The sequence below is a fragment of the Lycium barbarum genome, chromosome 3 (assembly GCF_019175385.1).
Source record: "Lycium barbarum isolate Lr01 chromosome 3, ASM1917538v2, whole genome shotgun sequence".
In the NCBI taxonomy this organism is placed as follows: Eukaryota; Viridiplantae; Streptophyta; class Magnoliopsida; order Solanales; family Solanaceae; genus Lycium; species Lycium barbarum.
Window position 1 is genome coordinate 126645939 of NC_083339.1, and position 71104 is coordinate 126717042.

General features: G+C 35.2%; 6 protein-coding genes and 1 pseudogene across 13 annotated transcripts; 5 read left to right on the forward strand and 2 right to left on the reverse strand.

Moving 5' to 3' along the window:
* Positions 1 to 18899: 18899 nt before the first annotated feature.
* On the reverse strand, positions 18900 to 20693 carry LOC132631306 (uncharacterized). The gene is made up of 3 exons (XM_060346895.1): positions 20546 to 20693; positions 20124 to 20399; positions 18900 to 20071 (listed from the first exon to the last, which is right to left on the reverse strand). The coding sequence occupies exons 1-3, from the start codon at positions 20691 to 20693 to the stop codon at positions 18900 to 18902; spliced, it is 1596 nt and encodes a 531-aa protein (XP_060202878.1).
* Positions 20638 to 28632, forward strand: LOC132632333 (uncharacterized). 4 transcript variants are annotated; one of them, XM_060348220.1, is made up of 14 exons: positions 20638 to 20787; positions 20873 to 20921; positions 21019 to 21120; positions 22421 to 22518; positions 23528 to 23611; positions 23724 to 23857; positions 24090 to 24162; positions 24255 to 24300; positions 24759 to 24868; positions 25112 to 25219; positions 25292 to 25351; positions 26619 to 26680; positions 27753 to 28062; positions 28266 to 28632. In XM_060348220.1, exons 1-14 carry the CDS (start codon positions 20719 to 20721, stop codon positions 28473 to 28475), a joined length of 1515 nt encoding a protein of 504 aa, XP_060204203.1. In that variant the 5' UTR covers positions 20638 to 20718; the 3' UTR covers positions 28476 to 28632. The 4 variants fall into 4 exon arrangements, with proteins under 4 accessions (XP_060204203.1, XP_060204204.1, XP_060204205.1 ...); XM_060348221.1 differs by having other exon boundaries at positions 20699 to 20787; positions 21008 to 21120; XM_060348222.1 differs by lacking the exons at positions 20638 to 20787; positions 22421 to 22518 and having other exon boundaries at positions 20867 to 20921.
* Positions 28633 to 28747: 115 nt separating this feature from the next.
* On the reverse strand, positions 28748 to 31814 carry LOC132632334 (mitochondrial phosphate carrier protein 3, mitochondrial-like). The gene is made up of 6 exons (XM_060348224.1): positions 31331 to 31814; positions 30149 to 30510; positions 30003 to 30046; positions 29367 to 29581; positions 29159 to 29283; positions 28748 to 29047 (listed from the first exon to the last, which is right to left on the reverse strand). Exons 1-6 carry the CDS (start codon positions 31634 to 31636, stop codon positions 29008 to 29010), a joined length of 1092 nt encoding a protein of 363 aa, XP_060204207.1. The 5' UTR covers positions 31637 to 31814; the 3' UTR covers positions 28748 to 29007.
* A 2004-nt stretch (positions 31815 to 33818) lies between these two features.
* On the forward strand, positions 33819 to 45507 carry LOC132632335 (pentatricopeptide repeat-containing protein At5g16860-like). 5 transcript variants are annotated; one of them, XM_060348227.1, is made up of 5 exons: positions 33819 to 36824; positions 38390 to 38441; positions 44194 to 44266; positions 44689 to 44871; positions 45077 to 45507. In XM_060348227.1, exon 1 carries the CDS (start codon positions 33889 to 33891, stop codon positions 36415 to 36417), a length of 2529 nt encoding a protein of 842 aa, XP_060204210.1. In that variant the 5' UTR covers positions 33819 to 33888; the 3' UTR covers positions 36418 to 36824; positions 38390 to 38441; positions 44194 to 44266; positions 44689 to 44871; positions 45077 to 45507. The 5 variants fall into 5 exon arrangements, with proteins under 5 accessions (XP_060204210.1, XP_060204213.1, XP_060204209.1 ...); XM_060348230.1 differs by lacking the exon at positions 44194 to 44266 and having other exon boundaries at positions 44689 to 44885; XM_060348226.1 differs by lacking the exon at positions 44194 to 44266.
* Positions 44196 to 47630, forward strand: LOC132631307 (pentatricopeptide repeat-containing protein At5g16860-like; annotated as a pseudogene).
* Positions 47631 to 55792: 8162 nt separating this feature from the next.
* Positions 55793 to 58668, forward strand: LOC132634135 (potassium transporter 10-like). The gene is made up of 8 exons (XM_060350437.1): positions 55793 to 56022; positions 56124 to 56177; positions 56268 to 56318; positions 56435 to 56692; positions 56807 to 56859; positions 56940 to 57063; positions 57150 to 57404; positions 57533 to 58668. Exons 1-8 carry the CDS (start codon positions 55854 to 55856, stop codon positions 58576 to 58578), a joined length of 2010 nt encoding a protein of 669 aa, XP_060206420.1. The 5' UTR covers positions 55793 to 55853; the 3' UTR covers positions 58579 to 58668.
* A 5218-nt stretch (positions 58669 to 63886) lies between these two features.
* On the forward strand, positions 63887 to 67204 carry LOC132632336 (bidirectional sugar transporter N3-like). Its single transcript, XM_060348231.1, has 6 exons — positions 63887 to 64048; positions 64543 to 64579; positions 64673 to 64883; positions 64998 to 65159; positions 65266 to 65385; positions 66603 to 67204. The coding sequence occupies exons 1-6, from the start codon at positions 64003 to 64005 to the stop codon at positions 66924 to 66926; spliced, it is 900 nt and encodes a 299-aa protein (XP_060204214.1). The 5' UTR covers positions 63887 to 64002; the 3' UTR covers positions 66927 to 67204.
* Positions 67205 to 71104: the final 3900 nt, after the last annotated feature.

Sequence of the window (71104 nt, forward strand, 5' to 3'; positions counted from 1 at the left end):
ATTTCTAGGCGGAACACATAGATGTCCCTTTGTGTTGGTCATATTGATCAAATAGATATTTTAACTCTATAAATGACCAGATAACATCTTTAATTGACATATGTGTATCTCGTGGACACCCGGATCCAACAGACTTTACGCGTGAGTTGCATTCGCAGATGACATGTCAAATGGACCAATCAGTGAATGACATGCGTGTGTTTTTTGAAAGAAAAAAAAAGAATACTTAGTCATTTAATTTAATTTTTTTATACATTTCTTTAAATTAAAAATATTGTGTAATTTTTTAAAAGAAAAAAACCCTCCCCTCCACCCCCTCTACTTCTTCCCAAACTTCCTCTTCCATTTGTATTTTATATCTTTCGGTGTTCAGATGCTATCGACTTTGACAACAAAATCTGAAACTTAGTAGTAGCTAGTCATATTGTTAACTACAAGATATAGCTATTCTTTTAGCAATCTATCTTTTAGCAACTTTAACAAAAATTATTGTATTCTCAGTTCCAATTCTTTCTTAAATAGAAAATAAAGGTAAAAGTTTTCAATTTGATGATTTTTGATGTTCCTAATAAAATTATTTTTTGGGGTTATCTACTTCTTCTGGGTCATTTGCAAAGTAGATGAATTAAATTTGATTAAAATTTTGGTTAGATCCTCTTAAAATTTCTTGAGGTTGAAACTTTCAAGATATATACTCTATTAGATGAAAATTTGAAGAATATTGTGAAAATATGATGGGCCCATGTAACTGTAAAAAGAAAAGGAAAAGAGGAATTAAAAACATAATTTTAAAAGTTTTATACGTTCAAATTTGTGTGAAAGACAGATATTTTGCCACGTAGGATTCACAAGATCACACACGTGTCAAGTAGAGGTGTATATCTAGTCATCGACAAAGTTAAGGTGTCTATCCGATCGTTGTGAACAAGTCATCTATATAGTTTATTTTTATTTTTTATATTTATAACTATGTTGAATCACCTTGACCTATTTGTGTGTACTCTGATTAATGTCAATTCATGTCCTTATAAGAAATTTCACCCAAATTGTAAATAGAATTATAGGACCATTGATGAACATTGTTGGGCTCACTGTTGTCTTTGTCCAGATCCAGCCTCTTCCTGAAGCTCATTTCATCAGTCTTAAAACGTGAAACTACTATATTTGACAGCCCCCACAAACAAAAATATCATACTCCTTACTGATAGTATGAGTAATTCTGATTAACGATTTAAAATCACGTTTAAGGATAGTAATATCGTCATTGGCACAACGAATCATAGAAGTTTTAATTTTATTCCTTGACTCATCTGTGTTTGTTGATTTTTCAAATCAAGTTCCTAACTACGAGGCAATGCCATTGTGTTATAATAATTGAGACTGAAAATATTGACATTGGAGCTTCACTTATACTACTAGTACTAGTACGTTAGCATAATTAACGCCTTAAAATTAGTCACTTTTGTTTTATTAGAAAATAAATTTTGTGCCAGTCGTCGTGACGATACCCAAAATCTGGCATATTAGAGTTTCAGCTTGGGGACCATAATGACTCACTCTCATACGTATCTAGTTATTAAAAGACACAACACAAAAATACGGTAAAAGGAAAATTCTATAGGCTAATATACTGGAGCCCCTATAAATAATACGATTTCTTTTAGTAAGCGTTTGGACAAGAAAAGTTGAAGTAGTATTTGAATCATGAAAACATAGTACCCACGAACAAGTCCAATTTTATACTCTGGAATAGTAAGCCCTGTTTGATAAACAAAAGCTTATATAAAAACTTTTTAAAATATTCCAAATCTTTATTCATGGCCAAACGGCTCCTTAATTTCCTGCAGTTTTTGTATTAGTTCCCATACTTGTTTCAATTCCCAAGCTGAAAGAGCAAAGTCTTGTTCCATAATATACACACACCAGCTATTTGCGTGCTTATCCCTTTGATTAATTATGGAGTGATTTCATGTACTTTTGAATAATCAAACATGTTCATGAAACACATTCGCACTTAGCTTTACAACTCTGACTGTATTAACTGTTGTCAATCACTACAGTGTCAAGTTTGTACATTATTAGTGTAACAAGGTGTTGCTCGTAAGAAAGTACTTTGCTCTAACAGAATGGAAGTTACAAGTCCTAAATTATTAATATCGATATAAATTATTCATTAATCAAACGACCCCGAGTATCTTACTCACTCGATCACTCGGTCATTGGCAGCCGGAAATGAGTCATTTTCTCATGTAATAATATTTCAGTCAAGTGTGAAGTTACATTTTACTCTTGTGCGCAACTTGTACACACATAAATTAAATTAATGGAACTATGGCAACGTCAATCAATCAGCTGCTAAAAGGGCTTGGCCATATTATAAAGATTGGTTAGTGATTTTTCATATAATGGTGTACTGAGTAATGAATGGTCCATTTTCCCTTTTCCTGTAACTATCCACTCACTGCATTTAGATCTCTGTGTACTATTTTCTGAATGTATATTGTGACAAAGACATTGGCATAACAAATGCTCCCCCAAACAACGTATACAGTATTTGTTGCTTCTTCCGCTTCAATTTACTTGAAAATTAATAAAATCATTTATTACCAAATAAATATTTAAGACTTATTTTAAATCATAAATATTTTTTTAAAAAAAATCTTTAAACTCCGACCAAATCAAATATTACCTCATAAATTGGGACCCAAAGACAGCATTATGTATGAAAACTAATGCTCATGCTCAGTGTATTAACATCAATAGTGAAAGTTTCGCTACATTTCTACTACTACTAGCATTCTCAGTATTTTTGTGGCTATGAGACTTTTGAAGCTCGTGGTTTTCGGGGAAAAAATTAGCATTCTCAGTGTATGAAAACTAATTAACATCAATAGTGAAGGTTTGCGTAATGAAGCATTATACTACAACTAGACGGCAGATCTAAGATGGAGAATTCCTCAATTTTTTTGGAGTTGCATTGTCCATTTTGTGAAGACACAAAAATAGAAACTAAGTGGAACTTAGCTAGCACAAAAATAGAAACAATCATTCAGCTAGAAGCTACTGGAATCTGGATGTATATAGGCAAAATCGTAGTGTACTGGAGTTTCAAAAACAATGAACTTGTTTTATAGCTAGGTAAATATTTACAGCTGGAAATTAAATTAAGCACACGGATTTCATTTTTTCGTGGCAAGGAGGGACGAGATAATCGATAAGAAAAATTGGAAGAATGAAATGTATTTTATTGTACATCATCTTAGTATAAACTATAAAGCTATATACAGGAGTACTTATATCAAGATTCAAAGCATTCATATGAAAAGGCGCAGTAGAAGTACTCATGCCTGCAAACTCCGCAGTTCTATTTTTAATAAAAATGAACTGTTTTCATTAAATACAGATATTGGACGTAAGTGAGTGCAGATCATAAAGGGACCTAGAGAGATATATACGTTGAAAAACCACCAAAGATCGATTAATCAAATCATACACAAGGAAATGAGATGCATGCCATTAGACTCTTTATCATTGTCGTCGGGGCCTATATATTACGATACTGTTATAGCATTTGATAACATGTGGACAATTTTCCCTTTTCTTTTTACCAACGTGAACTTTGTGGGTTTTCTACGTTTTGTCTCCTAGCCAGCTCATATCATGCAATGGTCCTAGTTGTGGAGGAATGATAGCGATTCTTTTAATTATATTGTTTTTTTGGGCCTAATTGAAGGGATATACATATATCAAGAAATTTAGAATATACACTAGACACAGAAATTTTTCCCATCGGCATTCAGTGAAAACTTCGTGCTACAAAACATAATTTTCCCACCTCATTCCCACCAAACCAACTGACTAAGAAAATGCATGATGGGAAACAGGTTATCTCATTGAAATGTTGGGATACTTTCTACTTTTTCCTACGAAAATACTACTATTAAAGTTTTTCCGACGGGCATTCAATGGGAAATAACCACTGAACATTTTTCAGTGGGAAAAAAGAGATTTTCTAGTAGTGATGTATTTTAAAGTAAAAGAGGAGGATCAACAATTTTGAAGTTATGAGTTTTGGATTCTAGAAAAGACAACTTGCTTAAGTTTTGAACAAATTAAATTAAATATTATGCATATTAAGTGGATTACTTAATACAAATACAAAATTACTACAGTAGGTCTTATTAGAATTCTAGCTACATCTCTATTTGATTAGATAGTCTTGAGCATTGAGCAGAGTTAATTTCTCGACCTCAGTTTGACCTGCTTGTATTATAATTCGGTTCATCACAATTTTCAACAAGAGTTTCGGTTGTGCTCAGCTCAATAACTTGATTGAATTATGTAACTGTTACTCGAATTATAAGGTGGGTTTTTACTCAAATAATCGGCTAAAATTCATTTATTAGGCTAGGTCGTTGGCTTCTTTCTTAGCATCTTAACTCAACAAAGAGCCGTGAAGGATTACGCTACTACTATAAAGTATAAACTCAGGCCGAAAAATAGCGATGGCAGAGATACAAAGGTTCAATAAATTGTGGGTCAATTTTCCTAGCTGTTTTTTGAATATGAAGATCACAAATGAACTACGGAATACACTTTTTCGTCTTTATTTGAGAAAGGAAAATGATGAATGCCCTAAGTATATATATATATATATATATATATATATATATATATATATATATATATGTGTGTGTGTGTGTGTGTGTTGTACTTTTATAAATAATAGACAATCTAGTTGAGGAAAAAGAACAATAATAGACGATCTAGAATTGAACAACGTAGATTATTATTTATAAAAGTACTTACTGACCTGCCTAGCTAATACTCTACGTTAAGTACTTCATTTTCGCTAATACGATGTCACAATTAGAGGTAGTTTTTTATTTTAAACTATTTGGATAACTATTTGTAAAGATAAGAATATATGTTTGTCCATATCTTGATCTTGTTCTTGTTGTAGCAACAGTAATTAAATTTAATGTGTCGCCTTTCGTTTTACAATATTCAGAATTTGGTTTGGTAAGACCAAATAAATAACAACTTGAGAAGATCAGGACAAGAGAATTAATAGGGGATAGCTATGCACCAAACTGAAATATAACATTTTGTAGATAGGCAAAATGACACAACAAAAATCTCGAGAAAAAAAAAAAAATCTCCAATCACGCCAGTTATCTACTGTCTACTGGTCCCCTAATATTATATATTTGCGACCTCTCAAATGTAAACTCGTGTCAACTTCCAAAGAAGGTCTCCTTTTCCTTCTGGAAATGGACGGCCTCTGGGCGGCGTACATCTGTGAGTTTGAATGATAAAATTAGCTCATGAAATATGATTCATTTAAGTTGAATGGGTTAATGATTTATTTGTTGTTTATTTATTAACTTAATATATTTTGGTCAGATTTAAATTAAAAACGTAGCAAAAAATTTGACCCAAGAGAAACTTTTTTTTGTTTGTTAATATATTATATATAGTCAAAATAAAGAAAAAAAATCTTGGTTAGGTAATTAAATAAATTAAAAGAAAACAAATAATTAAACCTTGGTAAATATGATTCATTTAAGTTGAACGGGTTAATGATTTATTTGTTGTTCATTTATTATCCCCCCATTATTTAGTTTATCTTGATCCAGCAAATAGCATTTGTATGGGTTAATGATCGATGGCGGATGTAGAGTAGGACTTAAGGATTCACGAGAATCAATAGTTTCATTAATTTGCACATGCCATGTATGTATTACAAAAGAATTCAATAAATATTTTGAATGTAAATCTAATGTTATCGTATGCGTATATTAATTTGATTGTTGTAAAAATTCATAAACTTCAAATGCTAGGTTTGCCTCTATCAATATAACGATCCCCATAATTATTCACTTAGCTTACTTTGATCTGCCCGAATTTAACACCTCTATCTACGAGCTTTAAATTTTCAAAATATGTTTTTTATTTAAAATTTGAGTCATGTCCATCCACCTCCATGCACGTAAAGAGAATTTGATAGAGAAATTGGAATGAAACTCTACAACATAAAGAGACAATGATGGAAAGAAAAAGAAAAAAAGCTATCAGATTGATGTGGAATAAGCCTCGCTCTTTGACGTAAAAGTAACTAGGATTGGGCGTTCGGTCGGTTCGGTTCGGTTTCCTAAATTCGATTCGATTTTTCGGTTTTCGATTTGTAAAAAATGGGAACCGAAACCGAACCGAAATAACTTCGGTTCAGTTCGATTTTTGCAATTTCGGTTCGGTTTATTCGATTTAGATATGGAAACTTTTCCACAACCACAAGTAGGCGTTTGGACAATTTCAAGCAATTTTTAACAAACATAAGCTAAAATTAGAGCGATGTTTTCTAAGCTCAAAGGAAACAGTAACAGTACCAGTACATCTCAACAGGAGCAAAGCCGTCACATATAGAGAGACCAGAAAGAGACATACAATATATATATATATATATATGTTTCAAGAAAAAAGTGGCTTGTTAAAATTCGATTTTTTGGTTTAACCGAATTTAATTTTGCATAAACTGAAAATTGAACCGAATTGTTGAAATCTTATAAATTTAAATCGAACCAAACCGAAGTTAATTTCGATTTCGATTTATTCGATCCGGTTAAATCGGTTTTTCGGTTTGAACGGAAATATGCCCAACCCTAAAAGTAACTGAATGTGTTTTAAGGTATTAATTAATTAATTTACAATTTTATGTGGTATTATAAAATTGAAATTAACTTTGCCCTTTGACATAACATTTTCCTTTATTTTCTGGCTCATCATTCACAAGTCACCCGACACTCTCTCACCCAATGGCACAAACTCACGAAATTTCTTAAGATTACGGTGGAGCATCATGATTTTAAAATTCTGAATGTGCACTGTTTAGCTAGTAATGCTCTCTATATCACAATCTTGGGATAAAGTGTCGCTATCATCATGAACTAAAACATAACACTAGGGGTCGTTTGGTTTAAGGACTCATTAGTCCCGGGATTATAATTCCGGGACTAATTTTTCCCATCTATTGGGATTATTTTATACCATCTAAAAGATGGTATAAAATAATCTCAGTATAAGTGGGTTAAGAAGGTATAAGCTGGGTTATCCCAGCACTAATTTTTATACCATGTTTGGTACAAGGTATAAATTTATCCCAGCACTAATTTATACCTTATACTAAACATGGTATAAAAATTAGTGCTGGGATAACCCAGCTTATACCTTAAACCAAACGACCCCTAAGGGGTCGTTTGGTAGATAATCGAAATTATTCCGGGATTATAATTCTGGGACTAATTTATCCCATCTATTGGGATTATTTTATACCATCTAAAAGATGGTATAAAATAACCCCAGTATAAGTGGGATAAGAAGGTATAAGCTGGGATATCTCGGCACTAATTTTTATACCATGTTTGGTACAAGGTATAAATTTATCCCAAGATATATTTATACCTTCTACCAAATATGGTATAAAAATTAGTGCTTGGATATCTCAGCCTATACCTTCTACCAAACGAAGGTATGGATCGTTTGGTGTATGGCATAGGTTGAGATATCCAACACTAATTTTTATACCGTAATTGGTAGGAGGTATAAATTTATTCTGGGATAAATTTATACCTCCTATCAAACACGATACCAAATGAAGCATAATCCCAAGGGTGGAATATCCTTCTTATCCCACTTATCCCGAGATTATTTTATACCATCTTTTAAATGGTATAAAATATTTTATATTATCTTTTAAATAGTATAAAATAATCCCAAGAGATGGAATAAATTAATCTCAAGATTATAATCCCTGAATAATTTTGAGTACCTACCAAACAACCATCAACATATTTGAAGATCTGATTTAAGTCTGCGTAGTTACGTACTAGCTAGGGGCTAATCTACAGTTAGAAGTTATAGGTTCTGCAGATTCAATTGTTTACAGTTAGAAGTTATAGGTTCCGTGTAGTTACGTACTAGCTAGGGGCTAATTTACAGTTAGAAGTTATAGGTTTACCAAAATTAATAGTTTTGATTCAAACTTTATATATAATTAAATATTTACTTTATATAAATAAATAATTTATTTAGAATCTAAAAAGTAAAAAAATTATAATTCAAAACTCGTAGATTTAAAATTCGAATCTGCCTCTAACGTTGGTGTAGGCCAAGATATGGAAGTGGAATATGTATTCACAAGGGACCGCCAAAAAAAAAAAAAGTATACTGTTAGCGTAAAAAAGAATCTTACTTATACTGTCAATGTAAAACAAAAATTTAGGCTATCGGCAGAGGCGGAGCCACACAGGGTTGAGGGGTTCATCCGAATTCCCTTCGACGAAAAAAAATACTATTTATATAAGGTAAAAAAATATTTTTTATGTATATATAGTAGGCGTTGAACTCATTTTGCCTTCTTTATATGTTTAGTTTTTTATATTTTGAACCCTTTTAGTGAAAATCCTGACTCTGCCACTGGATATCAGGTCATCCAAATATATTTACGGGTAAGTCTTCTATGAGATTTATAACAGATAAAGATAGTCGGATAGTATAAAAATTTCTTACACTCACAGTGTAATTAACTTAAACTCGTAAAGAGCAAAAATCACAAGGGAATTAAACTAAGAACCTTCATGCAAGTGCTTTCATGAGAAACTAGTCCATCAGAATATTCTTCTCTAGCTAATTGCTAGCCGATTCTCCTTCTATGAAGAAACAAAACTTCGTCGTTCTACTAGAATTTTCCACTTTGTTTCTTCTGAACTAGGAAAATTCCACAAAGCCATGCATGCATGCAAAAGAAAACAATTCTGATAATTAATTTCTTCCAGAGGTCAAACCATCTTTGAACACTCGTTAGAAATCACTTTCATGTACACACTTATCCATTTACGCGCAAATAAATTAAAGCGTGATGTATATACTACAAATTGCATGCAAACAATACTGTAAAATGTCCATTTTGATGTCTCATCAATCCGGTGAAAGAAAGAAGATTACTACAGATATATATCATCAAAAGTAGGCAAAAAACACAAAAAGGGATTGCCGTGATTTTGTAGGAGTACTCAGTTTCCAAAAAGATTAGTAACTAGATGTATATTTTTGTCATAAATTGGACAAATTAAGAGGTCTCCATCATTACTTTTGTAGTTTTCTGCACTGAGAAATTACCACTGAGTGAGACGTCGTGAGTAGGAGCACAAGAATTAGAACAGTTACGTACTTCATTTGGTTATCAGCTGGAGCATGATGTTGAGCCCAGCTGCTTGTTAATTCATTAGCCGGTAATACATTGATGTGAAATAAGCTTTTTGCCTATTTGTAATGTCGTGATAAGGTTGAAGTCTTTGTTGAGACCCACAAAAAAAAAAAAAAAATTGAAGTCTTTGCTATTTACTACTTACTTGATATATGCTGCAGTGGTTCCCACATCTAATATAGTCCAGTATTTTGTGGCTACTAGCTTTTATTAAGTGGAGTATATATATTGTGAACTAGTCTTGTGAAGTCCGGGCTCAAATTAATGTAGAAAACTTTATAATAGTTTAGAAAAAAAGATAATTTGATATACTATAAACTAATACAGTTGGAAGTAATTAAAATAATTCTAAACTGACTACAAGAGTAGTCGATCATTATGTTTTGCTTCTTCTTCATAGTGATTCAAAGAAATCTATTATTTTTCAACTAAAATTTAGATAAGTAAAAGGATCCTTTTAATTCTTCATCACCACAAATTCTTGCATCATTTTCTTAAAAAGATATCATATTGATATCCGTAAAAACCTATGTTTAGCTAAACTAAAATGGTTTATGAGTTAGAAAACATAAATAACAAAATTAAATTCCAAAAGTTACAAAATTATTAAAAAGAGATTAAGGAGCCAATCACTTAGTAGATACAGTTACATCTCCCTCCTTTTTACTCTCCTCTGAACCCACCCTCACCCCCAACCCGTTCCTCCACTTAATTAAGAACATTGAATAAACCTTAAAAAAAAATTAAAATATTTTTTTCTTATTTTCAAACATTTGAATAAACCTTAAATTTTTTTTCTTCTTTCTTGAAAACCTTTGATACCCTAATATACTAAAAGCTATTGCACCAGAAAAAACTAAGATTCACCGCAAAAGCTCAACAACAACAAAATTGCTAGAAGGGCTGGTGGTTTACATATGCACGATTAGTAAAAATCATGTTTTATGAACTATAAACTACTTTTTACAATAACAAAAAAATAATAATAATATATAATTTTGTTCAAGAAAAAAATATCAAACCATACATTGTACATTTATTCTTTTGTTGAGAAATTGGTGAATTTACTTGTAAATTAAGAAAAAAATTTAAATTTTAAAAATTGACACTTTAAAATGATATTAATATATGCTAATTCTAATTAAATCATGCAAAATATCAAAAAACTGTTGTTTTTCTTAATTTAAACTTTCTTTTTCTTTCCAAAATTAAGATGCATGTGAGGAAATGGCATTCTTTTTTTAAAGTCTAAGTGGAATATTATTTTGATAATTTACGTCATAATAATATTATAACTATGTTATCAGTCCAAGAATGTTAAGATCAACTAAATTTTAATAAGTAAATCATGTCTCAGTGCAAAGACGTACCTAATAATTTTATTCCTTCTCGCTTTTATTTTTCTGAACGATCAATTTTGATTTTCTTTACTATGCAAAATTATATTAAAATATCATACCTAATTTATTTTTCAAAATAAAAAGATTATTAAGAGATAAGATCAGGATAAATCTAACTATAATCCTAAAATTTACAAAGTGAAGTATCATTTACAGAGTTGTCTCTCAATACCAAATGAGCTCTTCAAAGTTACTATTGTCTATGTAAAATTATTGTGGCACACTTTCTTTTTAATCTGTCCAAAAAAGAATGTCACTTTTCTATATTTAGAAACAATTTAACTTTATGAAGTGAATTACAACCACACTAATATCTAGAACTTGTTTTGGACCACAAATTTCAAAAGTCTCAAACTCCCTGCTCACAAATGTGTTAAACTCGGTGTCTAGTCAAACGATGCCACATAAATTGGGATAGAGGCAGTACTATTATTTATTTTTCTTTATGGATAGTTGGTTCTTTTAGATGACATCATTACTATTCACAACTTTTTAAGCATTTTAAAGGGTCTCAAACTTTACAATATTTACCAAATTGAATGTGACAACCTAAGTTATAAAGGAATAAAGTAGGGCTAAATATATGACAAAAAAAGTTATGGTACATATTTCACTTACAAAAAGTTGAACAAAGGGGCCATGTACAATATTACCAAAGAAGGTATGAAAGTATCTTGATTTATTTGGAATATACTTTGATATATCATGCAATAAATAACAAGTACAAGGGTTAATTTTGAAGAGAAAATTCTTTTAGTTAGCAAGCACACAACTAAATGACTGGGATCCAACTAAGGACTACAAAATCTTCGCATTGTCCCTTATTATATATAGTAATGTGAGTTTATACGGAAATAAAAAAGATATTATTTCTTAGTAATTAACTGGAAAATCCATCTTTCCATCTACCGTATATACACTTGAATTTGAATGAAATGTAGTTTCCACAAGAAAAGCTTTGAATAGTCCAGCTGCCATATATGTAGATTTACTTACACATGTTATATGAATCAAAATATCAATCATTAATCAACTGTGTCACGAATCGAGAATCATGATTTTCCTTTGAGGACATTTTTATGAAAGGAGCTCTCTGTACTAGCTTTTACAAAGCCCAATTGTATCGTATTTTGTTGATCTCGGCCCATAATGGAAATGGAGAAGTGATGAGAAAATAGGTCAAAGTAATCCCATGTTTGGGCCTAATACGAAGAACTGACATTTCGGTCCAAAGTAATTTCACGCGCTAGCCAGCCCAGCAGCCCAAACACATTTTTTTTTTGGAAACAAATCAGACTTTTTGTGGCGACATAAAAAGAGTCGTCACTAAAGCCTTGCTACAGAAAAATTAGACTTTTCACTGGCAACAAAAAGTCACCATTAAAGGTCAAAACTCATATTGAGCCTTCGAAAAATATTTCAAAACATGTATGATACGTGTATATTTATACAGTGATTGCACTTTTAAGAAATATCCCAAAACATGTATAATATGTGTATATTTATACGTTGATTAAGCCTTCAAGAAATATCCCAAAACATGTATAATATATGTATAATTTGTAAGGATACGTTGATTATACATTTATTATACACATATTATGCATGTCTTGAGATATAATCAGTGTTGTATATAATATTTATCACATCTTTTATATGTACGATACATTTTTTATACGTACGATACACTTTCTATACAAGAATGATACAATTTATATACATATGCTGAAATTATATATACACTTTCTATACAAGAATGATATAGTTTATATACACTTTCTATACAAGAATGATATATTTTATATACTGTATAGGTATGATACATTGTCTAGACGTATGATACACTTTCTATACAAGAATGATACAGTTTATACATAAATTATACAACAACGATACATTTTCTATGCTTATATATGGAATATGTATAATATGTGAATCATTAGTATATAATCAATGTATAATGTACATAGTAATGTATAATATATGTATGATTAGTGAATATATGTTGATGATACATTTATTATACACAAATTATACAACAAATGATTCAAACCTATGATACATTTTCTATACATATACGGTAGGGATACATATTCTATACAACAATGAATATTTGATCTTTAGTGGCTACTAAAGTTGCCATAATAAGTCCTCTGTTTTGCAACGAACTTTAGTGACTACTTTTAGTCGCCGGTTTTTTTTTTTTTGTTGTGGTAAATGGGTTGGGCGGGCTACAAATTGCGTCTGGGGAAATTTGAGTCGTCGGGTAGGATTAGTTTCACCCGGTCGGCCATTTCTGTTCTTTTTCCTAGAAAATATGTATGAAAGTCTATATTTGAATGTGTCTGGTTCATTATTTAATCAAACTAGATAACTTCGACAGGAACTTGACAGAAAGTACTTAATTTTATTAAAGAGACCCATGGCTTTTGTTTTCCTTTATCATTTAACATTACATTGAGAATGTGTATGATTAGGTTATTAAATTGCTTCTGATTATTTAAAAAATTAGGAGAATTAATTACAATAATTAGTTCAACAAATATATATCAGTAGTTAATTAATTAGTTCCATGATTTGTTTTTTTAGATACCAACAATAATTTTGATTATGTAGAATTGAAACAATAGATAGATAAAAATGTTAAACATATAATCAAGATCATATTGTTTTTTTTTTTACCTTCGAACTGAGTCACGACTTTATTGCCACTTAAGAATAATCATGTAAAAGGGGGGTCGGACCTAACCTTTTACTACAAGATAAGAACTTGAAGAACCAAGTTTACAAGCTAAAAAGCCATTCGCAAAAGGAAGTAGCAAAGTGACAATAAAGCTGGAAACATTCAAGGTGGATCATAGATGAGCATCCTTGCATTTTTCTTCTTGACTCTAATTGAAGGTAAGTTCCATCTATCCGTGTTTAAAAGGCCCCTAATTTGTCCAGGTAGGCCAGCAAAAGTATTGTATATACATAGTCCATCTTGGCTGTGACTTTGAGCAGCCAATCTATCCGCAACTTTGTTTGCTTCTCTGTAGCAATGTCTTGTGCTAATATCATGACTATTTACTAGTATCTTTATTTTATCCACTGTATCCTTGATTTTCCAAGGAATTTCCCAAGTACCCCTTATAGAGTTTTGGAGCAATAGAGAGTCGATCTCCCCTACGATCGAATTAAAACCATTGTTGATGCACCAATCAAGCCCAAATAAGAAGGCACCAGCTTCTGCTTCACTGCTTGTGCCCTGTCCCAAAGATATAGAGTAGGCCATAATGAGTTTACCTTTCCAGTTCCTTACCACTCCACCTCCTCCACACTTACCATTAATACATGACCCATCACTGTTAAGTTTCACAGATGGTAAGGAAGGTTTGAGCTATGTCACCACAATAAAGCTATTAACATTCATAGAAACTTCAGAGAGGGTGCAAATTTCTTCCCAGGTGTATCTGATATCTATCTTCTTGAATTGAGTTCTAATCAATTGAGAAATGTTAAAAGAAATAAAATCCTTAGATCTTTGAAAAGAGGGATTTTCCATATCAAATTTCGAGCTACATCTGGATCTCCATAGCTCCCAAATAATGATGGTAGGAAGAGCTTTATGAATGTAGGAAGCAATGGGATTCTTGTCCTTGTGATTTCAACATCTGAGAAGAAGAGTCCTCAAATTAGTGTTTCTGTAATCTATACCCATATTGCCAACAAAATGGCCCCATATCCTTTGAGTATATTGTCCATCATAGAACAAATGGTTGGCAGTTTCCTGGCCTGGGATAATACCATTGCCTTTGCAACAGCTACACCTGATATCATTATCAATACCCAGTCTGTTGACTTTATCATTAGTAAGACACTCTATTATGTATATCTCTCCATGCCATGAAAGACATTTTGAAAGGCACGTCTTTATGCCAAATATTGGCATCAAACGAACATATATCATTCTTCTTTCTGGTTAGTTCCCAGGCACTGGAAACAGTGAACTTCCCAGTTGTGGTGCCAGTCCAAATAGGAGTGTCTTCAATCTCATGTTGTAGATTGATATGCATAGTAGAAAGAGTCTCTTTAATGGTATCAATAGGTTGAATCTGCAGCACAGACCAGTCCCATCGATCATCTTTGAACACTTCATTTAGCTTGATATCATTAATAGTAATCTCATCAGGCATGTTAGTATGGAGAGGTCCAAGAGGAGACCAATTATCAAACCAAAAACTTACATTTCCTTTCCCAATTTTCCAAAGTATATTACTTTCCACACTGTTTTTAATAGAGCACATATCTTTCCAGCAATGGGACTGCCCTTTCTTCCATTCTACGCAGATAGGATTGGTCTCACTGCAATATTTATATCTCATGAACTGGGACCACAGAGAGTCAGTGTTATACCCCATTTAAACGGGTCAAATCGAGTACAACATATTGGAGATTCCTAAATTTCTTTATTTTAAGGAGTCGCCACCTAATTGATTTTAAGGTGAATTAGGGCACCTAATTATTAACTAAGGTAAAGCTAAATAAACCTCCGTTAATGGTCTGCTTAATCAGTGTGATTCTAGATAAGGGTTCTAATTATCCTAAAGGGAAGGGGTTAGGCATCCTCTAGGATCCGTTAACTACGGTTATCCAGCCAAACTTAGGTTAATTAATTAAGTCTAAATAGGGTGCTTAAATTTCAAGAAAAGGGCTTATAATGTTACTGAAGTTTTAGAGGGAAATATAATAACGCTGTTTAAAATAGGACTTATAAATATTGCTAAGGCTTTAAATAAAAATGCTACTTAAAATAAGATTTGCAAAATATAATAATCGCAGGTTTTTCCTTAAATTAACTACCCATTACACGAAACTAACTATACTAATTCTCCTATAATTCATTTAAGCTAAGAGATAAAATAAAGTGTTAGTCATATAGGTAAATCAAAAATACACAACGAAAAATAAGATAAAGGGGAAAGAAGAGCGAACAGATCGGCCCATTCTTAGGACCACTGCTGCGATTTGTTTTGCTATTGGGCTTTGGCCTAGAATTCTTTTACACGGCTGCTGGGGCTGACTCGAGAAGAATGTTTCGTTGGGCTTTAGCCCAACGCCGAATGCAGAAGAAGACGAGTCCCTTAGACTCGTATGCGATGGTCATGCAAGAAAACGAAAAGAAAAGATTAGTACATAATCAATAAGTAAGCTTAAACATATAAAATGCAAACTTAAAACAAATCAGTAAGTTGTAAGTTGTATATATTGCGTATATTGAAGTATACCTATTGTATCAAAACAACTGCCAATTTTATAACCTATGATAACACCTAAATCAGTACTTCAAGTTGATTACCTATGGAGGTAAATAAATAGAACACAAAACATTTCATGACATGAATACGGAGGCAACAGCTACCCGCTCCCTCACATGAACCAAAATAAAGCATCATGCACGAAAGATATGCCATTCTAATTCATACAACACCCTCGATTGCACACCAAGTTTAAGTTTATCAAGGACTGACCATTTGGAATGCAACTAATATGTTTATCATCTGAGCACGTCACATAACTTGTTAGGCTTAGCAGGACAGGGATAAATTTTCAGATATGAGAACTAATTTTAAACTCCTCTTTTAAAAAAAAACTTCAAAGCATATTTCAGAGATTATAATACGGAATCAGCAACAGCCAAGTGATACCAGCCTCATAGCTAGACTCAACAGTACATGAATTTTTAACTTGTTTAACCTACTTAAGGTATAATCCCCAGATGTATAAGAAAGTAATCCACAAGAGGGATATCATGCTCAGCAAAGCAATTAACCAACTGTCCCAGAGGGTTCATAATAGGCGTGCAATCTACTAGATGATCAAGAACGATAAAAATTATACCAGAATCAACGAAAAAGCGCAGTGGCGTGCATACGACAGTCAAGATCACAAGTTTAGACAACGACAGTTAGGGATAGATGGTCATGCATTATGATATGCTCAAGTTCTTAAGAATAGTGTAAGCAGACGATGCAAAGCATATAGTACGACCAATGGACTTCAAACATAACTATGCACTATAGACATGTAGACTACATAGAAGCACATATTGGAGCCACACTGGGTACGGATTAAGACCAACTATTTATTCGATATCTAAGCAGTCGACATGAGTTTAAGCTACCCGAATACCAAACAGCCATTCACGAGTTCCATGCGGATTAGGTAACCATCAAACATGCTATGTAAACTTCCTTACCAATTTGACTAAACAAGACATCCAGGCCAGCACAATGCCATCAAAACATTTATTTACGCAAGTAAACAGGTCCCTAATGGCAACATGCTAATGCAGGGGTATAAACAGCATACCTTTCTATACTTTATATGATCTCACACAAATCCAAACAGAGCCATAGGCATGTTGATTTTGACTAATTAAATAACTAAACGCGTGGCCAGATTCAGGTGATTCTGAACCAAACACATACTTGGTAAAATTTAAGACTAATAACCTCTAAACCATGCCACATAATAACTAAACTTAAACAGCGACACAAAACACACTTAACCATAAAACATGCCAATATAACACATAACTAACTGCGAACAGCTAAAGAACCGAACAAGATGCAAACGATAAAAGAAAAGGGAAATTACCTTCTTCGGGTGCAGTGAAGTGGGGTTCGAATCTCCGATCTATACTCGAAACACTAACAGAACTCCGAATTTGTATCACTCGGATTCAAACCAACGCCAGGGGCAAAAGCAAACAGAAATGATTTTCTATTTTTTTCACCCGATATCAAGAAAAATCTTACTGTTGAAAAAGCTAATATTTAAAAGGATTTGGGCAGATGAAACCTCTTTTATTTTTTTAGAGGATTTTCGTCCCCAAAAAGAACTCCCCTCAAAAGACTCTAGAACATTATTATATATAGGAAACGTCTAGGGTTTTTCTAGGTTTCAAATATTGGGCGGGATTTTTCGAATCAATTCGAATCAAACGTTAGGCGGTCTTTTCTGTCTTTGACCAGAAAACAGAGACGAAGAAGACAGATCCCATTAACTTGTACTACAAAAGTGCAAAAGGGAACAGATAAAGACATATTTATGGTTCATGAGCGAACAAAATTCATTAATTGTTTTCAGAGGGGAGCGAAAGAGAAAGAAGCAAGAAACAAAATATTACCATCTTCAACGGTTGAATAAACTGACGAGGAGAAGGACATGCATTAACTTCTTTCCCGTAATGGCCATACACGGCCTGATGAAGGTGAAAGGGGACTGTGATTTTTCCATTTGTGGCTGAAGAGGAGAAACAGAGAGAGAGAGAGAGAGGAAAGAGAGAGAAATGGAGGCGCGACTGAGTGAATAACGACAAGTGTATGAGTATTGAGAGCAAGTAAGACATGCTTAATAAGCAAAGCCCTACCTCCCGTTGAAAGAAATTTCAAGTGCCACCCTTTAATCTTGTAAGGCTGCGTACAATAGACCCTTATGGTCCGGCCCTTCTCCGGAATTCGCGCATAGCGGGAGCTTAGTGCACCGGGCTGCCCTTTTTTACCCTTTAATCTTGTTAATAACCTTGTTCACCATGTTAGAGAAGATATAAAGAGTTTTTCTTCCTTTGTAAATAGGGCAACCCAAATACTGTATAGGCAATTTGTCATGTCGCATACCCAATATTCTCCCAACTCTAGTGATAGTACTATGAGCAGTTTTAGGAGCCATAACAAAGCAACTTTTATTTTTATTGATAAGTTGTCCACTAATTTTCTCATAAGTTTCCAAAGTATCCAGGACAAGTTTGAGAGACTGCTTAATTCCACTACAGAAAATGATGGTATCATCAGCAAATGAAAGATGAGTAACTTGAGGCCCTTGGTTGTTCATATAGTAACCTCTGAATCTGTTGTTGTTGTGGAGCTCATTTAGCATCTGAGAAAGAAGCTCGACACTGAGTACGAATAAAGAGGGTGATAAAGGGTCACCCTGCCTCAGTCCTCGTTCAGATTTGAAGAACCCATGTCTGCTACCATTTACAATCAGGGAGTACCAATTGTTGGAGATAAATATGTAAATTAAGTCAACCCACTCTTCCTTAAAGCCAAGTTGTCTAAGCATGAAACATAGGAACGACCAAGATACTCTGTCATAAGCTTTGGCCATATCCAATTTAATAACAATATTCATCCCTTTTCTAGGTTTGTTAATGTTATGCACAATCTCTTGAGTCAATAATATGTTCTCATTTATATCCCTTCCCTTGACAAAGCCACTTTGATTAAGGGAGATAATTCACTTTGATTAAGGGAGATAATTCTAGGCAAGATAGTGCTCAGCCTAGCATTTATCAGCTTAGCAATAATCTTACTGAATACATTACATAGGCTAATAGGTCTGATGTCAGAGAATTGCTGAGGAGAATTAACTTTTGGTAACATGATAAGGCAAGTGTGGGTAATGAATCTAGGAAGTGTAGCACCGTTAAAGAAGGCTTTAACAGCCTTATGTACATCATAGCCAATAATATTCCAGGCATTTTGGTAAAATTTGGCACTTAGACCATCTGGTCCAGGTGCGCTATCAGGCTTAATAGAGAAGGTACTGTTTTTGACCTTTTGCAAAGTAGGGATAGCAGTGAGAGTCTCATTGTCTGCATCAGACACCACTTTTTTTACCACACTAAGGACTTGAGAATCTTCAATGGTGTTTTCTGCACTAAACAACTTCTGAAAGAACTGGACTGCTGCTCCAGCTACATCATTAGTCCCTTCAACCCAGGTTCCTTCATCATTTTTAATCTTAAGAATGGAGATTTTCTTTCTCCTATATTTAATCACACCATGAAAATATGCAGTGTTGGCATCTCTTTCAGTCAACCACTTGATTCTGGCCTTCTGTTTGAGAACACTATCTTGCAATTTCAGAAAGTTGTTGAACTCAGCTTTAGCACAAGATATCTTAGTTCTGATCTCCTGATTGTCGTTAATAGTGGCCTCATCTTCAAGGTCTTTGATGAGTTTTTCCAGCCTCATTAGTTTCTCATAGATATCTCCAAATGTAGATCTAGACCAAACACTAAGAGTTTTGCAAACCTTCTTGGTCTTCTGAGGTAGAACATACAAAGAATTTCCCTGCACTTCTTTAGACCAAGACTGTTGGATGATATTCAAATGGTCTTCGTGTTTTACCCACATCTTCAAGAACTTAAAATAGCTAATATGGTCATTGACAGGAATTCCACATTTAATAAGTAAAGGGGCATGGTCTGAGCAAGTTCTAGAAAGATGAGTCACTGTTGTACCCCCAAACAAGTCAAACCATTCTTCATTATAAGCTAGTCTGTCTAATCTCTTCCAGATGGTGTTCGGGGGATCTCTATTATCACTCCAAGTGAAGGGAGCCCAGAGAAACCACCATCCTGCAAATGACAATCTGTCAGGCAAGATAAGAAATCAAAACCTTCTTCAGACCTATATGGCTTCCTCCGACTTTTTCCTTTGGACTAGTGGAAACATTGAAGTCACCAACCACACCCCACGGGCCATTGATTCGACCCGCTGAATCTCTCAATTCATCCCATAGGACAACTCTTAGATTCTCATCACACTTAGCATAAACAACCGTGACATAAAATGCAAAGGTACCTTGAGCTTGAGAAATATGAAGTAAAACTTGTTGTTCTTTATCTTCCATGCTCATAATCAGAAGTCCAGAATATCCAGATCTTGTTAGAGCAAATATGAAAGCTGTATTGAAATCCAAGCTTTCTTTTGAACCTTTCAATCTTCCTTGCCATCACCAGAATATAGTAACATTATTGGTATGTCATATGATAGAATGAGGTAGACCTAAAATGAATAACACGGTCAGTAAAATATTGTAAAAGAATAACATTGGGCCGATGACATCTTAGCTCGGCCTGCTTTTTGACTACTATGCAAGAGCCCAGCCTCAAAAAGCCCAAGATTTGAATAGAACCAGGCCCAACCCGAGTCCAAAATCATCACCTCTTCTTCTCGGATGAAAACCCCAGTATTCATTGTTGCAGAAACGTAGCTTAGAACCATGGCCATTTCCACTGGTTTTGCATTTTCTTGTCGCCCACATTTTCCCCTCTCTCATAGCATGCGAAAGGTGCCTCTCTCTTTACACATACATACATACATACCTCTTTATTGTTTATGATTACAGACACTCTTTATGTTTTTTTTTTTTACAGGCATTTATTGGCTGTGCCGCAGCAATTGAAGATATCGACAGTAGCAAAGGTTGGTGAATTTGGAAATTTTTTGTTTTATTTTAAAGTTTCCATTTTTGCTGGTAAAAAAAAAAAAAAAAGGTGATGAAATTTTAGTGGTGTTGCAGAACCAGTAGAATGGAAGAGGTTCCATTCAAAGGAACTAGGAATTAGCAGTTCAATGATTGCAAAACCTACAAAAGTTGTCCTTAATGGTCTCAAAAGTAAAGGTACTTTAATTCCCAGTTGATTTATGTTTGCTTTTGTTTAGGATTATAATGGTAATTTAATTTCCTTGTTAGTTAATGGGAAAACTTAATGAATGGGACTAGTCTACAGTATTCATGTTACTGCGCTTTTCTCTATTGATGCAAAGAGAAAAAAAATGAATATATTCATGCTTGATAATTCTTTTATGAGTACCTGGCACCTATTTGATAAGTCAGCTTCCAGCATCAGCAAACTTTCCTATCCCATTTAATTGTTTTGTGGTTAAGAGAGTTTAAGATTTGCGTGAGAGTTTCTTAAGGGTGTTGTTGTTTATTCCTTATTTATGATTACGAACAAGAGGTGATGCGTGTTTCTTTTAAGAGAAATGCAATGTATACGAGATCTGCCATTTGGTACGTGGCTTCTTATAATGTTAACTTTTGATGGGATGCTTTAGGTGATAAATGTGATGGGATTGATTTCCATTTTTGTTAAAAACTTCCTTGTTGCTATTTTTCTGTGTTTAGAAATGGATTATCTAATAAAAAATAAAAACAAGAACGAAAAAAGAAATGAATCAACTAGCGTATGCATTGGATCCCTTCTGGTCTAGGGAATGAGTGACACTAGGTGGGGGTTGGGTGAACCAACTGGTCGTTCCTTTAGTTGAAGTATCAGACCCCTTTTCCGATACCTAGGTTATTGACGAGAGATTCCTAACTTCGCCGAAGTAGAAGCCCCACTTCCCGCAAAAAAATCCACTACCCACACACCCAAAAAGGGGAAACTTTCAATTAGTCCTTGAAGGAAATGTCTCTTTATTATTTAGATTAAAAAAACTTGTTTATCCTTGTCAATAAAAAACTTGTTTAAAGACCCATGTTTCCACCCTCATTTACAGTAAACACATGATGAATAAATCCTGAAGCAGCCATGGGGCAATAAAAAGCAGAGAGAAACTGCAACCGCTGAGACCTAGAGTTTCACCTGATAACAGCTACCAAATACTTGATGTCATATTTTTTTAACGAAAAGGTTGATGTAATATGCCATGTCTGGCTATATGTAATTGCTTCTTGGTCTTTCAATAGTAATGATTAGATTGAAGCTTAATGGATAATTATCGTGGCATAACGTGCAGCTGATGAGGATAACTATTAGATACTGATTTTGTCTTGAAGTTTTTCTATTTACTTGATAAATTGTTATCTAATGCTTTAGTGGTACGGGCTGTGAGTATTCTCTTTTCCCTGTGTCATAAGTTCAATGTCTTCTCTGAATTCTGACACCCTGAGAAATTTCTTTCCGTCTATCTTGTAGGATTTGAAGTTTACCTTGTGGGGGGCTGTGTTCGGGATCTTATTTTAAAACGAACACCCAAAGATTTTGACATTATAACTACAGCTGAACTTAAAGAGGTTAGTCTTGGGTCTGAACTGTATAATGGTTATTCTACTGCATATATTTCAGGTCATGCTAGGTGATGTTGTAGATCATCTTCAATGATATTTCATTGTAGATCAGTGACATTATAGATGTCATAACTGCTTTCTGTCAGTTTCCAGGTTTTAAATAATAACCTTTTCATAGCAACATAGGAGGACTTTAATGCCTAAAAAACCTACCTCAACAACTTCAGGGTCCCTTCTTATTATGTGTTGTCCTCGCTTCTTGGTCGTGAAGCTCATACACGCTATGTAGTTTATTTAACTAATTTGTTTACTATTATCTCCGGAACCATTCCTTCCCTTCTGTCCCTCGGAGGGGAGTCTTAGCTCAGCGATTGGAGGGATTCAAACATACAAGTCCGGATGCATTGCCTGATTTAACATGGAATTTACCTCGAGGGTTCTATGTTGGAATTTTTATTGAGAATTCAGCTGCTTGGAAAATTGTCTTCGGTATATTACGAATTAAATACAATTTGAAGGCTTTGGTTTTGTTACCTAAACCTTTTTCTCTTCTAACGCGGGAATTGGGATTGTAACAGCTCGCACCATTATGTATTATGTGAATTTCTTACCATTAAACAAATATTAGCTGCCTATTCTTTTTCTTTCGGCATGGAATTGACACATCACAGACTATAATAGTGTCTGAAGTTTTGTGTAGCTGTAATTGATCTAGTAGAAGGATGTTGCTCAGATGTCTTATCCTTATAAGTCACTAGCCTTTGGTGTAATGTGATGAGTGCTGAATCTTGATGGAGAAGGTGCTAATTTGATTACTCAGTTCAGTGCTTTATGTCCTTATAGAGCATGATTCATGTTTTCTCATAATCTTCTCTGTGCGCCAAATTGACTGTAACTTTGTGATTACTCTAGATTTTGGTACTTTGTATGCAAAAGTTTCTTCTTTGCTAACTAAGATTTTGAATCCAAATATACATGTGATCTGAATGGCCTATTATCATCATTGTAATTGCAGGTGAGGAGAACGTTTTCACATTGTGAGATAGTTGGAAGGCGGTTCCCGATCTGCCATGTGCATGTTGATGATGAACTTGTGGAGGTTTGCCATGATCTTTATCATTTCTTCCCAACATAGGTGCAAAGATCATTTTGCGCACTTTAAATTCATATTATTTGCTTATGAGGTGCATTTTATTTTTATTAATAATTAGGTTTCAAGCTTTCACACCTCAGGAATAAGGCCTGTGAGGGACTTGGATTTATCTTTTGAGAAGCCCATTGACTGTGATGAGAAGGACCACTTTCGATGGAGAAATTGTTTGCGTAGAGATTTTACGATAAACGGGTTGCATATCTGATCCTAGTTCCTTCTTGACTTTGCGTTTATCAGTGCCCCACATTTGCCAACAACTTTCATTGATTTTGTGCTGTACTTTTTTTTTTTTTTTTTGACGGTTTTCTATAAGTAGTGTATGGGTTGGAGGTGTTTCAGTAGGCTTCTAAACTTTATATAAAAACTTCTGAAATTTACTATTGTCTACTGACGGTTGTAAATTATCCTCTTTGTTTTTGCTCAGGTTGATGTTTGACCCTTATTCAAAACTCGTCTATGATTACATGGGTGGAGTGGATGATCTCAGGAAAGCTAAAGTGTGCATATTATCTTTAATAAGGTCTAATTGTTAGTTTGTTACCATAATCTTCTCCATTCCACCACATTGATTTGATCACTTTTGCTACAGGTACGAACAATCGGTCCTTCTAGTTTCTCATTTATAGAGGATTGCGGTGAGTTCCCTTTCATTTCCTGTTCCTTAAGTGATGTTCAACTCTTAAAAATGATCGACAGTTTAAGTCCTCTATATTTGTTCGGACATCTATTGGCTTTGTGATTTAATTGCCAACACTTGGCTTGCTTTTTTTCTTCTAAAGCAACTTCATTGCCCTATTGTAATCTTCTTTCTTATATTTGTTATCTTAAAATAACTATAGTACTATACACAAGAGCTTTTGAAGGGGTGGAGATAAGCTTTGCTCAATTGAGGAGTAGTCTCCGATCCCTTATTTTCTTTTGGTGCACCCATGTAGTTCCTGTTTGTATATAGGATTGGGTGTCTTTTGGAGAGAACCATATTTTGTAGGGTTCTCCTTTTTTTTGTATATCTCTTGTATACAGCCAAGATGGCCTATTTATTATCAATGAAATCTTTTACTCGATCAAAAAAATTATTATTTTACCTTTGCAGCTCGAATCCTTCGTGCAATTAGAATTGCTGCCAGACTTGGATTTCGATTTGGAAGGGAGACAGCTCTTTCTATTAAAAACTTATCATCTTCAGTCCTGAGGCTTGATAGGGTACATGGAGAACATCTCTCTCTCTCTCTCTCTCTCTCTGTGTCTTTCTCTCTTTATATATATATAAAATTTGTATGTGTGTGACTGTTTATATGTAATATATGAATATATTTATGTGTGTAATGTGTCTATGAATATATGTATATATGTTGGTTTACAAACTACAAAGCATTAAAACTATGTTGTGATAGGTAAAAGCACTAAAACTATTTCAAAATGTTTTATTCGGCTTTGGTTTTTCAGGGAAGGCTCCTCATGGAAATGAATTACATGTTAGCCTATGGCTCTGCTGAGGCTTCACTAAGATTATTGTGGAAATTTGGTCTTCTAGATATACTTTTACCAATTCAGGTGAATATACTCTGAATCCTGTTTCGCCCTATGGTCAGTTAAATTTCATTTCTAATATAGCTTAATTTGCAGGCAGCATATTTCGTACGGCATGGTTTTAGAAGGCGCGATAAGAGGTCTAACTTGCTTTTGGTAATTTTTATTTTTTTATTTTTTTTATAAATCTTGCTCTGACGCAAGATGTTTGATTTCTTCTTTTTGGATCCACCACAGACTCCTGCCCTCCATAAGGTACTTCCGGGGTGAAATATTTTCCCCTTAAAAGTAGTACCTATTGGCCTTTAGGTGATGGCAAACAACGGTGGTTATAGGTTATTATGCTTAGTCATAACTGATCTATTTAACTGCATTTGTGGCTTAAAAAGTGAGTTATGCCTTGATGAGGTAGATTTTTGACCATAAGTTCATTCCCTGAAATATAATGATGAGAGACTCAGATTCTCGTAAAAAAAGGCCAAAAGGATAGAGAGAGAAGAAACAAACCATGTTTCTTTTGTTGGTTTGCAATTAACTTGGTGTTGATCTAATGGAGAATCATAAGGTTGTAGATCTCATACTGGGAGCATTTTCAAGACGATCAAAGCTCTGTAAATGCAAATAATGAGTTTGAGAACAGCACTGAGTGAAGAACCAACAATCATTATTTAGCAAAGAGTTGCTCATGGTTGTCTCACTGAGTGTTAAAGATTGCATTGTTTTGTTACTCCCTCCGTTCACTTTTACTTGTCCACTATACTAAAAATAAAGTTTCACTTTTACTCATCACTTTTAGTATATCAAGAGAAAAACATATTTTTTTCCATGTTTTAATCTTAGCTGTAATTACTCATTCCCCAAATCATTTTTCAAGACCCAAGACTAAACATCAAATAATAAGGGTATTGTAGTAAAATACTCATATCAATTATTATTTCTTAAAGGATGTGCAAAGTCTAAACTGGACAAGTAAATGTGAACGGAGATAGTATTTCTTATAAAAATAGTCCCAAACTCAGTACATGTGCGTTCTTAGAATATACACGCGATCCTGCCTATACTTCTCTTTTACATTAAATGGCCTATACTACAATGAAGAGAAAACATGAATCTACAGTACCAGTTTCTCAAAAAAAAAAAATAAAAAAAAAATCATGGGTTCTCTGACATCCTATTTGTGCAAACCATCAATTGCCAACATCCAAATGCGGATTTTATTCTGGTTCCCTATCCTTGTTGATGCACCATTTTAATACCATGAATATAATTGTCATCTCTCTCCTCCTTCCGTTTCCACATGTAAGTTTTGACATATTAGCAATTCTGCATATCTCATTTCTCGAACCTATGTTATGTTGGTTTTGGTTTGATGAGTAAGAAGTCAAAACTATTATGATTAACTTGTTTCTGCTTTCCTTTGCAGTCTCTATTTTCCAACCTTGATAAATTAGTGGCCCCTGATAGGCCATGCCACAGTAGCTTATGGTAAGATTCTCTGCACTGGCTCAGCAAGTAAGATGGTTTGTAAGTCACTCTATAAATCAGTTTCAATGTCATGGATATCTATTGGATTGTGCAGTATTCCTATTTCAGCCTGATAATTCTCCTGCGTCAGGGACCATTACCTTTCCTCTAGAAAGTTAGTTAAAGGACTGTTCAGATACTAGATAGAAAAGTGAAACCGAAGAGCAAAATTCATACGTATTATATGTAAATAAAGGACCACTGAAAATGCCCTAGAAAATGGGAACCTCAAGGACAAATCAAATATGTGTGTGTCTAATTGTTTGACAGCTCAAAAAGTTAATGCTTTATTTTTTTTTTAAAAAAAGGTAAAATGTGCGTCAACAAGTTCTTGGCTGATTTGACTGGCGTATATATCTCTTGGACATTCTCTCAGTCAGTTTGAGTGGGCTTGTTACTAGTCCAAATGTGCAAATGTTCCATATATTGTAGAATGATACATCCTCTAGTTCCCCAGTGTAATTATTTCAACAGATTTCTGAGTCAGTTAAATGCAAGTGAACAATATTTTTGGCAAGTAACTGAAAACGTGCAAGTGCAGATTTTTTTTTTGTCAATATGTTTTAGTCATGTTAGTATGTTTACTTTTAAGTCCAATTCTTTCTAGGTCTTTTAGCCTTTTAGAGAATGCCAATAGAAAATAGAAAATATGGAGAACTTCTAGTGCTTTTATTTTTCATTTATTTTATATGATGTGAGGTTTCACATAGCCGCCCCAACTGAAGTCTGCCCAGTTCCTAGGTATGTGCATGTATTCTCTATGTCATTTGCGATACATCGCCAAAGAATTAATACTTTTAAAAGAATGTGAGTAATAGGGTAATGGTGTATGTTTTTGCCTTAGCTTAAGTGTAACTGATCTGTCTTCTGTTAACATGCCAAAAAAGGTTTTAACACGTTTCTCTCAATTTTGTTCCTAAAAATGTAGAGGTAGAATCCTTTTCTCAAACTCTTAAGTGCATCAGGATGCTAAGAAGCTAATTTCCTTGTCGGATCAATCAGTCAAAGCTTATCTGAATTTTAAATGTTCTAGGGTCGCAATTTTGGCTTTACATAAAGCACTCTCAGATCAACCAAGGGACCCTTTGGTGGTTGCTGCATTTGGCCTTGGTGTTCATAACGGAGGTGATTTGTCAGAAGCTTTAAGTATAGCTAAAAGGATTTCTGCACAACATGATGGAAGCTTTCATGAGTTGGAATCTCAGGATCTGGACTTGCCAGCTTTAAAAGAAGAAGTTGTGGAACTGGCAACTTCAGTTCAAAGGGCACTGACTAATATGACGGACGAGTATTTTGTCTCACGAGCAATGACAAACTACCCTAAAGCGCCGTACTCAGATCTAGTAAGCTGATTTCCCTAATAATCTCTCACTTTTGGTTCTTGTTATTCTTCGTGACTAATCCTTTGTTTCCTCTCCTGGTCGTTTGGCCTTTGGTTTCAATGTCTTTATATTTGTGGGCATACAGCTACGAACCAAAAGAAAGTTGATACTCATCTGCCAAAGAAAGAGACAACCTAATCTCTTCCTTTTTCATTCTTTTGCAGGTATTTATTCCATTAGCACTGTATTTAAAGGCGTGCAAGGTTTGCCAATGCGTTAGAATGGGAAAGGAGAACGGGTTTGTACCTAAGCAAGGTAGCAAGATAGACTATGAGTTATTAGCTTTGGGTAGCCTACAGGAAGTCCGGCATGTCTTTGCAAGGATTGTCTTTGATACCATATATCCATTAAACACTGGCGAGGATGATACCTAATGAGTATCTGTTAACGTCAGGTTTATGTATTTTTGCCTGTGGAATGTAGTATCAGTTGCAGGAAATTGATAGTTGATAGGTGTAAGAAATAGCTTGTTCCAATAAAAACAGTTGTACCGTTTGCTTTTGATAAAACTGTCTGTACTCTTCTCATATATTTGCTGGTGTTTTTGGAAGGTCTTTCCTTTGTTGTGTTTTTACAATCGTATATTGAATCGACAAAAGAAATATCATCTCATCACATAAGAACCATGAAGTGGAGAAGCAACATATTCTCATTATAAATTTGCCATATTATTGTAAATCCAAAAAACGTGTTTACAGACCAAGTGATACTACTTTAAAGTTTAAACCCAATAATGCCGAGGATGATTCATCCTCCAAAATATCCGATACAACTACAAACCTTTAAAGAATTCAAAACTAATGTTACCATATATCAAAAGTCAAAACTTAAATTGAAAGAATTTCCACTTCCCTTAGAACTAGTGGAAAACAAGAAGAAGATATTACGTAATCATCAATGCTTTCTTCACTTCTGGGCTGGAGGAGCTGCACCGCCGGTGGTTGGCCTGCAAGGCGAGGAATTTACGCATCAGTTCAAGATATTATAAGTAAGTCACAAGATTATCTCTTGCTTGATTCAACGTTAGCAAAGAAAATATAAGGTAGAAGAAGCTTACAGGCCAACGAAAACTTTGAAAGAATCATAGATGCCCCATTGTGCTCCAGTAAGTGTGCCAATCATGAATATACGAAGGGGAAGACCACGAGTACAGAGACCCCGTAGTCCTAGCTTACTCACAGCCTGCAAAAATGAACAAATCCATCATTAAGGATTAAGGTGAAACCGAACGTTAAAGCAGAGGAAGCAGTTCAATATTTACTCACATCACCCACAGTCGCTCCCTTGGCATTGTTGAGGAAAGAAACTAGGTTATCAGCAGGGTGTGACACAACAGCGCAAAGAATACCAGCCAAATATCCACCAGCAAAACTCACACCGAGCTGCGTAGAATTGCTGCACTGGTCTTTTGGTACTGGAATGACATGCTTATAGAGTTGTTCCACAATGTTTTCAAATGATGCAAACTTCATCATGGTGTCTGTAAAATAACCCATATGAGACTCAGTCAGTCTAGCCAATATCCATGTGGAACACTCCAGAAAGAGTAATTAAACAGATGCCAAGCAGTTCGACAAATAAAAGTTATACTCCTTTTGTTTCATTGATACAACACTCCTATTTAGTTTGTTCCAAAAAGAACAGAACCTATATATTTGGAAATCTTTAACTTTAAACTTCTCATTTAACATTAATGACATGCTCTTATAGCAGTAGAAATGTTCATGATATGTTAATGAACACAAGTTTTAAGTGTACTTTTAGCAAGTGCTAGAACTTCTCATTGCAAGAAACTGAATGACACCTTTTGGAAAGTTTCCAAGTATAAAGTCAAACAAAGTACCCATATGAAAAATCAAAATCCTAGTGATGGAAATATCAGAGGAAATATGTAAGCTTACATGGAATTTGTCGTCCCCAGAGAGGCACAATCCCCTTATAAAGCCTGTAATAAAAATTCAAATACCAAGTTTTCGTCAGCACTAATCAAACCCCACAATAAGCAAATTAACAACAAACTTGTTCAACTTAAAATATATATGCATACCCGGCAGCTCCTTCAGCCTTGACAAGTTTGGGAAGTCCATCAGACAAGCCTCTAGCAAAACCAGGCTGAGTTTGTACACGAACTTTAACAGCCTCAAATGGACAAAGGGCAACATCAGCAATAACTTCAGCAGAAGCAGAACCAGCAAGGTAAATTAAAGTCTTGTATTTGACAGCATTTTCAGGGCCAGCAAGGTCTGAGTAGTACTTCTTGAAATATTCATAGAATCCATATTTGCATGCTCCTTGTGCACTGTAACCAACCAGAGTAGGCGCCCAACCCCTAAACATTCCTCTAATACCCTGCTCCTTAAATAAAATTCCAAAACCAGACGAAATGCTCTTGTACTTCGCTGGGTCAATCTGACAAATCAAACATTTCAAAATAAGGACATTAAATCCGTCATTAATCCAATTTTTTCTGGAAGTGCAACTCTTACTTTTTTCATTTTCCTTTTCTCTTTTGATTTTAGGTCAACAAGCGAAAGAACAGAATGGAAGAGCAAAAAATACAGATGTGAAAGCTCTGTTTTTTATTTGCTCACAGAGGAATGATTGATTAAGGTTAGATCAAAAGTAACACACAACTATCCAGCCTAACATGATCAATTTTATGCAAGCCTAAGCATCGTCTTTTCATGACCGTTATCTTCAACTATTTGTTAAGAGTTTTAAGTTATGTACAACGATATATACTAATAATAATAAAAAAAAAATCCTAACTTTGCAATTCAAGTGGCTATAACAAATTATTACTCTATTTTCAGGTTATCTTAGGTTATTTGTTATTGTAGGTCAACTTAATCTGATAGTATAATAATTATTTACACGGTAAGCTAACATAACATAAATTCTAAGGTTAATACTTAAAAGTTACTCCCTCCGTTCAAGTTTATATCGAAATGTTTCCTTTTTAGCCTGCTCAAAAAAGAATGAAAACTTTCTAAATATGAAAATAATCTAACTTAAACTTCATGTTTCAACTTTGATAAGAAATTTTATAATGATACAAATGTTATGAATTATTTAAGACTATAAGTTTTCACAATCTTATAACCACGGTATATTTATGCCCATAACTTTCAAATCGTTCTCATTTCTTTCTTAAACTTCGCGTAGATTCAAACCTTGCCACATAAGTTGAAACGAGGGAGTAGAAAATAAAAAGGATCCTCTGCTATACCTGCATGTTGCACTTGACAAGATCGAGAGGGGTGACAGCCGTGTGAGTAGGACCACAACTCAGAATACCACCGATGGTACTGGCTGCATAAAACGCCGGTGAATACATTTCTACCTTATAACCTGAACCTGCACTCTCCTTTGGTGCTGGAATCAAGAAAGGCTTCTTCTCCATCGTTGGTGATGATGATGGTAAAATGGATGGCTGAGATGATCTATCCATATTATTGCCATGATGGTCCAAAGTAGTCGTGTAAAGAAAACTTGGGATTAAAGATTTCCGGGTAGAGTTGTCTGGAAACGCCATTGAAGTAGGTAGTTGTAACTGTGATCAAGAAATTAAAAGAGCTTTAATTTGTAATACTATGTATAAGAGAATTTGGAAATGAAGATGAAATATAAGAACTCTCCGAGGAAGAGGGAGAGTCGAAAATGGCTACGTTATGTGAAGGTCGTTTAATCAATTTATTGGCTTTCTTTTTTACGTGGCTTTGGACCAATTTATACTTAACACGAATCAAACAAGGTTGGCGGCCTTAGCTCTCCCTAATGGGTACTTTTGAGGTGCCCAATCAATTGGTCTGCGTTGAATGTTATTTGAACATCGACCTTCTTTACTTTGACTTTTTTTTATTTTTAATCTTTTTCCTTCGAGAGGAAAAAAGACATGGTCTGATAGCTTTTGTCATTTTATTTTTTGGTTTCAAGGCCCTGTTTAAGAAGCAAGGGGCGCAAAGGGAAATATTCCCTCCTCCTATTTGTTGTCTATGGGAACGAGGAGGCAAGCCCCCCATCTTGTTCTCTTTTTCTCCTTGAATCGGATGCGTTCACGAAGAGGAATATCTAGAATTTTGAGTTTAAAAATTCTGAATTTTAGTTAAGACAGTTTAATGAATCTTAACTTAGTATAAAATTTTGATCAAAACTATTAATTTTGCCGAACTCAGAACTAGTGCTCTGCCTCTATTCTCACGGTAAATTTTTATTTGTGCTTTATTTACTAATCTTTTTTCCATTTTGAGATATTTTTTGGGCTGGGAAAGGCAGAATGAAATAAGAAACAAGGTACATCTAGCAACTTATTGTCACATGGCATGATGGTTGAGGTTTTAGGCCAATTGCAAAGTCACTGATTACGCAACGTCATTGAGTCATTGGAAATATAGCAATTGAAACAAATTAAATTTGATTCTTTGAAGAGTCCGTACATGTAAATCTAGAATGGACAACTTTACTAGTCAAAGAATTGTAGGAACTCATGCTAATTGCCTGCCTTGTTTGTAATATAAATAAAATGATAATAAAATGCTGAAACTTTGCACTTATTCTAATTTCCAAGGTATACGCGGACCCATTTGACCAATGACTATAATTTATTTATTTTGAGATTCGAAACTTCTTTTTTCCTTCGTTCAGACTCGGTCCTAAATTCCTAACTTTCGTATTAATACTGATTTATGTGCCTTTCCGACACTGTTTACAATTGCGTGTTCCAACTTTGTTTTTGGTTCTCAGGAGAATTTGGTCAATAGCACCTGGAATATACAAACAAGTTTCTTGCATTGAAATATCAATAACAACTCCACTAGTTTTGTTGAGGTTAGAAGAATGACTAGTACTTCAATTTACGTCACAAAAGTGGAAAGTTACGACTTACGATCCATTAAAAGATACATTCTTCGATGTGTCTCTCCCTTAGTATTCACAAACATACACTTTAAAAAAATTCAAATTGAGGAAAAGAATAGTTTATGAGGATTGATATGGTTGCCATCGTATAACATTTCTAGCATCCAGATTTGGGGTTTTTTGGGGTGATTTATAATCTCAAATTTGTCATATTAATACACGATGTCTACAATTTTTTGCTCAAGTTTACCATGATAAGTTATGATGTGTTTTTCACATGTTAAAATACGAATGTGAGAAAATACAATCTCTTACACAATGTTTATTTACTTGCTTTTATGCCCATCTAACGTAAATATATTAACGTCGCATATCGTTCATAAAAATATTGGCAAGTGCTGACTTTGAAATATTACAATACAACACCTTATATTTATAGCACTGATTGGTATGAAGCTCACCTTACTTTATGTGGAATGGTCTGGCTCGCATTAAATTGACTAAACTTGGACGAGCATGTCAGTTAAGTTTTGAGTAATTTTCTCTCAAAAAGAAACCTCTAAAGGATGCGGTGCAGGGATAAGGTTTCCGGTCTCGAATTTTAGCCTCAGGTATAAAAAATATTTGATAGGGAGCGCTTTTCTAGTGGGTCTTACGCGATGCGAATCTGAATTAGTCGGACTCCAATACAGATAACGGAATGAAAAATCAAATAAAAAAACTTGTTTTCCTTATTTAGAAAAGTCATTTTTCTCATTTGCAAGAATTTTTCTTTTTTTTAGAAAAAATATTTTTTAAATATGTTGACCAATAGAACATGAAAAAAAATTTAAATATATTTTCCTCCATATAGAACACACCCTTATTCCCCCTTAAAAAGACCGTTTCAGTTTATCGATTTATTTGAAGTACTGAGGGCAGTTGGGGAGTATGCTTGTTCCCTCGTCATTACACTCAGCTCTACTTCACTTTCCCTTCAAAATCAGTTCCTTTTTTGCTTTCTTCTCTTCATCAACGCCATTACACAGAACAACAACTCCTTCTTCTTCTTCTTCTTCTTTTACCCACTTACTCAAACAATGCAAATCTTGTATCAAGGCCAAACTCGTCATTACCGGCGCTTTTTCACCCTCAGGAAACCCGACAACATGGTCATCCCATGTTGTTTTCTGGTGGAACAACCTCATCAAGCGCAGTGTTATTCTCCGACATCACGAAACTGCTCTAACCCTCTTTAGAGAAATGTTAAGACTTGATTGGAAACCCGATGGCTACACATATCCGTATGTACTTAAAGCATGTGGTGAGATTAAGTCTCTAATTTGCGGTGAATCTGTACATGGAATGGTTTTACTATCTGGGTTGGACTCAAATGTGTTTGTGTGTAATGGGGTTATTGCTATGTATGGGAAATGTGGGTTGTTGGGTCATGCACGCCAGGTGTTTGATGAAATGCTTGTGAGAGGAACTGCTGATGTTATTTCGTGGAATTCTATTGTGGCTGCTTATGTACACAAGGATGAGGATACGAAGGTTTTGGCGTTGTTTGATTTGATGGTTTCGTTGAATAAGTTTGAGCTGCGTCCTGATGCTGTTAGTTTAGTTAATGTGCTTCCAGCTTGTGGTTCTATGGGGGCGTGGAGACGAGGGAAACAACTTCATGGTTATGCGATTCGGAGATGTTTACATGAGGATGTGTTTGTGGGAAATGCGGTCGTTGATATGTATGCGAAATGCAAGCGTTTGGATGATGCTAACAAGGTTTTCGAGCTAATGGAGGTGAAAGATGTGGTTTCTTGGAACGCGTTGGTAACTGGGTACTCTCAGATAGGACGATTTGGTGAGGCTTTGAGACTGTTTGAGAGAATGAGGGAAGAAGAGATTGATTTGAATGTTGTGACATGGAGTGCTGTGATTTCGGGGTATGCACAGAGGGATTTAGGCTATGAAGCGCTCAATATCTTTAGGGAAATGAGGCTTTCTCGGGCAGAGCCAAATGTCATCACTCTTGTTTCTGTGCTTTCAGGTTGTGCTGCTATTGGAGCACTGTGTCAAGGGAAGGAAACTCATTGCTATGCCATTAAAAGAATGCTGAGTTTGGAAGGCAGCAATGCTGAGGAAGATCTCATGGTGATTAATGCTCTGATTGACATGTATGCAAAGTGCAAGGAGATGAAAATTGCTCAGGCTATGTTTGATGATATTGACAGGAGAGATAGGAATGTCGTCACATGGACAGTCATGATTGGTGGACATGCCCAGCATGGCGATGCCAATGATGCTATAGAACTTTTTTCGGCCATGCTGAAGGATGAGTACTCTGTAATCCCAAATGCATATACTATATCATCTTCTCTGGTGGCTTGCGCTCGTCTGTCTAGTCTTAGGATTGGTAGACAAGTTCATGCATATGTGTTACGACAAGGGTATGAACCTACAATGGTTTTTGTGGCTAACTGTCTCATTGACATGTATGCCAAATCTGGAGATGTTGATGCAGCTAGACTTGTGTTTGATAACATGAGCCAGAGGAATACTGTGTCATGGACATCCCTGATGACTGGCTATGGAATGCATGGTCGCGGGGAGGAGGCTCTCCAAGTGTTTAACGTGATGAGAGGAGCAGGTCTCCCCATAGATGGTGTAACTTTTCTTGTTGTGCTATATGCTTGTAGCCACTCTGGTATGGTTGACCAGGGTATGAATTACTTCAACAATATGAAGGAGGATTTTGGAGTTGTTGCTGGGGCTGAACACTATGCTTGCATGATTGATATTTTGGGTCGTGCTGGTCGACTGGATGAAGCTATGAAGCTCATTGAACGCATGCCAATGGAACCAACCTCAGTAGTATGGGTTGCACTACTTAGTGCTTGTAGAGTCCATAAAAATGTGGATCTTGCGGAGCATGCTGCTGCAAAGCTGTCAGAACTGGAATCTGAGAATGATGGGACTTATACACTTCTTTCAAATATATATGCTAATGCCAAACGTTGGAAAGATGTGGCCCGGGTTAGATCTCTCATGAAACATTCTGGCATAAGGAAGAGACCCGGATGTAGTTGGGTTCAAGGAAAGAAGGAGACTGTTACATTTTTTGTGGGGGACAGATCTCATCCAATGTCTGAAAAGATATATGATCTCCTAGAAGACCTGATTCACTGTATCAAAGCAATGGGCTATATACCGGAGACAAGTTTTGCTCTTCATGATGTGGATGATGAGGAGAAAGGCGATCTTCTTATTGAACATAGCGAAAAGCTGGCCCTTGCTTATGGCATTCTCACGTCAGCTCCTGGAGTGCCTATTAGAATAACCAAGAACCTGCGAGTTTGTGGAGACTGTCATACTGCAATGACATACATCTCCAAAATCATTGAACATGAAATTATACTGAGGGACTCAAGTCGCTTTCATCATATCAAGAATGGATCTTGCTCTTGTCGAGGGTTTTGGTAGAAACTTTTGTTCTTGTGGAACATTTGGAATTTCTGATGGTATACAAGAAAAAAGCTCTTGGAAATGAAGTAGAAGTTCATAATCAAATTATTGAACTGCGAGATTTGGCATACTTCTGCTTTCCAGAACAGAGGCGGATCCAGGATTTAAATTTTACGAGTTCAACATTTAAGGTTCTTAGCATTCAACCCATTATATCGTTAAAATTATGGGTTCATATCTACTACTTGTTGCAACTTTAGTGATTTTTACACATAAATTTATGCACCGTGCTAAAAGTACTGGGTTCAGATGAACCCGGTACCGCCACCTCTGTTCCAGAAGAGTGACACCGTGAATGCAACAACATGGGAGCAAGAGTATAGAGTGAGGCATTTTCTTTTTAACGGTACTTCCTTTCCATCAAGGTAAGCTAATTATTGTGATTTTTGTGTATTATAAAAGTTCTTCTCCGTTAATGCAGAGGAAGCACCAACAACTAGTCCTTCAGTTGATTCTAATTTGACACTTTTATGTTTTAGTTTGATTTTGTTTTGTAGTACTCCCTCCGCTCCATTTTACTTGTCGTCCTTATTAAAAATAGATGGTCCAATATAGTTGTCATTTTAGAGAACCAAGATATAATTAATCCTTAGTTTTCACCTCTACCCTTACTGAATAAATGTGGAGAGAGATTAATGTGGTGAAAAAGAGAGTAGTATTAATTGGGATCAAAGAATAAATAAGGATAATTCAGTCAATTACCCCTTTAGTTAATGTTTTCTTAAGGGGCGTAAAAAAAATGACAAGTAAAATGGACCGGAGGGAATAGTACTTGTTTTAGCAATGGAAATTAATTGCCTTATTAGCTATTGGGCAAGCACAGTGAATGGGACTACTCTCCAGTGTTCCTGTTACTCTGATTTGTCCTTTGCTGCCATTAACGTTAATGCAAAGAGCAAACAGTGAACATTAACCTCATCCTTGATATAATAGCTAATTCTTTTACGAGTGCCTGGAACCTATTGGATAAGGCAGCTGCCAGCATCAGCAAACTTTCCTCTCCCATTTAATTGTTCTGTGGTGAAGAGAGTTTAAACTTTGCTTGAGAGTTTCTTAAGGGTGTTTTTATTTATTCCTTATTTATGATTGCAAGCAAGAGGCGGTCCGTGTTTCTTTTAAGAGTAATGCAATGTATATGAGATCTGCCATTTGATACGTGGCTTCTTATAATGTTAACTTTTTAGGAGAGAGAGAGAGAGATTGAAGAAACAAACCATGTTCTTTTTGTTGGTTTGCAATTAACTTGGTGTTGATCTAATGGAGAATCTTAAGGTTGTACATCTCGTACTGGGACCAGTTTCATGACAATCAAAGCTCTTGTAAATGCAAATAATGAGTTTGAGAACAGCACTGAGTGCAGAACCAACAACTTTTAAATTTAGCAAAAAGTTGCTTATGGTTGTCTCACTGAGTGTGCCATAAAGATTACATTGTTTTGTTTTTTCTTAAGAAAATAGCACCAAACTCAATACATGTGCGTGATCCTGCTTATTTTATACTTCTCTTTTACATTAGATGGCCATACTACAATGAAGAGAAATCATGGTTTCTTTGACATCCTATTTGGCTATTTGTGCAAGCCATCAATTACCAACATCCAAATGCTGATTTTATTCTGTAACCCTATCTTTTTGTTGATGGACCATTTTAATACCATGAATATAATTGTCATCACTCTCCTGAAAAGTTGGGATTGAATCCCTCAATTCTGGAACATAAAAAGGTGAACATGGGCCCATTCACCTGCCATGTGGACAGTTTTGCTATTATATGGTTTTAATATAGTCTCCTCCTTTCGTTTCCCCATGCAAGTTTTGACATGTTAGCAATTTTGCACATCTCATTTCTCGAACCTCTGTTATGTGGTTTTGGGTTGATGAGTAAGAAGTCAAAACTATTATGATTAACTTGTTTCTGCTTTCCTTTGCAGTCTCTATTTTCCAAGCTCGATAAACTAGTGGCCCCCGATAGGCCAGCTTATGGTAAGATTCTCTGCACAGGCTCAGCAAGTAAGATGCTGAGCAAGTAAGATTGTTTATAAGTCACTCTATGAATGAGTTTCAATTTCGATGTCATGGATATTTATTGGACTATTCCCATTTCAGCCTGATAATTCTCCTGCATCTGGAACCAGGACCTTTCCTCTAGAAAGTTGGTTAAAGGATTGTTGAAGATACTAGATAGAAAAGTGAAACCGAAGAGAAAAATTCATTCATATATGTAAACAAAGAACCATTGAAAATGCCCTAGAAATTGGGTTCTCAAGGACAAATCAAATGTGTGTGTGTGTAATTATTTGACAGCTCAAAAAGTTAATGCTTTATGTAGAATTTCAAGAAGAAGAGAAAGTATTCTTTGTATTTCTTGATAATTTACATCCCATGACAATGAGTATTTATACAATAAGTCCTATAACTAAATAAAGAAAGAGAATATTACACAATCATTACATAATCTATCTATATCAATTACTCTTATAATTATGCTAGGAAATCCATATCAATCAACACTCCCCCTCAAGTTGGGGCAAAGATGTCGCACATGCCCAACTTGCAAACTAGTGTATGGAAAGTCCGTTTGGTGAGGCCTTTGGTAAACACATCAGTTAGCTGCTTTCTTGATGACACATGGAACAAACTCAAGACACCATCCATAACTTTTTCTTTGATGAAGTGTCGATCAATTTCAACATGCTTTGTTCGGTCATGCTGAACTGGATTATGAGCTATACTGATTGCAGCTTTGTTGTCACAATACAAGGAAATCTTTCCCTTTTCAGACAATCTCAATTCCTCTAATAGCTTTCGTAACCATAAAAGTTCACAAACACCCTGAGCCATAGCTCTATATTCTGCTTCCGCACTTGATCTAGCAACAACAGTTTGCTTCTTGCTTCTCCAAGTGACCAGGTTTCCTCCTACGAGTGTACAATAACCGGATGTAGATCTTCGATCATCTAGAGATCCTGCCCAATCCGCATCTGTAAAGGCTTTTATTTTGAGGTGACCATGTCTGGAGAAAAGTAGATCTTTCCCTGGCGCAGACTTCAGATACCGCAAAATGCGAAAGACAGCTTCCATATGAGGATCTCGAGGATCATGCATGAACTGACTCACTAGGCTGATTGAATAGGCTATATCTGGTCTAGTGTGAGAGAGATAAATGAGTCTTCCAACCAGCCTCTGATATCTCTCCTTATCAACTGACTTTCCAACTCCACTTTGTAGTTTGTGATTGCTTTCCATGGGTGATTCTGCTGGTTTGCAACCTGTCATACTAGTTTCTTTCAAGAGGTCCAGAATATACTTTCTTTGGGAAATAAAAATTCCTCTATTTGATCTAGCAACCTCGATACCCAAGAAGTATTGCAATTTTCCAAGATCCTTGATCTCAAATTCTTGAGCCAACAACTTCTTCAATCGGGTCATTTCCTTCTTGTCATCTCCTGTCATTACTATGTCATCAACATAAACTATGAGAAGAGTGAGTTTACCTTTTTGATGTCTTATGAAAAGAGTGTGATCAGCATTGCATTGTTGGTAACCAAAAGAGATCATTGCTTTGCAGAATCTATCAAACCAAGTTCTGGGAGACTGCTTCAGTCCATACAAGGCTTTCTTCAGTCTGCATACCTTTCCTTGACTCTGTTTATTACCAAAACCAGGAGGAATCTCCATATACACTTCTTCTTCTAAGTTTCGATGAAGAAATGCATTCTTCACATCAAACTGCTGTAAGTCCCAATAAAGATTAGTTGCACAAGACAAAAGAATTCTAATGGTGTTCATTTTTGCAACAGGGGCAAATGTCTCTTGATAATCCACTCCATAGGTCTGAGTAAATCCCTTAGCCACCAATCTCGCTTTGAATCTTTCAATCGAACCATCAACTTTATGTTTCACAGTGAAGACCCATTTACAACCAACTAGTTTTTTTGTCTGGAGGTGGTGTGACAAGTTCCCAAGTCTCATTCTTTGACAAGGCCTTCATTTCTTCAAGCATAGCTTGCTTCCATTTGGAATCTGCAAAAGCTTCCCTCCAATTCTGGGGAATGGACACAGAAGAAATAGACAAGGCAAAAGCTCTATAGGAGGGAGACAGAGAATTATAAGAGACAAAGTTAGATAAAGGGTGTTTGGTGCAAAATCTGACTCCTTTCCTATGAGCAATAGACAAATCTAACTCATTAGGAACTATAGATGACTCATTAGATGAAGAAGGTTCGGCTTCGGCAGATTGCATGATAGCTTCTTCTGCTCTATTCCTCCTTGAGTAAGTTATCAAATCAGGCCTATCCAAACGACCAATAGTCTCCCCCTGAATTCTTTTTCCAATTTCATTTTCTCTTGTTTCAACAATGGAATTAGGAAAAAACATCTCTTCTTCCTTATAATTCTCCCCGTGAAGAGGTGATGGTGTAATACTGAAATAGGACTCAGATTCTCGAAAGGTAACATCCATGCTGACGAAGGTTCTCCGGGAAGGAGAGTGATAACATTTGTACCCTTTCTGTGTTGGAGAATACCCAATAAAGACACACTTAAGAGCTCTAGGATTAAGTTTTCCAGAGTTCCTAGTGTGAACAAAGCAAACACATCCAAATATCTTGGGAGGAACAGTATAGTCATTTCTACCCTTTAAAGCTTCCAAAGGACTTTGAAAGTTAAGAGTTTTAAGTGGCATTCTATTGATGAGATAAGCAGCTACTAGAATGGCATTCCTCCAGTAAGGTTTCAGCAGATTCATGGTAAACAAAAGGGATCTTGCAACCCTCAGGGGTTGGCCTGGTGGCAATTGGCTTGAGCCTTGGGGTGCTCCCTTTCAAGGTCTCAAGTTCGAAACCCACTGGGTGCAAACAATATCTGAGGGCCATCGAACTGGGTAAAACCCTGAATTACCCGTGGTGCACTTGCGGGAAACTCCTTGCCGAGGGCCTGTGCACCCCCGGGATTAGTCAGGGCTCAAAGAGCCTCGGACACCCGGTGCTTAATCAAAAAAAAAAAAGGGATCTTGCTACTTCTAACAAATGCCTATTTTTTCTTTCAGCAACCCCATTTTGTGCGCTAGTATAAGGACAACTAGTTTTGGTGGATTATCCCAAAAGACTCCAAGTAAGCTCTAAAAGTTTTATTCATGTATTCTGTACCATTGTCAGTTCGAAAGATCTTTATCTTAGCCTCAAATTGAGTACAGATCATCTTATGAAATGACTGAAAACATGTGAAAACTTCACTTTTGGCTTTCAACAGATATACCCATGTTATTCTAGTGCAACAATCAATAAAAGTAACAAACCATCGACTACCAGACAAAGAAGGTGTTTCAGTAGGGCCCCATACATCAGAATGAATGGTCGAAAAAGGAATTGTGCTTTTATTGTCACTCGGAGGATAAGAGTTTTTAGTGTGCTTGGCATATTCACAAGCATCACAAGACAAAGATTCAAACTCAGTTCTGGAAAATAAACTAGGATATAACCTTTTTAAAGCAAAAAAGGAAGGGTGTCCCAACCGTCTATGCCACTGCATTATTTCTTGGTTGACATCCTTATTTGTTCCTAAATAAGCTTGACCAGAATCTCGAGCTCCATTGATCAAATATAAGCCATCATACAATCTACCACTGCCAATCTTCTTCCCTCATTGAAGGTCCTTAAAAACACAATGATCAGGAAAGAATTTTACACTACAGTTTAGTGCTTTTGTGATAGCGCTAACAGATAATAGATTAACAGGAAAGTCAGGAACATGAAGAATGGATGATAAGGTAATATCAGGAGTACAAAGCAGTGAACCTGTTCCAGAGACGGGGGGAGCCTATTGGCTATTCGGACATAATCCCCTTTGGGACTAGGAGAGTAATTTTGAAGGCCTTTAGAAGAGCCTGTCATGTATCTATTCGCACCAGAATCAATAATCTAAGAATTAAGCTGAGCATTAAAGGCAATACCTGACTGGACATAATTGAAACTAGCAGCACTTGAAGAGTCAAGTTTGTTCAAAAGACGACGAAGTTGTTGAACTTCATCTGGAGACAAAGTTTCTCCAGAAATAGTGTCTCTAAACGTCTCCACATTTTTTGCAATATTAGACTGACCAGCACTGATTTGTGAAAGAGAACTATTATTTGCTCCCTTTGTATCTCTCATAGTTTGAACAGTCATAGATCTAAATAATTTAGATGTGTTCCAAGAAAGAAATACCTCACAAACAGATGCCGTGGATAAACACTGTCGAAAAAAAAGAAAAAAATCTGAACCTGAAAAGTCGCCGGAAAACACGCCAGAAAAATCTGAAACAGTGGCTGTAGGTGCAAAATATCGCCGGAAAATAAAACTGCAGATCTCTAAAAAACAGTAGATCTCGCCGGAAAAAATGGCTGCCACGCTGGAACCTTAATTTTCGGTTATCGGAAAAAATCACAAACTGGTAAGGCTGACTCGGATTGTTCCAGTAACTCCAACGGAAGAAAAAAAATTCTGAAAAACTGACCGGAAGGAGCTTGTGTTGCGGACAGCCACCAAGAGAGGGAAAACTCGACCTCTTTGAGAAAAAAAAAAAAGGAACCCTAGTGATGCGAGGGAGATAACTCACCTCTAAAAGGCAGCAATGGCTCTGATACCATGTAGAATTTCAAGAAGAAGAGAAAGTATTCTTTGTATTTCTTGATAATTTACATCCCATGACAATGGGTATTTATACAATAAGTCCTATAACTAAATAAAGAAAGAGAATATTACATAATCAAAGAGAATATTACACAATCATTACATAATCTATCTATATCAATTACTCCTACAATTATGCTAGGAAATCCATATCAATCAACACTTTATTTTAAAAAAAGGTAAAATTTGCATCAACAAGTTCTCGGCTGATTTCAAGAGTGTATATATCTTTTGCGCATTCTCCCAATCAGTTTGACTGGGCTTGTTTACCGGTCCAAATGTGCAAATGTTCCACATATTGTAGAATGACACATCCTCTAGCTCCCCAGTGTAATTATTTCAACAGATTGCTCAGTCACATAAATGGAAGTGAACAATCTTTTTGGCAAGTAACTGAAAACACGCAAGTGCAGATTTTTTTGTCAATATATTTTAGTCATGTTAGTATGTTTACTTTAGGTCCTATGCTTTCTAGGTCTTTTAGCCTTTTAGAGACTCTTATGCCAATAACGAATAGAAAATAGAGAGACTTCTAGTGCTTTTATTATTCATTTATTTTGTATGATGTTGGCCTGAGATGAATTTAAATGGAAAAAACATGGTCAGTAAGGTTTCATATAGCCGCAACCAACTTGTGTGAAACTAAGGTGTAGTTGTTGTCTTTGTAAATGAAGACATGCAGGTGAAGCAATTGTAGAATGACACATCCTCTAGCTCCCCAGTGTAATTATTTCAACAGATTTCTCAGTCACATAAATGGAAGTGAACAATCTTTTTGGCAAGTAACTGAAAACACGCAAGTGCAGATTTTTTTGTCAATATATTTTAGTCATGTTAGTATGTTTACTTTAGGTCCTATGCTTTCTAGGTCTTTTAGCCTTTTAGAGACTCTTATGCCAATAACGAATAGAAAATAGAGAGACTTCTAGTGCTTTTATTATTCATTTATTTTGTATGATGTTGGCCTGAGATGAATTTAAATGGAAAAAACATGGTCAGTGAGGTTTCATATAGCCGCAACCAACTTGTGTGAAACTAAGGTGTAGTTGTTGTCTTTGTAAATGAAGACATGCAGGTGAAGCAATTCTATTACGAGAGAAATTTGACGCATTTGATGGCATCATAATGACAGATTCTATCGTATGTTTGGAAGCTAACTCGTCTTGCTATATATATATATATACCTATAAATTTAGTGATTGGAGCTTCACAATCTGCAGTTTTTATTTCAGAATTCATTGCAACTGAAGTCTGCCTAGTTCCTAGATATATGTGCATATATTATCTATGTCATTTGTGATACCTCACCAAAGAATTAATACTTTTAAAAGAATGTGAGTAAAGGGTAATGGTGTATGTTTTCGCCTTAGCTTAAGTGTAACTGACCTGTCTTCATAAAATGCCAAAAAAGGTTTTAAAATGCTTCTATCAGTTTTGTTCCTAAAAAGGTAGAAGTGTAAAGTAGAATCCATTTTTCAAACTAAAAGTGCATCAGAATGCTAAGAAGCTAATTTCCTTTTTGGATCAATTAGCCAAGCTTATCTGAATTTTAAATGTTCTAGGGTCTCAATTTTGGCTTTACATAAAGCACTCTCAGATCAACCAAGGGACCCTTTGGTGGTTGCTGCATTTAGCCTTTGGAATGTCAGGATCTGGACTTGGCAGCTTTAAAAGAGGAAGTTGTGGAACTGGCATTTGTCTCACAAGCAGTGGCAAACTAACCTAAAGCGCCCTATTCAGATCTAGTAAGCTGATTTCCGTAATAATCTTTCACTTTTGGTTCTTGCTATTCTTCATGACTTATCCTTTATTTCCTCTCCTGGTCGTTTGGCCTTTGGTTTCAATTGTCCTATTATATTTGTGGCATACAGCTATGAACCAAAAGAAAGTTGATACTCATCTGCCAAAGAAAGAGGCAAGTTAATCTCTTCCGTTTTCATTCTTTTGCAGGTATTTATTCCATTAGCTCTCTATTTAAAGGCGTGCAAGGGTTGCCAATGCATTAGAAAGGGGAAGGAGAAGGGATTTGTACCTAAGCAAGGTAGCAAGATAGACTATGAGTTGTTAGCTTTGGGTAGCCTACAGGAAGTCCGACATGTCTTTGCAAGGATTGTCTTCGATACCATATATCCATTAAACACTGGCGAGGATGATACCTAAATTTACAGCAGAAGTCATGTGTATTTGCCAATAGAATGTAATGTGATTTGCAGGAAAGGATGATCGGTTAAGTGTAGGAAATAGCTTGATCCTATAAAAGAGTTTTCCTGTTTACTCTTATCTATTTGCTAGTTTTTGGTGAAGGTCTTTTCTTTGTGGTTTTAGATACAAATTTTATAATGAATGAAGAAAAGAAATATCATCTCATCACATGAGAACCATGAAGTGGAGTAGCAACATATTCTCATTATAAATTTGACATATTATTGTAAATCCAAAAAACGTGGTTACAGACCAAGTGATACTACTTTAAACTCAATAATGCCGAGGATGATTATCCTCCAAAATATATTATATTACTGCAGAACTTGAAAGAATTCAAAACTAATGCTACTATATATAAAACGTCAAAACTATAAATTGAAAAAGAATTTCCAGTTTCCTTCTACCCCTAGTGGAAAACAAGAAGATATTGCGCAATCATCAATAAATTCTTCACTTCTGGGCAGGAAGAGCAACGCCACCGGTGGTTGGCCTGCAAGGAGAGTAATGTAAGCATCAGTTCAAGATATTACAAGTGCACTAGAATAGTATCTTTTTCTTGATCAGTGATAGTGGAGAATATATAAGGTAGAAGAAGCTTACAGGCCAACAAAAACTTTGAAAGAATCATAGATGCCCCATTGTGTTCTAGTGAGTGTGCCAATCATAAATATACGAAGCGCTCAATATCTTTAAGGAGATGAAGCTTGCTGGGGAAGAGCCAAATGTCGTCACTCTTGTCTCTGTGCTTTCAGGTTGTGCTGCTATTGGAGCATTACGTCAAGGGAAGGAAACTCATTGCTCTGCCATTAAAAGAATGTTGAGTTTGGAAGGCAGCAATGCTGAGGAGGATCTCATGGTGATCAATGCGCTGATTGACATGTATGCAAAGTGCAAGGAGATGAAAGTTGCTCAGGCCATGTTTGATGATATTGACAGGAGAGATAGGAATGTTGTCACATGGACAGTCATGATTGGTGGATATGCCCAGCATGGCAATGCCAATGATGCTTTAGAACATTTTTCGGCCATGCTGAAGGATGAGTGCTATGTAATGCCAAATGCATATACTATATTATGTGTTCTGGTGGCTTGTGCTCGTCTGTCTAGTCTTAGGATTGGTAGCCAAATTCATGCATATGAGTTACGACAATGGTATGAACCTACAATAGTCTTTGTGGCTAATTGTCTCATTGACATGTATGCCAAATCTGGAGATGTTTGATAACATGCGCCAGAGGAATACTATGTCATGGACATCCCTGATGACTGGCTATGGAATGGATGGTCGTGGGGAGCAGGCTCTCCCAGTGTTTAACGTGATGAGAGGAGTAGGTCTGCCCATAGATGGTGTAACTTTTCTAGTTGGGGCTATATGCTTGTAGCCACCGTGGAATGGTTGACCAGGGTATGATTTACTTCAACAACATGAAGGGGGATTTTGGAGTTGTGCCTGGGGCTGAACACTATGCCTGCATGATTGATATTTTGGGTCGTGCTGGTCGACTGGAGGAAGCTATGAAGCTCATTGAACGCATGCCAATGGAACCAACCTCAGCAGAATGGGTTGCACTGTTTAGTGCCTGTAGAGTCCATAAAAATGTGGATCTTGCGGAGCATGCTGCTGCAAAGCTGTCAGAATTGGAATCTGAGAATGATGGGACTTATACACTTCTTTGAAATATATATGCTAATGCCGAACATTGGAAAGATGTGGCCCGGGTTAGATCTCTTATGAAAAATTCTGGCATAAAGAAGAGACCCGGATGTAGTTGGGTTCAAGGAATGAAGGAGACTGTTACATTCTTTGTCGGGGACAGATCTCATCCAATGTCTGAAAAGATATATAGTCTGCTAGAAGACCTGATTCACCGTATCAAAGCAATGGGCATAATCCAGAGACAAGTTTTGCGCTTCATGATGTAGATGATGAGGAGAAAGGCGATCTTGTTGAATATAGTGAAAAACTGGCCCTTGCTTATGGCATTCTCACGTCAGCACCTGGAGTGCCTATTAGAATAACCAAGAACCTGCGAGTTTGTGGAGACTGTCATACTGCAATGACATACATCACCAAAATCATTGAACATGAAATTATACTGAGGGACTCAAGTCGCTTCCATCATATCAAGAATGGATCTTGCTCTTGTAGAGGGTTTTGGTAGGAAAGTTTGTTCTTGTGGAACATTTGGAATTTGGATGGTATACAAGAAAAAAGCTCTTGGAAATTAAGTAGAAGTTCATAAACAAGTCATTGGACTGTTAGATTTGGAACACTTCTGCTTTCAAGAAGAGTTGACACAGTGAGTGCAACAGCATACATGGAAGCAAGAGTACAGAGTGGGGCATTTTCTTTTTAATGGCAATCCCTTTTCATCAAGGTAAGCTAATTATTGTCGTTTTTGTGTATTCTAAAAGTTCCTCTACATTAATGCACAGGAAGCACCAACAACTAGTCCTGCAGATTGTGTTTTGTACATATCATTCAGAAGAATCCTTCTGCAATTGAGGTGTGGAATTGCAGCATAATATTCTATTTCCTTCCAGCCTATCACTATTGGATGTGCTGAAAATCTGCAAAGCAAAGAAGGTAAAGCAAAGAAGCTTTAAGATATTGTCTAAAAAGGTGAGAAGTAGTTTGTGTTTGTGCACTCTTTTTCTCAATGCTTCCTCTGCTAGCTTTGTTGATATACAATTATAATTTATACATGGATATTAGCTTCATTCCCTGATGTTAATGTTAGAGGCATACATCAGAATCAGCTGTCCTTAGTGGGAATGCTTAATTAGCGCATGTGATGATGGAATACCAAACTGAAATGGTTAATTAGAATACTTTTGAGATGCTAGCAGGACATTCTATAAAAGAAGAGAGAAATTTTCTTTTCTCAAAGTTACTGTCAAACCTCTCTATAACAACATCATTTGTTCCGATATGATTTGGCAGCTATAGCAAAGTGCGGTTATAAAAAACCTATAATATAACATAACATGAAAGATCGGTTCCACTAAAAACATGGTTGATATAGTGAAATGTTGTTATAGAGGTATAGAGAGGTCTGACTGTATAAGGATGTATTCATGTGCATCTATACACAGAACATATTACCTTATAAAACTTAACGCTTTTCTCAAACAGTATATTACTCCGATTTATTGTTTCAGGTGCACAATTGCATCTGTATGTTATATTATTAGCAAGGCATTGTCAAAATCTGTCAGTTACTGGATGTTGATCAGAGTGAATCTCTTCCAGAAATGCCTTACCTTAGTTGTCATCCTTACTTTGTGCAAAAGAAATATTCGTTTCACTTTGGGTACAATTTTTGTTGAAATGGTGCAAAGGGAGTGCCCGTTCTAAACACACTGGAGGCACGCCTAGATCTATACTTTTTGACCATTTTTGTAAAGAAAAAAATCCAACAACACCATTTACTGGAAAGGGCTCTCCCTTTGCACCATTTCAAGAAAAAACTCCGTTATATTATTACCAAGGCTCTGTCAAAATATTGGTTAATGGATGTTGTTCAGAGTGGATCTTTTCCAGAAAATATCTTACCTTGGTTGTCATCCTTACTTTGACCAAAAGAGAAATAAGTTTCACTTTGGTATTTTTCTGAATGTAGAGACAAACATGTTTTATGATGCATTAGGCTAATCTAAATGTATTTCTTCATTTAATGCCTATTATTTAACTAACCGTGGTGTCCAAAGCTTTGTCATTTGTGAAGTGACTTGGTGATCGCAAATTGATGTCACACATTAAATCTCTATCATTAGTTATTCTTTCCTGTTAATTTGCATTATCCCAGTAGTTACTTATCCAGACAAAAAAAGATGCATTTATCCCAATAGTTTGACAAGATCATCCATTGTTTCCTCAAGGCCAGTAGCAACATCTGAGAAAGGACTTATTCTATAAAAGAAGCTATATGGTTTTCTGGTAGGCTTGGCACCCTGCAGCAGAGGGGGATCCAGGATTTGGAGGTTCCGGGTGCCATTTTTTTTTTTAATCCAAGAGACTAAATATTTAGTCGGTTTGATTATGTTGGGCTTCGGGTCAGGTTATTCATCTTTTCAAATTATATTCGGGTCGAGTTATTCATTTTCTCAATTTATATTAGACATATTGATCGAACCGAAAAACATACTCCCTCTGGCCCGTTTCGTCGCACCATTCGAATTTCGAGAGTCAAACTTGTTAATTTTAACAATGAATTCGGACATAGGATCTTCAAATTTTTTAACATAAAATTTAATATTTGAAAACTACATAAAAAGTACTATAATTCACAATAATTGACATTATAAAATATTTAAAAGACATGAAAGATTGTGGTCAAAGAAAACCCCGTTTAACTTTCAAAATATGAAAGGTACCACATAAATTGGGACGGAAGGAGTAATAATTATAACAACTTGGCGTACAAAGGTTTTTGTTCTTATGGTAGAGAGAGAAGATCTTTGGACTAAAAACTTATGATAATTTAAAATTTTATATTTAAGCAAATAATCAATAACAGGGAAAAAAGAGAGTCAAGAATTAATAAATAAAGATAGTCAACAGTATTAATAATTAAAAGCAAGTCAAGAGGAATTAAGGAATTGAAGAGAAAAAAAAGAAAGGAAAGAGGCAACTGTGCTGCTATGTCTATTTAGTAAGCAAGCCAAAAATTTAACTAAAGTAGTGCAAGTGAGGCTCGATCCCTCATCACCAAGGAGGTATCTTCGGCCCTTTACCACAGGCACCATCCTTTATCTGTTACTACGAGTGGCAATATAATTATTCATAGGATCTTATATCTATAGATACATATATACATAGTGTTTTCACCGAAGCTTGCGGGTGGCGTGGCACTCCCTTGGGCCTTAGTGGATCCGCCCCTGCCCTGCAGTTTCAAAAGCTTGGAAGCCTATGTAGTCTATTTTTGAAAGCCTCAGGGTTTAGGATGGACCAAGAGTTCATGATGTTGGAAGTTCCAGAATAAGAGGTTGATAGTTTTTTAGTAGCAGTTTTTCCACAATAATCCGTAGTAAGTTTTTTTTCCCATCTTTGAGAGCCTGCTGTTTAAATCTCATTAAAGAAAGAGGCCGAGACTTACTTCCATGTACCTATTTTTTGTCCTGTGTTACATCTCTTTGTTCCTTCTATAAGCTTGTAATTTTGTGGGTATACCGACTTTGTTTGTAGAACTTCCAAGTTGCACATTGAGATTTGCTTTGACAGAGACAAAAGGTTGTAGCATTTGGGTGGAAGTACTTTTGATGGATGGGATGGCTTTTTTGGCAAGAGCTTATGAGCTCAGATCTCCTTGTCCAAATCATCTTTCTGACATACCTATGGAAAACTATAGCAGTTTTTTTATATTTCCATGCAAAAGGGTATCCTGGAAGAATCTTTTTCAAAACAAGATATAATACTGGATCTGTCTGAAAAGTCTGAAGCATATGACTGGGTGTTATGTAGGAAATTATACTTTTTCATTCGCAAAAATATTTTTCTTTCTGTTGTTTTTCTCTGTGTCTACGAAACTTGACATTTTTGGAAGTGTACACTGGGTCCTTCCAAGCACAGGAAACCCGTTGAAGATTAAACAGTTCTACTAGACCATGTACATGCCAAGATTGAAGAACAAATTCAGATGCTGTTTGTTTGAAGTGTCCTAGAGATGTACTAACATCGATCTCACCACTACCAAGGGTTGTAGTAGGATGGATAGTGTTCCTCCACCCTTAATCAAAGGTCTCGGATTTGAGCAGTACGAATGGAAAAGATCTTGTTACGGTTATTTCACCTTTAGTAGATCTTATGCAGCATGAATCCGGATTAGTCGGGGCTCCAAAACAGATACCTGATATCAGATGAAACCAAAAAAACATTGATCTCACGGATGCTCACCAAATAAATTATCAGAGATGAAGAACAAATCTAAATGGTGTTTGTTTAGAGTCCGGAGCCGAAAGGCACTAAAATGCACAAAATAAACCAAAAAGGGTGCTCCATTCCACAATATACCAAAAGGGGTATAACGTGGAGGGGCCAACGTTATACCCCCAATTTTTTTTCCCCTGTCAGACAAAAGAAAAAAAAAATTAATTTAAAAGTATAACGTGGATCATTCCACGTTATACAATGTTTTCATCTTCCCATTTCATTCATTAATACACGACAAAGATGACTCTTCCCATTTCATTCTACTAGTCATATATATTTTACCCCCCTCCACCGCCCCCCCCCCCCCCCACCCAACGTTTTACAAAAATAGTTTGTAAGACGTTGGCCAAATTTAAATTATATCCGGTTGTTTTTTTAATTAAAAAAAATTCAGTGATTTTTTAATTTTTAACTGAAACATACGCCACAAGTCATATAGTAATTAACTCAAACAAATATTTTAACTCATACAATAATTAAATATGTGTTATATATGCGAACATTAAAAAAATATTAAAATATAAGTTAAATAAATGTCACACATTAACTGAGTAGTAAATGTTAAATTACATACGTTATTAAACGGCAGAAGACATTATATATTCTTGAAAGATTACATAAGGAAACAACGATCGTACAACTTAGGAAAAAACATAAGAACCAACAAGCAACAACAACTACTGATTTCTGTCGGGGCAGCGATTCTTGTTATGACCTGTTTGCTTGTAATTTTTTGCTCGCATGGCTAGGAAGTGTAGTACGTGCAAGCAAACAGGTCATAACAAGAATCGCTGCCCCGACAGAAATCAATAGTTGTTGTTGCTTGTTGGTTCTTATGTTTTTTCCTAAGTTGTACGATCGTTGTTTCCTTATGTAATCTTTCAAGAATATATAATATGTCTTCTGCTGTTTAATAACGTATGTAATTTAACATTTACTACTCAGTTAATGTGTGACATTTATTTAACTTATATTTTAATATTTTTTTAATGTTCGCATATATAACACATATTTAATTATTGTATGAGTTAAAATATTTGTTTGAGTTAATTACTATATGACTTGTGGCGTATGTTTGAGTTAAAAATTAAAAAATCACTGAATTTTTTTTTATTAAAAAAACAACCGGATATAATTTAAATCTGGCCAACGTCTTACAAACTATTTTTGTAAAACGTTGCGGGGGTGGGAGGGGGTAATATATATATATATATATATATATATATATATATATATATATATATATATATATATATATATATATATAACGTGGACTGATCCACGTTATACAATATATATGACTATTAGAATGAAATGGGAAGATGAAAACATTGTATAACGTGAATTATAAATTTTGTATAACGTGGATCATTCCACGTTATACTTTTAATTTTTTTTTTTTTTTTGTCTGACAGGGGAAAAAAACTGGGGTAATAACGTTGGCCCCTCCACGTTATACCCTTTTGGTATATTGTGGAATGGAGTACCCCTTTTGATTTATTTTGTGCATTTTAGTGCCCTTTAGGCTCCGAACTCGTTTGTGTAAGTCTTCAGAGATTAGGTAGTTATTAAATCATCTCACGCATGCTTGCCAAAGCACTTATCGGATGTGATCAATGACCATATTAGCATAACACTAATTACTATACTATTCATTTTTAGTTACCATGGCAAATTGACAGACTCCAGGAACTCATTTAATAGTACAAATGGAATTTTCTAGGTTTGAGGAAATACTAATGGAATAGTCCAAGAATGGAATATACTGGCGGGAAATTGGCATTTCTCCAAATGGAGTCCTCTGTTTATGCATTGATAGCTCAATTGTCACTTTGTAGTTGTCGTTTCCAAGCTTTGTTCGGCAATGATTTTGAATAATAAAATCATCAATTTATTATTTTTGTAAAACAGAGTCAGCAATGACGAAACCATTCAATACCAGAAACAGTGTAACACAAAGTATTTAAGGTATATATATTGATATCGTTTTTTCGCATTATCTCAGTGTAGTTTGTGATAGGGGTGTCAATGGTTTTCAAAAAACCGACTTAATCGACCAAATCGTACCGTACCGAACCGATTTTTAGATTTCTTTTAATAAAATCGACGGTTTTTATATAAATTTATAACCGTACCGAATAATTAGGTTTGTTTTTAATTTTATAAAAATAAATCGAAAAAATACCGAACTGAACCGAATAAGTATATATAAGTAAAATATATTTTATATATTAAATTTACATACTATAAAATATTAAAATTTTCGCCTTGGGTTTGGGATGATGAAAACGACTACAAGCTGGCAACATAATTAACTCCTATTGAACTTAAATTAGGTCTAACATCTCGAGTAGTAACTAGTAAGCTACAAGGTATTCCAACGATTTTGGATAGAAAGCTACAAAATATTAGATATTTTTCCTCTCTTATGATTTTAAATTCTCTCAGTGGATACTCAATCTTAGTAGTCTCAGTTCTTGAGTCTCGTCTTCATTGATTTTCCCCCCTCGTGCAATCTAAAATATAGTTATTTTTGCTTAACATTATTTTACACTATTGTAAAATAGTGGGATCAATCTTTATTCTTGTTGTCTTTCATATTTTCTTGATTCATCACCTTTTAATCAGTAAAAATATTTAGAGAGTGTTGTATGTATGATATTGTGTCTTAACTTTTACTAGTGACTATAACATGATGTTCTTTTAAAAAAAAAAAAAACGAAATTTAGCCGAACCGTACCGATACCGAAGAGAAACCGACATGATGGGACGGTTTCGAAAAGTCTAGTTTTGGTTCTACAAAATGAAATAACCAAAAAATTAATACGGTAAAGTTTTTATAAAATAACCGCCCGAACCATACCATTGACACCCCTAGTTTGTGATGGCAAAGTTGTTACGATTTTTATAATGTTACTGACTAGTGTTTATTATAGAAATTTACTTATTACGTTTTAAGTAACTCGATTGTGTAAATATTTTTTCAACCTTCAGTAATATAAGACTTAAAACTCATTGATAAAGACTTCATTTATCCTTTTCTCTTTGACCCAAAAAATAAAGAAAATACTAGATTTCCAGAATTCAGAAAAAAAAAAATACCGTGGAATATGATTAGTTCAACCAGTCAGCATCGCATGTGAATAATTAAAAACTCTTCCTTTCAGTCCTAACTAAACCGAACATGTGATGCAATACCAAAAGTTTATTCTGATTTTCTTCCACTTATATATAACTCAGTCCACTCTCTAGGATCTTTTTGCCGTACTCAATTTCAGAATTTTAAAATAGGGGTTCCTTGTTTGTTTTGGCTAAGGATATACAACTTATGCCTTAATATAATTGCTCTAGTTCTCTAACAAAGTAGATGTTAGACAAATGACATAGCATTTAGACTTGTAATATTATAGTAGTAAAATACCATAGTTCTTCCCTTGTGCTATGCTGTCAAAACTCTATATATTTGGACCTTGTTCCTAACGTGTGTCTCCCTCGTATCAACCGTTAGTCAATTCCTCTCAGCAACTTATGTGTTTAATGTTGTTGCTCTCTTAATCCTTTCACTTGAAAATGGAGTTCTTACTTTAAATTTGTCAAAGGCTATCTTGCATTCCTGCTTCGTTTATCTGAGATATGGATCCTTCACTCAGCCCTGTGTCCATTCATTATGCTATTAAGGTAAGCGTTCCCCACACTTTTTAATGAATTTTCAATCATTTGTAAATATTGTGGTCATGTGATCAAGAGGTTACCATTGTTGGTGTGCAAACAAAATCCACATTAGAAGTTGGTGAGGAAAAGAAGCTAGGATATGTTGTACATTGATACTCTTAATGGTTTGAGAGAGAGTGACCTTTTGGGAAAAACCGTATGGGGCTTAGCTAAAACGGATAATATCCCATCATGAGTATCTTTGGACAGTTTTAGCCCAACAGTTCAAGATATTAAAACAGTTTCGTGTAGAAATGCAAAGTAATATTTTGTGCAATAGACCTAATGTAATCAGATTCTTTTTCAGACCCCCAAATTAGTGGCAGGAGCACCTGGAATTTGAACCTATGATTTAAAACAATTTTTGAATTTTGAAACTCCAGCTACTTCAGTTTCAAAAGCTAAACTGGCTTTGTCCAAAGCTTTACATGGTTTCATTTCATCACTATGCTAGAAGTCATTCATGTTTTATTCCTTTGTGTGGTGAATTTGTAGAAAGAGACGTGGAGGCGTACCGTTGTTCTGTCGTTTCAAACCCTCGGAGTAGTATATGGTCGACTAAGCACTACTCCCTTGTATGCATTCGGTTCAATTGATCCTAGCAACATCAAATCAGGAGAGCAGATATATGAACTCTTCTCCTTTGTTTTTTGGACTTTAACCATTATTCCCTTGTTGAAATATGCCTTTATAGTCTTGAAGGCTGATGATAACGGAGAAGGTAAATTAAAAACCTCTGGCTAAGATTGATATGTTCAAATCATATAGATTCGTTGTATGTCTAAATGTTAATGAATTGTTGCAGGTGGCACGTTTGCTTTGTATTCCCTACTTTGTAGGCGCGCCAACGTAGGTCTGCTTCCGAGTGATTTAAGTGTTATGGAGCTTATGCATCAAGAGGAAGGAACTCCGTCTAAAATGAAGGTGGAATCAAGGGCAAGAAGAGCGATTGGAAGATATAAAAGCAGCCACTACTTGCTGCTATTTTTGGCGTTGCTTGGTTCCTGTTTGATAATCTGTGATGGAATTTTTACCCCTGCTCTTTCGGGTTAGTCTTATCACTATTATTCTCACTACTTGGGGATTTTTCAGATTACGCCCTAATTTCACACGATTGGGTTTTAAAATGATTTCCTGTTTTCATTTTAGTTTTATCAGCAACGTCAAATCTGAGACGTTCATTGTCAAAATTGGCACCCCGATGTAAGAATTTATTATTAGTACTTATCAAGCAAGATATTTATATAATACTCAGGACTTTGGAGCTGATTTTTGTTATACAACTTTTATCAGTTACCTCTTCAGAAAAGGCAAGACAATCAGTTGACAGGTATTTAAAGAGATGTAAGTGTCCTAACCTGCAACTTTCTGTTTTGGACATTGAAATAGCAAGGATTTACTTTTTGGAGGATAGTGATACTGCATCTTTAGCTACTAATTCGTTAAAATGGTACTGACAGATATACCAGTTCCAGTAGCATGTGCCATCTTGATTTGCCTTTTCATGCTGCAACGATATGGGACAAACAGAATTGGTTTCATCTTTGCTCCAATTGTCATCATGTGGCTCATGTTTATAAGTGGGTTTGGAATCTACAATATAATTCATCATCCCCAAATCTTCTGGGCTATATCCCCAACATACATGTTTAGGTTCATTAAGACAATAGATATCCCAAGTTGGAAACTTCTAAGCAATGTTGCCTTATGTATAGCGGGTTAGTTGTCTTAACTGGAATTTATGTATTGCACCTTCATTTTGATGTTCATCAATTATCTCCAAGTAATTCTGAAACCAAAGTTTTCTGATATATGAAGGCTTACATTTTCAGGTTCAGAGGCAATGTTTGCAGATTTAGGTCACTTTTCAAAGCGATCTATTAAGGTACTTACATAATTCATTAGCCATTCTTAAATAGGTACGTGATCAAGGAGATAAAAATATACAGGATGCTATTTGTGCAGGTAACTTTTGTCTTTTTGGTATATCCAGCGCTTGTATTATGTTATGCTGGTCAAGCAGCCTATTTTTCCAAACGCCTTGGCACTTCAGATGATGTTGCTCATCTTAGTGAATCTGTGACACATAGTAAGTTTGACAAAATGTTTTTTTATAGTTGTCATGGTAGTGGTTTGTTCCTTCGAATTTCTAATCCTCAATTATCAACTGCTCAGGACACCTTATTCATATATTCAACATATTGTCCCTTTTTGCTTCCCTCGTGGGAAGCCAAGCTACGATTACTGCAAGTTTTTCCATCATAAACCAGTGTCAAGCACTTGCTTGCTTCCCGAGAGTCAAAGTTATCCACACATCAGAAAAAGTACATGGACAGGTTTATGTTCCTGATGTAAACTGGATGCTCATGTTCCTTAGCCTGTCAATCTTGATAGGTTTTCGAGATATATCAGCTATTGCAAACGCTACAGGTATAACTTTATACAGTGATCAAAAACTTTAGTTTCTTTTGGTGTTTAGCACTAAGCATTTCTGACTCCCATATTGTTACTGGCACAAATGTTATCTCATAAATTTTTTTGCTCAATTTTTGTCCCAGGTTTAGCTGTTATTTGTGGAATGCTAGTGACAACTTGTCTTATGTCACTAATTATAGCACTGCAATGGGAGAAGATTCTTGCATTTCTCTCTGTGTTGTTTTTGTTATTCTTTGGTTCAATAGAGGCATTGTACCTATTGTCCTGTTTCTTGAACTTTATCAAGGGAGCTTGGTGCGTCGTTTTTCTGTCATTGATTTTTATGACAATCATGGTCTCTTGGCACTATGGTACTATCAAAAAGTACGAATTCGACATACAGAACAAGGTGACTGTGGACTGGCTGACAGATTTAAGTCCTGGACTTGGAGTTTCTAGAGTGTCCGGTATTGGGTTCATCCATAGTAATATTGTGACAGGAATTCCAGCTTTTTTCTCTCATTTCATTACTAACCTCCCTGCATTCCATCAAGTGCTGATTTTACTGTCCTTCAAGTCTTTGCCCGTGCCATACATTCCCAAAAACGAGCGATACCTCATTGGCAGGATTGGCCATAAAGAATACAAGATATATAGGTGCATTGTTCGATATGGATATCGTGATCATGTAAGGGATGTTAATGATTTTGAGGATCAGATTATTAGCTCGATAGGCGAGTTCATCGCCAGAGAGGAACGGCATCAGGAACCCTTGGTTTTACAAGAAGGAAGAATGATAATTTTGGGGACCAATGGAAATGCATTAGTCCCTGTTGTTGAACAAAATGAAAGTGATGAACAAGTAACAGATATTGAAAATCCTGAAAATCCTACTACTACTACTACTACTACAAGGAGAAAAAAAGTTAGATTTATGTTGCCTGCAAGTAGTCCTAAGATGAATCCATCAGTAAGGAAGGAACTTCAAGAAATTGTTGATGCAAGGGAAAGTGGCACTGCCTATTTTTTGGGACATTCACACTTGAAAGTACGCAAAGGGTCGAATTTTGTGAAGCAATTTCTTGTGATGGCTTATGCTTTTCTTGATAGGAATTGCAGAGAGCCTCCAATTGCATTAGACATTCCTCATGCTGCTCGTTTGGAGGTTGGAATGGTGTATACAATATAGTAATATAATTTGCAAATGAAGCAATAAATATATTATGTCCCAGTCGTCGTAGAGTTAGAACTCAAAGTTTTTAAAATTCTTTTAATTGGAAAGGCGTTAATAGAAATTCAATATCTTTCAACCGAGTCAAACGGAGAAATTGCGTAAAAAGAACACCATAAGGGGTGATCTTGAACTTTTGGCTTTGTTTAATGAAATCCTTAAAAAATGACCTTTGGCTAATTGTTGCATATAACTAAACTTCCTTAACCCATCCCACTTCTCCCCTTTTTACTTTGGTTTAGTAGTTTATTGGCATAGAAATCTCAATGATACTAGGATGTTCTCATTTAGAAGATCAAAGCTATGAAAATCTCACAATAAATTCAAGAAAACCAGTAAGTGATACTCCATAATGCAATGAAATAGTAGGGCCAGATTAAAAGCACTAGCTTCCGAAATATGTTTTCATTACCGCCAAAAGGTAGAGTGGGATGATTAAACTTCTCTAATACCCTTAATCTTGGTAATTAAGAACTTCTTGATGGGGCGCTTTACCCACCTTAAAGGGATTAACCGGTGTGAATTCATATCAGTCAGGCTAAGCAAGAGGGTTCGAATTACCAATGGTGTTGTTTTCTACCATCACCTATTACATCATTTCAAATCTCTGTCAGTCGATATTATCGATCTAAATAATTTTATCTTATGACCATATAGTAGAGTAATTATTTCCATTCATCATTTTTTCATTAATATTGCATGTATATAGGACCTTATGAAAGGTACTGTAGAGCTTTAAGACTTGAGAATAAGATTATAGAGCTAGGTAAAGCGAGTTGCGGCCTTATATGCATGCGGAAATGAGATAAATCAATATCATTAGTGCTTATGCTCTGCAAATATGATTAGATACGGAAGCCAAAACTAAATTTTGGGAAGATATGGCACCTTGGTTCAAGAGATTCTAGGCGACCAACAGATTTTTATTAGGGGAGATCTAAATGATCATGTAGGTAAAGATAGCAACGGTTTTAACCAAAGGGATATGGTTATGACCTTATGAAACTAGGTACGATGAAAGAAAGGGTATACTAGAGTTCGCTTTTAACTCATAATTTAATTATAACTAAATCATACTATAACGAGAGAGACTCTTCCCAGCTGATAATAGTGAAGATCTAGTGGGGTTAACCGAAGCATTTTTCACTTGGCAAAAGAAGTTGTTGGAGGCGATGCAACAATATTCACCTCAGTCTCTCTGGCCCCGACATTGTCCTACGAGATATCCCTAGGGAAAGGGTGAAATTGAATAGGCAATCCATAGAAAGATTAATTTGGCGCCACTCAGAGAAGCAGTTTATTTATTATTCAGTTTTACATCAAAAACGAGCAATTGATTCGAAGCATTGCTGGAAGCTCGGGCAAAGTTGTTGAGCACGTCCACCGTTATCTTTCCTGTCAGGATTGCTGGCAAGGAGTCGACACATTGATATAAAACCTCTTCATATAAAATGACGTAATAGTCTTTATATCAAGATACACATGACACGTTAATAAATTACTTAACATATTCTCATTGAGTCAATAATTCATGGGGCATGTCAAATATATTCTTCTTCTTAGCCATAGTTCTTAGTAAATTTAAGAACGCAAAACATATATATTTTACTAGTAAAACATTTGGGTCTTTATTTAGAAAAAAAAAATATTGAACCATGTTTGACACCCGCACTGGGGGATTTCTTATTGACTCATCACGTAGACCGACATATATTCATAGACATTATATTATCGGGAAAAGGTGCAAATATACCCGTTAATTTTGCGATTTAGAGCAGATGTATTCCTCGTTAAAAACTGATGCATATATACTCCTGCCGTTACACAAATGGTACAAATATACTATTTTCACTGACCGATTTTTTTTTAAAAATCATTTAACTTGTTTTTTAATTAAAAAAAAAATACCACGTGGCTTTAAAAAATAAGTCTACTCATTCTTTTTAGTAATCTTATTTTTTAAAGCCACGTGGTAATTTTTTTTTTCTGGTGAGTCGGGTCTGTTAGTTTAAAAATAGGGTAGACTTATTTTTTTTATTAGCCACCGAGATATTTTTTAGGCGAACCAGATAACTCACAAAAAAAAAAAAAAATTGCCACGTTCCTTTAAGAAAACAAGTCTACTAAAAAAATTGATAGGATTATTTTTTAAAAGCCATGTGATATTTTTTTAATGAAAAAATAAGCTAAATGATTTTAAAATAAAATTATGTCAGCGAAAAGGGTGTATTTGCACCATTTTTGTAACAACAAGGTTATATATGCACCGCTTTTTTAAGAAGGATATATCTGCTCTAGATCAGAGATATATTTACACATTTTCCCTATATTATATTTAATTACTAATCGTCACGATTTTAAAATGACTCAATACTTTTTCTTCAAAAGTTAAATAGGCTTTAACCGGAGAAAATGATGGAATGGGTGGGGTTGGACCATGAATTCATTATTTCAACTTTATAACATGAGTATAAAAGATTTGAGTTCTCCAAGCAATTTTGAGGATGTGATCAGAATGCATCTTTGGATCTCGATCTCTCAATTTTTTTTATCTTACTTATGAAGGCTGAGACCCCTTTTAATCACTATAATGTCTCTTTGTTTTTTGCATATGAAATCAAAATCAGACAAGCAAATGTATGTATATACACATGGTACGTATTACTGTTGTAATATCGATACTATATATAATAAACCAATTAGAGTGTCCAAATTGGCACACGTCCTTATGGTAAAATCAAAAGTTTATTTATGAGCTCATTCAAGTAAAGTTTCTATTCCCTTGACAGTGATCATATTGCATACAACACGTTCCAAAAATATCTGTTTTAGCAATTAGAGAAGATGATACGAAACCTCTTGGATTCAATCATAGTGACAAGCATAATTCATGCAATACGTGGATACGGGTGATAGATGCGCAGGATGGGATGAATTTGAGGCAGGTTATTTTTGCCCTTCAAATGGGACTGGTCTTTAATTTTTGTCCTTCAAATGAAATTTATGCCTTCCGGTGCATAAGTTGTTTAAGAAATCTGGTACAACTTGTGCCGGATTCATAAAGTACTTATGCCTTACAAGGCATAATTTCTATTTGAGGGACAAAAATTAAAGATCAGTATAAAATAGGGCCAAAAGTGCAAATGACCCTTTAAAGTAAGCAAAACAATAAATATTCCTCAATAAATGGCTCATTGCGCAATCCAGCTCCAATATAACTTGGGCTGAGAGTGACTGGGTCAAGTTGGACTAAACAATGATTCAATGAGTCATAGAGTGATTGGGTCAAGTTGAACTAAATAATGATTCAATGAGTCAAAGTCGAATTCAAGATTTACTTTTGTTATTTGTTTTCTTATAAATTTTAAATTTTCAAACAAAACTAATAAAACTCTTTTTTCTTCTTTATTATAACTATATATAACAAATCAAATTTTAACAAGGTTTCTCTCATAGGTTAATTTGGGCTACATACTTAGCCCAAAACAATATAACTTTTAGAAAGACTAAATTTGAGGGAGACACGATGAGCGAGTTATCGAATTTAGGCATGTTGAGCGGGTTATATTTTTACGAGGTCATTTGCACTTTTGACCCTATTTTGTGCATAAGTTATGATATCGCTTTAAAGAACTTATACTAGGTATAAGTTCGATTTTGAAGGCCAAAAATTAAAGACCATCCCATTTGAAGGACAAAATTAAAGACCTGTCCATTTGAAGCACAACCCGTGCAATTACTTCATTTTTACGATCTAATTTCGGACAATTCGCAGGAATGCCCTTCCTTTGGGTTGGTCTTTAATTTTTGCCCTTCGCATTGCAATTCTGAGCTTTGCGTAGAAATCATGAGGTTCTGGGTTCGAATCCCCACTCAGGCATAAATTAAAAAACAAATTCGCAAAGCAAGGCTTGGGTCGCGTGTATGCCGGACCCGGCATACACTTCTTAAGGAATAACTAAAGTTATGACGGACCCGGCATAACTATAAGTTCCGCCTTATAAGGCAAAGTTTATGCCTTAAGGAAAAGTTCCGCCTTAAGGGCATACTTTTAGTTATGCCTTAACTAAAAGTCTGCCCTATAAGGCAGAACCATAAGCATGCCCCATAAGGCGGAACTTTTCCTTAAGACATATCTAAAAGTTTGCCTTATAAGGCAAAGTTTATGTCTTAAAAGAAAAGTTATGCCTTATGGGCATACTTTTAGTTATCCCTTAACTAAAAGTCTACCCCATAAGGCATAACTAAACTATGTCTTAAGGAAAAGTTCTGCCTCATGGGCAGATTTTTAGTTAAGGTTTAACTAAAAGTTTTCTCATAAGGCATAAGTATGCCGGATCCGGCATAACTTTGGTTATTCCTTAACAAGTGTATGTCGGATCCGGCATACACGCGACCCAAGCCTTGCCTTGCGATTTTTTTTTAAATTTATGCCTGAGCGAGGGTTCGAACCCAGAACCTCATGTATAAGGCCATTTTTCAAGTGAAGGGCAAAATTTAAAGACCACAAATATGAGGGGCCATATTTAAAGACCACCCCAAAAGAAGGGTAATCTGCGCAATTTTCTGTCTAATTTCGCCAGTCCTATATATGGACCAGTTTCAATTTCTTGTGCAATTGATTTAAGTTTTTGAATTAAATATTAAGATATTTAACATGGTAAGCATAAATTAAAGCACAATCCATGTAACAAAAACATATTATGCTAATTAAACTCATGTCACCAGCATTTTACGGGGAAAAAAACGTAGCATTTTACAAATTTAAGAAACATAGAAATTTGATCCATATATTTCATCTCATTATACATTTATACAGATTAAAATGATAACCCACCAGGACACGATAAGCCTACTAAAGCAAAACAAACTAAAGCTTATCCTGAACTCATCAGCCACTGCAGCAAATTGATCATCTCTATATTATTGATACAAATTGCTGGCTTTAATTGGTCCCAACATCATTTCTAAATTGATTTTTTTTCTTATTTGTGGTTCATTTTGTACCAAGAATGAAAAAGAATAAACCTCAAAAAAATAAAGCACGAGTTGTAAGTATTAGTGCTCCTAAGGATTGGGGGGTGACATAATAAAAGAGTCACATGGGACCCTTGAGCTTTGAGCATATGAGTGTTTTTTTGCACTTTGATTAAATGTTTGTCTAAATACAATAGAAAAGAAAATTAAAGAAAAAGGATCTTTAATATCAAAGTAGCAACTAGCTACTTTCCCACCCCTTGCTTGTATAAATATGTGAACCAAGCCCTCCTCTAATTTCACAGCCAAGTAGAAAACTTGATTGTCATTTGCTACTCTAGCATTGTGTGTGAGAAACAGTGCTAGAAATTTGCAATTCTTTGGCTAGAATTACAAAAAAGAGAGATGGCGGGTATGTCTGGTCACTGGGCTTTTGCTTTTGGTGTCCTCGGTAAATATACCTCTTTTTTCCTTCTTGCTTCTTAGATTATTAAGCAAATATACCTACTGGATTCCTTAAATAATTAATGTCTCTTGTTCTCCCTTTTTTTTTTTTTTTTTTAAACAAAACGATATCGAACATATATTATTTTTCTTTCAGCTGGTCATTTCACCTTATAATCTGTTCATAAGAGTAATCTGAGCGAGAAGAGTATAAGTTAACCCACTGTACATGTTATGTACATGTGCATCATAACAAAGTATCATACATATAGGCCTTATACCGGTTAATTAAGCGTAAATATGATCACATTAATTAACAAGCAATGAAAGTGATAGTCACTACATACATGATACACCATTAATGGTTTCATTAAGAAGTTCAACATCTATTATATACACTAATATAATACATGTGATTTTCCGGCCTTGACGTATACCGTACTAACATATCCTCGATAGTTTACGATATATTTATTCCTAAAATATTTTCAAATGTTGCAGGTAACATCATCTCGTTCGTTGTGTTCCTTTCTCCAATGTGAGTCTCCATTTACTTATATTTTTTTGAAAATTCTCGGTGTATATATTTTGTTTATATAATCTGACTAACACCATATTATCACACTTGTAGACCCACGTTTTATAAGATTTACAAGAAGAAATCAACAGAAGGGTATCAATCAATTCCATACGTGGTTGCTCTCTTCAGTTCAATGCTTTGGATATACTATGCTTTCCTGAAGACAAACACGACTCTTCTAATCACTATAAACTCCTTCGGTGTCTTTATCGAAACTATCTATGTTGGTTTCTACCTTTTCTACGCACCAAAGAAGGCCAAGGTAAGAATTTGTACCTTTTTTTTTTCTTTTAAAGAGTTTTTCTTTTTTCCTTACTTTCCTTTTTCTAAAGGAAGAAAATATAACTTTGATCGTTAAAATTTTTAATTTTTACAGGTCCAAACTGTGAAGATGCTCTTATTATCAGTGGTTGGTGGATTTGGTGCAATTATCCTTGTTACTCAGTTTCTGTTCAAAGGGGATGTTCGTGGGCAAGTGGTTGGATGGATTTGCCTGGTGTTTTCATTGTGTGTGTTTGTAGCTCCCTTAGGCATTGTGGTGAGTTTTTACGTGCAATTTGTGATTTTCCCATCAGGTTCCTCTCTTTTTTTTGCCCTTCCATGCTTGAAATATCGATGCTTATAATTTTTCTCGTTTCATGCAGAGACAAGTAATCAAAACAAAGAGTGTGGAATACATGCCACTTCTCCTATCAGTTTTTCTCACATTAAGTGCCGTCGCGTGGTTCTTCTATGGTCTTTTTCTAAAGGACATTAACATAGCTGTAAGTTCTCTCATCATATATACCACTTCTTCACTTGCATGCAGAGAGAAGGCCGATCATAATTTTAATTTTATGTACTCCAAAATTTAGGATAGCAACCTCAAATGTTAACATATTTAGTAAATTTCTTAACATATATTAATATGTGATTTTGTTTTTTGGGTTAGAGCTACTGAATTTTGCCGAACCGAACCCATACTTTAAAGTAGGGGTGTACATGGATCGGGTTGGTTCGGATTTTTTAAATACCAAACCAAACCAACTGCGTCGGGTTTTTAAATTTATACACCAAACCAAACCAATAAAATTCGGGTTATTAGGTTTTCTCAGGTTTTTCGGGTTTTTTCTCGGAAAAGTCTTCATACAAAAGACATAACTTTTTCAAATATTTCTTTAGTCCTAGTAAGATACAACTATATAATTAAGGTGTTTCTTAAGAAAATAACACAAAATGTGAGATGAGTGATGGCATTGTATTAAAATATTCAACAAAAAAGATAATAAAATCGATTAAAATAAATATTGTTAATTAATAAGCCATAAAAAAAATGATCATAATCTAAAAATACTAAGTCATGCTAAAATTAGTAAGACTAATAAGTATTGATTACATGACAAAGAAAAAAAATTAAGTCATGTATTTTCAGTCTCTAGACCAATTTTGCAAAACTAAAGAATAAATATTCAACATTATTGTCATTCCTAGTTGTAGAATTGAATTTCTTTTGTTAGCATTAGTGTTGAGTTGGTTTGGACTCTCTTTGAGTTACTAACATTCATGGGATATAAAACTTATTAACATTAGAAATTCTAAGTTCAAGCTTGAAATAATATGATAATAGACAAAAAACTACAAAAAAAATTAAGAAATACTTATAAATTACATTACAAATAAATATATTTATGTATAAAATATTTTAAAAATTGAATAAATGTAATGTCGGGTTGGTTTGGGTCGGTTCGACTTTTTTTAGCTAAAACCAAATCAAACCAATTATGGTCGATTTTTTTTCCAACACCAAACCAAGTCAAACCAAACCACCAGTCGGATTTTTTTCTCGGTTTGACTCGATTTATCGGTTTGGTGCGGTTTGTCGATTTACGCCCCTACTTTAAAGCCTACCTCCCCGAACATGCATGTTTATATATCCATGTTTACTTAAAATATCTTGTATATTATCAATGGTCTTACGCATTTGCCTTGTTATCTTTTATAGGCTCCAAATATATTGGGATTCATCTTTGGTGTACTCCAAATGGTGCTCTATGCAATATACAGCAAGAAGGAGAAGAACATCTTAAAGGAGCAGAAACTTCCAGAGATACAAAAGCCTGAAGTCATTGTGAAGAATGAGAACATGAATGCTAATAAGAAGCTTCCAGAACTCACACAGGAACAGATTATTGATATAGTGAAGCTGGGTTTGCTGGTTTGTTCAGATAAAGTACAGGTAGCCACGTGTCCGCATGATACTAATTGTGGAGTTAAAGCAGCTAACAAACTAGAAAACATGCCCAAGCTGCAAACTGTGGCAACCTAGTACATGGCAAATCCGGCTTGGAATTGGCATTGAAGTCTAAGTGCCATTAATTCCTTTGGTTAACTTTTTCCTACGTAATATATTGTGAAGTGTTTTACATAAGTTATTTATGTTGAAGATATAAATTAGTAACTAAAAGTGTGTTCTCTCTAACAAGCTTAAACTTTTAGATGAGATAGTCACACACTTTAATATTTTGATCTATATATGTGTGCTAATATTTTGTGTAAGCTTTTATGGCATATTGTCCTAGTAAAGAATAAAAATGGTTATCTCGATCTGACGATCCATAAATAAGAGGCTAGCAGTGGTATATTTCATTTACAGCAACTAAAGTAACGTGTTATCCGGGTTAATTTCTATGTATGGATTAAAGTGTATGTTTGTTCTCATATTACTTGTCCACTTCCTTTTTTACACGTTCTTTAAAAAAATCATAAATAAAAGTGTATTTTTACAACATTACTTTTATCTCTTTCTAATAAATTGTATACTCATCAATATTGGTTACTTTAAAAAATAATTAATGTTAAGGCCAAAATTGAAAAACTTTAATTAATTCTATCTTGATTTTGTAAATGGACAAGTATTTTGGGAAAAATATTTTTAGTAATGTGGACAACTAATATGGGACAGAGGGAGTAATAAATTTTATTTTTTAATCAAACATTTTTCATTTCATCACGTTTTATTAGATGATCGATTATCTTAGAGTAAATATCTCAAAAGGTCACTCAACTATGAGGAATTATGTAGTAAAGTTATTCAAATTTGTTTTGTATCAAAAAATCACTCAACTTAGGGTTTTTCTCCCACAAAATCACTCAACCAAATTTACGATAAAAAAGTTCACTCGATAATCTTATTATATCACAGTGGCTGAAGAGATTGCAGACGACCAATTAATATACATACTTTAATTTATTAGGGGGATATTAAATGGTTATATAGGTAAAGATATAACAACAGTTTTTTTTTATCAAATACGTGGAGGATATGGTCATGGGACTAACAAGTATATTAAGGATTTTAAATTTCACTTATGATTTAGCTATAGCTAACACGCATTATAAAAAATAAGGAATGTTTGGTTCTATGTTAAAAACTAAGGAGTATTTTAACTTAAAATCCAAACTTAAGAGACTATTTTGGTCATTTTTCTTTATAAGGCAAATGTATAAATTTTGAATGACCTTAGAATAAAAAGAAGAAAAATAATTTAAATAGGTAATTTTTTTAAATTGAGTAACCACACCAGGCATTGACTCAAGCTGGTCACAATTGTACCAACATTTTGTGCCAAGTTTCCTGTTAGGAGCAACAACAAGACGCAACACAATGCCAGTGGTGGTCCCAATAACTCGATTTTTGTTTCTCTGTTCTGTTTTACTCCATTCCTGTTATAATAAGTGGGTTTTTTAAGTTATGCATACCTTTTAAGAAAGTGTTCATTCGTAGAAAATTAGGGATATTTTTACTAGTTTATCTCTAATTAAATGCTTAGAAAAGAAGATCTATTTAATGATTCTTGATTATGTAAATAAGAGTAATTTTGAAAGAATAAGATCAATTTCTTCTTGAAATTCTAAAACACCACTTATTTTGAAACAAAATGAAATATGAAACGGAAAGAGTATGCTTTATGGGCTAATGTTTAGTTTAGTTTAGTTATGTAGGTGGGTATTTATAGGATCAGATTTAAGGTTAGCAGAGACTTTTTCACTTATAATATTAAATGGGGCTTTGATTAATTTGCACTCACTCAGTTTTCCACAAAATTGTAGTTGTCAAGTTTGAGTCCAGAACTAAAATGACCCAAAAAAAAAACCTTTTGAACCAAAATACCCCAACAAAAAAAAGGTGACCTAAGTACCTTTAGCGCAGTATTTTATTGCGCTAAAGCACTTAACCGTGACCGAATCGTTAAGTGCTTTAGCGCAGTAAAATACTGCGCTAAACCAAATTCTCTCTCCCCTATAGCACAGTAAAAGAGTCCACCATTTCCCAAAACAGCCTCTTATTACATTTTCACACTTTTTTACGTAGTTTAGCCATATATTAATCATGCTTTGAGACTCCGAAACTTTAATATTTTATATAGAACCCTACTTATATTTGTACGATTAATAAGGTAGGCTCAATACATCAAGGATACACAAAAGTTTGAATTGTCGTTTTAGTGGTTGAAAAGTGCTCAAAGTCCTTTTTTGTTTGAAGACTTATAGTCATTAACTTTACGTTATTTATCTTTTAGGTTTCGTGTTATTTTTAAATTAATGCTTAAATTTATTTCGAATGTGTCATGTTTTTTTTTATTATCAATTTAGGATATGAAACTATAAACAATAATACAGACTAAGATAATATTTATAAATATAAATAGATATGCAAAAAATATATAATATTTACGATAAACTATACAACACTAATGTATATACACTATCGTGGAAGGGTCCCACATGTGGTATGCCTAAGATTATCCTTAGGCCTAAGGCTCATATCATCCCCACCGCCCTCGCCATCATCTCCATCACCTTTTTTCCTCTTAACAACCGGGCGCTCTAAGTCATGATCATCTCCTCTTCCCCTGGCTCGTGCGCCCTTGACTAGAATGTGCTTCTTCTTGGGATCTGGTCCCACTAGCACGGGCAGAACCTCATGCTGACCTGGGTCTGGAAACTCGACCTCTTCCTCGTCGGGAGTCGCCATTGCAGGCGCCGAAGGATGAACCTGAAAAGTATATAATAATTAGTACCATTTCTTATTTATATTGAATACATTAACGTTTGTTGAATAATCAATCATGTGTATCAACGGGCGCCTGAGTAGGCTCCTGAGATGGGTCTGGTGCAGAATATGAGGTAGTCTCCTGGAGGAGATGCTGTTAGAAGTCCAAATTAAATAAATATTTACCTTATATTGAATAAAATTGATTTTAAGTAAAAATCTTACCTGCGCCTCAGTAGTCTCATGAGAAGACACCTCTGCCTCGGCAGACTCATGAGAAGGCTCTTGAATGGGTCGCTTTTGTGGACCCACTAGCGTCGAATCCTAAAATCTGGAAAAAAAAATGAAATAATAAGTAACATACATATTTAAAATAAGTACTTTAAATAATCAAATATGTATTTTAAATATTGACCTTATATTGAATAAAACTAATTTTAATAAAAAGTTAACCTGTGGCTCGACAGTCACATGGGAAGACACCGTTGGCTTGGCAGGCCCATGAGAAAACGCCTGAGTGGGTGGCTCTGCTGGACCCGCTGGCGCCGAATCCTAAAATATAAAATATTACTAAATAATGAGTAACATATATATTTAAAATAAGTAATTTAAATGAACAAATAAGTATTTTAAATATTAACCGGGATCAAAAACTCATCAAAGTCTAGAATCCTGGCTCCCTCTAGATTCCTCACAGGTCGCTCATCAGCTAATGAAGCGCGTAACGCCGCCCAAGCGACGTTATCTCGCTCCTGCATGTATGCATTTTGGCTCGGCTGTGATGAAGACCCAGGTATCTCAGCAAGTAGGAGCGCCGACGTAAACGTAGTTGAGTCCCGAGGTGAGCTGCCACCGGCCTAGAACGGCTGCGGATGGACTAGCACGGGAACGTCCTCTGGAATGGGATCGGCCTCATTTGCCTCGTCTACCAGATGGTATCCTCCACCACCAGGTCCTCTAGCAGTAGCATCGCGTCCTCTACGCGCACGGCGTCCTCTGGCAGCACGGCCTCCTTCTCTGGGAGCACCAGGTCCTCCTCCTAGCTCTGGCTGATACTCAGCCTCTGGAACAGGCTCCTACATGCGCCTAATCTCTCCTGCCTACCGGATACCATCCTCGGATATCCGTACTATCTCCGACGCAAGCCCCGCAAGCCCGGGGTAAGGCATATGCTCTAACCCCAACATGCGTAATCGTTGTACGGCCACCAGCTGCATTTGTGTTCAATAGTAAAAAAAAAGTTATTTTTTAAAACGTAACAATTAATGCAATTAAATAAATACAAATACGATAAGCTTACCAATGCCTCGTACTGCCCCGCGAGTGCTGAGTGTTGACACCCAATTTTGTCCCTCCTTTATTCCAATTTATTTCCTTGGGTTTCTAAATTTATTAACAGGCTAGATACTTTGTTCTATTTCTACTACTATTAATATCATTACTTTCATTTT

Excerpts from the sequence above, each read along its gene's own strand:
- LOC132634135 (XM_060350437.1), top strand. The coding sequence starts at position 55,854 with ATGGAGCTTATGCATCAAGAGGAAGGAACTCCGTCTAAAATGAAGGTG. Across the intron at positions 56,693-56,806 it reads TGTTGCCTTATGTATAGCGG|GTTCAGAGGCAATGTTTGCA; the intron begins GTTAGTTGTCTT and ends TTACATTTTCAG. Across the intron at positions 56,860-56,939 it reads TTTCAAAGCGATCTATTAAG|GTAACTTTTGTCTTTTTGGT; the intron begins GTACTTACATAA and ends CTATTTGTGCAG.
- LOC132632336 (XM_060348231.1), top strand. The coding sequence starts at position 64,003 with ATGGCGGGTATGTCTGGTCACTGGGCTTTTGCTTTTGGTGTCCTCG. Across the intron at positions 64,049-64,542 it reads TTTTGCTTTTGGTGTCCTCG|GTAACATCATCTCGTTCGTT; the intron begins GTAAATATACCT and ends CAAATGTTGCAG. Across the intron at positions 64,580-64,672 it reads GTTGTGTTCCTTTCTCCAAT|ACCCACGTTTTATAAGATTT; the intron begins GTGAGTCTCCAT and ends TCACACTTGTAG.
- LOC132632333 (XM_060348220.1), top strand. The coding sequence starts at position 20,719 with ATGGCCATTTCCACTGGTTTTGCATTTTCTTGTCGCCCACATTTTCCC. Across the intron at positions 21,121-22,420 it reads TAATGGTCTCAAAAGTAAAG|GATTTGAAGTTTACCTTGTG; the intron begins GTACTTTAATTC and ends TCTATCTTGTAG. Across the intron at positions 26,681-27,752 it reads CCATGCCACAGTAGCTTATG|GGTCGCAATTTTGGCTTTAC; the intron begins GTAAGATTCTCT and ends TAAATGTTCTAG.
- LOC132631306 (XM_060346895.1), bottom strand. The coding sequence starts at position 20,693 with ATGAATACTGGGGTTTTCATCCGAGAAGAAGAGGTGATGATTTTGGAC. Across the intron at positions 20,400-20,545 it reads TAAGATGTCATCGGCCCAAT|CTTTCATATTTGCTCTAACA; the intron begins GTTATTCTTTTA and ends ATTTCAATACAG. Across the intron at positions 20,072-20,123 it reads AGTCGGAGGAAGCCATATAG|GATGGTGGTTTCTCTGGGCT; the intron begins GTCTGAAGAAGG and ends TGTCATTTGCAG.
- LOC132632335 (XM_060348227.1), top strand. The coding sequence starts at position 33,889 with ATGCTTGTTCCCTCGTCATTACACTCAGCTCTACTTCACTTTCCCTTC.
- LOC132632334 (XM_060348224.1), bottom strand. The coding sequence starts at position 31,636 with ATGGCGTTTCCAGACAACTCTACCCGGAAATCTTTAATCCCAAGTTTT. Across the intron at positions 30,047-30,148 it reads AAGGCTGAAGGAGCTGCCGG|GCTTTATAAGGGGATTGTGC; the intron begins GTATGCATATAT and ends TTTTTATTACAG. Across the intron at positions 29,048-29,158 it reads TTCAAAGTTTTCGTTGGCCT|GCCAACCACCGGCGGTGCAG; the intron begins GTAAGCTTCTTC and ends CTCGCCTTGCAG.